This window comes from Lactuca saligna, chromosome 5 (genome assembly GCF_052625555.1).
Source record: "Lactuca saligna cultivar CGN05327 chromosome 5, ASM5262555v1, whole genome shotgun sequence".
Lineage (NCBI taxonomy): Eukaryota > Viridiplantae > Streptophyta > Magnoliopsida > Asterales > Asteraceae > Lactuca > Lactuca saligna.
The window spans coordinates 118,263,447-118,335,535 of record NC_136421.1 but is presented as its reverse complement, the minus strand read 5'-3'; the positions used below and the strand labels follow the sequence as shown (position 1 = coordinate 118,335,535).

Here is a 72,089-nt window from a genome sequence, read left to right as displayed (position 1 = left end):
ATAACTTGTTTTTGTATAAAAACAATTTCATATATATTTTTTTTTGACAACTTTTTTTAATGGTTATTTTATGTTACAAAAGTTTCATGCATCTTTTGTCATTTCAAGTTGTCTTAGAAAAACAAAGTTTCTTAATGTGTATGTTGATTTGTATGATGTGCATAAACTATCCAATGGTCATTGTGTTTGTTGTGTTGTTATGTTGGTTGTTTTTATAATAAACGTGGTTGTAGTAATTTATTCATATGATATGTAATAAATTAAATATGTTAGTTTTCTTGGTTTATTTTTGTAAATAATAGATTAGTTGTTAGAAATAATTTATTTGTACAAAAATGTAACAAGAAATGAAGTTGGAGTCATTTTTTGAAGACAAGAATGCAATTTTCGAGGTTTTGAGGTATGCAGTGACAAATGCAACTTTTTAGCAATCTGTTGCAAAAGGTGTTGTTGTTGACAGTTTTCCTTGGAACTGTTGAACCTAATCCAACCTTTTTTGAAAAGTGTTGAATATTGTTGAAATATTGCTTTATAAAAGTACTTCCAATCTATTGCAATCAATGTTTCTTTTCTCAAGTGGGAGCATCTATACCAACATTACAAGAATATTTTTATTCCTTAAAATGTCCCTTTACGAATGGACTTCGCATTTTTGTGTTGGCTCACAAAAATGTCATTAGTTGGTCATGTTTATCCACATATAATTTTATGCATGTTGTGTTGTTTATTTTATGCAATTGTTATGTGTGGTTAATAAATTAGTTTTTCGCATTCTAAAATAATTTTGGACAAAATAAACATTACATGGAGTTCCATTTTCAAACTTTATAATGTGGACATAAGGTGTAACAAGTTGTTGGTTTAAAATAAAATCTCGTTTTATAAAACATTAATAACGTCAAATTTTGAAATACACAAATATAAGTTTTAAAATTGTGATTTTTATAACTTATAAAAACTCCATATATATATATATATATATATATATATATATATATATATATATATATATATATATATATATATATAAGTAATAAAAGTAAGTTTTATTAAAGATATAAAAGTTTCAAATTCACTCAAATTTAATATCAGTTATTAAAACTGAATCACGTTAAATTATATAAAAACTAGCTTTATATATAGAACCTTTAAAATTGATTTTATGTTAAAACTTGGTACTTAAATGTTTTCTAATATTTGTAAATGACTTGCAGATATTTACAAAAGTGTAACTAACTGAGCACAATCAAGTTGGAACGACACTCTTGGAGTTCAGTTTATTAATTATGCTAGGAAAATAATGTATTTGTAATATAAAATATTGTTTTTTTCGAACAATGTATGTTGTAATTTAGCTTGCCTAAATATGTCTTAGATTAATTTATGAATGATTGACTATTTACTTAAATTGTTTTTCATAACGATCACCTTCATATTCGGAAATGATTAAAATTCTTTTCATGAGACTAGATCTCTTAATAAGAGTTACAAAGTAAATATCAATATTTTATAAATAAAAAGTTCTATATGCAAAATACTTTTGACATAAACTTGTTTTAAATCAAATTCATCATTGACATTGTTATCTTTATTATATAAATGGCATTCACATATTCCAACTTTAAGTAAGGGATATTTGAAGGCAAATAATGTAGTTTATGTGACATATGTAAGTCTTATTTATATATAAAGGATTCCTAATGATATTTTCACTAAGTAGTAGAGAAAATAAATTATTAAGGAACTATACATGGTTATGTATGACTTTCTTTCCAATAAATGTCTAAGATTTAGCACAAGATACCAAATCAACTTTATTAATAACTATAGTAGTTTCAATTATATTTTCCAAGGTAAAGCATAATTGTGAAACCTTTACTTAAGTTTTCAAATATAAAGTTGAGATACAAACCGGTAAGAACCATTTAAGGCCTTAATGATAATAAAGGGTGACTTAAATCCTACTTGGTATGATTTGCTTTCTAATCGGTAGAAATGTCCTCTTTTAATTTCCTTGGGATAAGACATAACACTATTAATTGTATCTTGAGTACAAATGCCAACTAACTAGTAGATATAACACTTTCTTCATAACATTTTATATGTAAAGGCTTCATCCCTATCTTATTAAATGTTTTATGGATTTAAAGTCTATGTAGGACTAAAGCTTTTAAACACAAAATCTACTAAATACATATTTGTATATAATACTCTAAATTTGGCTTAGATTATTATAAGCAAACCTAACAAGAATAAGTTTTTCTTATTCCTATGATAGATGAGTTATCATAAAGAAAACGTCTAATGACAAAGCATGTGGGAGGTATATGGAACTTGAACAACTCAATAACCATAACCTGGTGTAGTTATAGTTGGCATTAGATTTAACAAGGGATTGTTAAAGTTGAATAATAGTTATTCACAAACACAAATTTTTGTCTTTAGTGGTATAAATCATCTATGACTTGAGAAATGTGGAATTTCTCAATGATGAACTTTTCTTAATGGTTTCTAGAAAATCTATCAAATACTAATATCTTATGTCATATCTCGATTCTGATTAATGACTTAGAGTCATGAACATGAGATGTAATCCATGTATGATAATCAAGTATGGTCTTGACTGAACTTTCCTTCTATAGCAAGGCTATAAGGAGTAAGTAATTCTTCTAGAAATCATGGGATCACTATCCCAAAATAAATATAGATTGAAAACCATGGGATCACTATCCCGGACAAGATATAGGTGTAAACCATGGTATTACTATCCCGAAATAGTTATTGATTCAAAACCATGGGATTACTATCCCGTATAAGATATAGTTAAAAATCATGGGGCAAACATCCTGTACAAGTTGTAAATACCATATAAAAAGTAGATACGGAATCGAAACAAAGTCAAAACGATATTGTGAATAAACTTATATTAATACATGTTGTGAGTCGGGTAACCATGCTAATACGACAACGAGACCTCCTTGACGTTTGCCAGACGTCGAATGATATCCAGAAATTTGTCACCCAAGGCGTGCCCGCCTAACTGTAGCTAGCAGTTAAGGTGTGGGATTGTCAGTCCCGAATAGATCTATTCACAAATTCCTCGCTCTCCCTCCAGGAGACTCTGGTTACACTTCCGGGGAGGATTTACTGATCATCCATAAAGGGTAGTGACTACTCACAAACTAGTACTAAACTATTCACAGGGTTCTCATACGATATCAACATACAAAGGATTATGAAACGTAATACAGTGAATATAGATACATACAGTGAAAATATCTGACAATACATTCAAATGATACGGAGATAAACTGAATCAGACATAGTTTATCTAATAACTTTATATACACATTAGTACATGATAAAACGAACAATAAAGAACCCCAAATTATTCCCATAATAATTTGATTTGTTTTGTTATTTCCTTAACTAAAATCCATTTAGTTGTAATTGATAAACCATTCCTCATGCTTAGCGTAATACATAAGGAGTAAAAGTGTTTGTAAATTAGCCAGATCTTATTTGAAACATATCAATGTCATGATTTGAAAACAGTTATAGTTTGCTTGTATTCCCCCCCTGAAAACATTGAAAAACACGGAAAAGGCCGTAGGGGTATGAACTCACCAGACGAGAAATATGACGATTTCGGATGCTAAACGTTGGTCTGGGGCTTGCAAACGCACGAGGTTCCTAAGTATAATGTAAAGATACACATTTGTATCTAATTAGGACATACATTGATTATTTGATAGGGACAATTACTTCTAGTCGCGAAAACACCCCGATACAAGTGTTTGGAGGGACCCGGGTGGCATTTAAGGACATGTCATGATGCGAGGGACTTAGGAAATGAGTTTACTCCCCAAGAGTAAACTTCTAAATGATGTTTACGGCCTAAACACCCATTCTCCATGAGTTTACGGCCGTAAACTCATGGTGGGTGGTTTATGGTGCAATTTGGACTTCAAACACTTAGGGGACAATTTCTAGGTTTGGTTTAAGGGTTTGGAATTTTTAAACACCAAAATGACACATTTTAGGGAGTTTACGGCCTATCATGGTCTCATGGCCGTAAACTCCTATAAACCCATGCAAAGTTGTGTTTTTGGATTCCAAACTAATCACATGTGATTGCTAAAATTGTTTCCAGACCTTACATAAATTTTTAGGCATAAAATTACATGTTTTTAGGAGTTTACGGCCATGGGGCACCTTCTATGGCCGTAAACTCTCAAATGAAGAGTTTTGATGTGTTTAAGGTCCTTAAACTATTTTTGGTTGGTCCTATGATTTATTCCAAGGCTTTTGGTGGTGTTGGATGGCTTTCTAACACCTTGAAATTCAATTTACACCCCTTTTTAAGGAGTTTACAGCCCAAGAACAAGCCTTGGCCGTAAACTCATATAAGTCCCCCAAAAATTATGTTTAAAGTGTACCAAGGCCAAAGCAATTATTCTAGAAGTCATATTCAGGTCTTGTTGAGGTTTTGCAAGGGTTTAAGGTGATGAAAACCCCATATATATGATTTTATGGCCCAAGCATGTGCCTTGGCCATAAACTCCTTCAAATGTCTCAAAATCCATGTTTTAAATGTTATAAGTCCATTACATGAAGCCATCTAGCCATATCTAAGGTCCAATTGTGTTTAGGAAGGGTTTTTGTGCTCCAAAACCCATATTAAATGAGTTTACAGCCCAAGATGGCTCCATGGCCGTAAACTCATGAATGTGGTCTTAATCCATGCTTTGAACTCGAATTTGAAGGCTAGGGAGGTTACATAACAAGCTAGGGAAAGTACCTTAGAGATTTGAGGCTTTAAATTTGAGTTTTGGACCCTTAAACTTGGATTTAGGAGAGAGGTTAGAGAGAGAGTAGAGAGAGGAAGAAAGAGCTTCAAATGGGTGCTTAAACACATTTATATAGGTCCTAAAACTTGGACACGGTGGAATTCTACCCGATACCAGCATTAAACGAGGCTTTTGGTCGCACCCGATTAAGTTACCGTAACCCGGCGGGAATGTTTTTAACTTTTTGAAATAAACACTTTTGGATTAATTTCATGAATTCCAAAGGGGTTTGGACACTCATTAAATTATAATAAACATATAAGTTTATATAATTTAACCCAAAGTGAACACGGAACGAATTTGATAACGGCGAATTTTTCGGGTAGAACAGGTTTCGGCGATGAACAACTTCGGGTTGTTACATTATCCCCCCGTTAGAGGGAATTTCGTCCCGAAATTCAAAGAGTAAGGTATAGATCATGAATTCGGAATGGGACACGAATGGATTTGTTACCTGGGATCTTCACTTTCTCAAGTGGAATCAGGTCTCTATTGGGCGTTCTAGCGAATTCTCACTATCGGGACGTGTCTTTGTCTTGTACCTTGACTCTCTCTCTCAATCTATGATATCAATAGGTTTTCCCATGGAAGTTCCAACCCTGAAAGACTTTGGTTTCCTCAAAGGAATCACTAGGGTTTCGTTGGGTAGATGGTTCTAAGGATTCGAGACATGATGTACTGGATAGATGTTATCGGTTCTGAAGGCATCCGAAATCTGAAGATTGCAGAATAGATTTCTACGAAGATCTCGGAAGGTCTGAGGTGGGACTAAACTTTAGATGTTCGAATGAAATTCCTGGAAATCCTTCGGGATAGACATTTAGAAGAAAGAGCTGCTAACTTCCCGTTTCTCAATGATCACAGAAACGAGGGATGTGTGGTAATTTGTATCAGGAAAATTTTTGAGTTTTAAAGCATGAAACAATACGAAGGTTTGATTTCGAAGATCATGAGAGTCAGGTCGAGGAAAAGATCTAGACAGGAGACCCTCTCGAAACCAAGATAACAACATGAATGAGGCTCAGTCATTCCATGTTAAACATAACATCAAAACATTTCATGAAAAAGTTTCCCATTTAATCGAATGGAACAGAATAGTTCTCTGGACTGAGGATTTAATCTATAGGTACGAATTTTAGTGTTCTCTATCTCACTGGTTAGTTGTCTCGATGGTACACATTTCGATTACATAGGAAGGATTGAGCTTAGAAAATGTTCGAATAGATAGATAATAGGTTTCCCTCTTTGAACTAGAATCGAAAAGAGTTGTAGGTATAAGAATTATCAAAGAGAAGTATACCTGCGGCGACAGAGGGATCAGAGGTTGTAGTTGCTTTGGGGCAATTCCTTTTGAAGTGCCCTGCTTCACTACAATTGTCGCAGGCTGGACGGATTCCTGCTCTAGATGATTGGTTCGTTGATTTGGCTGGTTTTCTGTAGGTTCGAGCAAGATGGCCCTTCTTGCCACAGTTGTCACAGATCCTTTCGCGGCATGGACCAAAAATGCGGTGGTGGTAGCTGCACTTACCACACCAAGGGAGGGTACCAGTGTATCCACTGGCGGGAGTTTGGGCTGTGGAACCAACAGCTGAAACAGCAACAGGGACAGTAGTGGCATGGACTGCTACCGTTTGATGTTTCTTAGAAGACCCTTTCGTACTCGGGGCCTTCCGCTTGTTCCAGGATTTCTTCTTACTTCCACCTCCACTTGTATCTGGCTCAGGAGTGGTAGCTTCCTCATCAGAGTTATCTTCGTGATCGATCAAGATTTTCGCAAGACATTTAGCACTATCATAGGTATCTGGCTTCGCAGCCAAGACATTCCCTTTTGTTGGCTGGGTCAATCCCCAGATGAACCTCTCGATCTTTTTACTCTCCAGGGTAACCATTCCCGGACATAGTAATGCCAGGTCATCGAATCTTGAGGTATAAGCAGCTATGTCAAAACCCTTCATTTTAAGGTTCCAAAGTTCGTGTTCTAGCTTCTGAATTTTGCCCCAAGGGCAATACTCTGCAAGCAGAAGCTCCTTCATAGCTTTCCAACCCATAGCATTTGCTACAGGTAGAGTTAAGGATTTGACTCGGCCGTTCCACCAAGTCATGGCTTTGTTAAGGAAGGTGCAGGTGGCAAACTTTACTTTGTCAGACTCCGAACAGGCACATATTTTGAAGATTGATTCGATTTTCTCGAACCATCGGGTCAGGGAAATGACACCTCTAGTGCCATCGAAGGTTGTGGGCTTCGCGTTCATGAAGTCTTTATAGGAACCCCCTCTTCGGTGTTCCTAGTTGTCTTCTGGATTTTGGGGTTGGGGACCACCTCCGGAGCTACCGGGATTCATTTGTGACATGGCTGCCACCATTGCAGCAGTCAGAACTGTCTGAAGTGATGCGAGATCAAATTGAGGAGACGGTGGTGACGGAGGAGGATTGTCGTTGTTGTTCGAGCTGGGTCTCTTTCTTGGAGGCATCTTGATCTAAAAAGATCAGGAAAGAGAGGATCATAAGTCCTCTAAATTTAATCAAGAGATATGGAATAGGGGATATCTCATCAAGACAGATATAGCATTATACTAAGCGATAAAGCAGGAAAGAGTTATCAAGACAGAAAATTTTATTGCTAGAGGAATGATCAAGGAACAACGCGTATACGAGGATTTTCTACAAAGGATTGGCTCGAGAAATACTCCCGTAGTATTTCATGGTTCGCTACAGCAACGATTCGTTGTTTTGGGATATTAGGTAAGTTTTAGGCATGCTGCGTACCACAGTCACTCCCAAGCACATGTTGGCCGTGTCTCGAATGAATATAGTTGGCCAGGCTATATTGATCCTAGACACGACTACATAACTGCCCAGGTTTAACCGCAGTGTACAACACCCATTTACTTATGTTTTGTTCTACTTGTAGTTACGGATTTCGACGGTTCGGTATACTTGTATACTTTTGAAAATACTTATAGTTTTGAAGATACTTTTAGTTCAGAGCACTGAGGCCCTTTAGTGTTTATATTTTTATACCATGTAAGGTTTGGTATACTCCGTTCACTATAAACAAGGGCTCTGATACCAATCTGTCACACCCCGAAAATCAAAGGCGGAAACATTTTCGGGGTGTACTCCATGTTGTGTATCAAATCCAATGTACATAGTAATCACAGTAAACAACCATTACATTAGATATATATGAAAGTTTACATTTGTTTCAAAAGTAAAGTTATACAAGATATACATATGCATCATATGAACAAAACGAGACGAGTCTTCTACGCACTCCGTCTTCACCAAAAAAGATCACCGGCTACTTGTCTAACTTGGACCTGAGAATACAAGCGGTTTGAAAATCAGCATAAAGCTGGTGAGTTCATAAGCGGTTTTGTTTTATAAAAATGTATCGGTTTCCTTTAGTTTTCCGAAAAGGTTTGTTATCCAAGAAAATCCCATATTTTCTTATGTAAAGTTGGTTTAGTTATCAGTTGTTACCAATTCGATTACGTGTTGTATTTTACCCCAGGAAAATCCCATATTTTCCTAATTGTAACACCAGTTGTATATCACAAAGTATAGTTTAATACACAAAACTATATATTGAAAATCTTGGGATCACTATCCTGAAAGAGATATAAGATAGTTTGACACATATGAAAATACAAATTTAAGACCATGGGACTACCATCCCGGACTAGACACAAGATAATTTGATATATATGAAAATATAGATTGGGAACCATGGGATTATTATCCCGGACAAGATATAGATTTAGACTATGGGATTATCATCCCGTACTTGATATAAATCGAAATCATGGGATTACTATCCCGAAATAAATAAAGATTGAAAACCATGGGATCACTATCCCGGACAAGATATAAGTGTAAACCATGGGATTACTATCCCGAAATAGTTATTGATTCAAAACCATGGAATTACTATCCCGTATAAGATATAGTTAAAAATCATGGGGCAAACATCCCGTACAAGTTGTAAATACCATATAAAAAGTAGATACGGAATCGAAACAAAGTCAAAACGATACTGTGAATAAACTTATATTATTACATGTTGTGAGTCGGGTAACCATGCTAATATGACAACGAGACCTCCTTGACGTTTGTCAGATGTCGAATGATATCCAGAAATTTGTCAACCCAGGTGTGCCCGCCTAACTGTAGCTAGCAGTTAAGGTGTGGGATTGTCAGTCCCGAATAGATCTATTCACAAATTCCTTGCTCTCCCTCCAGGAGACTCTCGTTACACTTCCGGGGAGGATTTACTAATCATCCATAAAGGGTAGTGACTACTCACAAACTACTACTAAACTATTCACAAGGTTCTCATACAATATCAACATACAAAGGATTATGAAACGTAATACAGTGAATATAGATACATACAGTGAAAATATCTGACAATACATTCAAATGATACGGAGATAAACTGAATCAGACATAGTTTATCTAATAACTTTATATACACATTAGTACATGATAAAACGAACAATAAAGAACCCCAAATTATTCCCATAATAATTTGATTTGTTTTGTTATTTCCTTAACTAAAATCGATTTGGTTGTAATTGATAAACCATTCCTTATGCTCAGCATAGTACATAAGGAGTAAAAGTGTTTGTAAATTTTCCAGATATTATTTGAAACATATCAATGTCATGATTTGAAAACAGTTATAGTTTGCTTGTATTCCCCCCATGAAAACATTGAAAAACACGGAAAAGGGCGTAGGGGTATGAACTCACCGGACGAGAAATGTGACGATTTCGGATGCTAAACGTTGGTCTGGGGCTTGCAAACGCACGAGGTTCCTAAGTATAATGTAAAGATACACATTTGTATCTAATTAGGACATACATTGATTATTTGATAGGGACAATTACTTCTAGTCGCGGAAACACCCCGATACAAGTGTTTGGAGGGACCCGGGTGGCGTTTAAGGACATGTAATGATGCGAGGGACGTAGGAAATGAGTTTACTCCCCAAGATTAAACTTCTAAATGATGTTTACGGCCTAAAAACCCATTCCCCATGAGTTTACGGCCATAAACTCATGGTGGGTGGTTTATGGTGCAATTTGGACTTCAAACACTTAGGGGACAATTTCTAGGTTTGGTTTAAGGGTTTGAAATAAATTTTTAAACACCAAAATGACACATTTTAGGGAGTTTACGGCCTAGCATGGTCTCATGGCCGTAAACTCCTATAAACCCATGCAAAGTTGTGTTTTTGGATTCCAAACTAATCACATGTGATTGCTAAAATTGTTTCAAGACCTTACATAAATTTTTAGGCATAAAATGACATGTTTTTAGGCGTTTACGGCCATGGGGCACCTTCTATGGCCGTAAACTCTCAAATGAAGAGTTTTGATGTGTTTAAGGTCCTTAAACTATTTTTGGTTGGTCCTATGATTTATTCCAAGGCTTTTGGTGGTGTTGGATGGCTTTCTAACACCTTGAAATTGAATTTACACCCCTTTTTAAGGAGTTTACGGCCCAAGCACAAGCCTTGGCTGTAAACTCATATAAGTCCCCCAAAAATTATGTTTAAAGTGTTCCAAGGCCAAAGCAATTATTCTAGAAGTCATATTCAGGTCTTGTTGAGGTTTTGGAAGGGTTTAAGGTGATGAAAACCCCATATATATGAGTTTACGGCCCAAGCATGTGCCTTGGCCGTAAACTCCTTCAAATGTCTCAAAATACATGTTTTAAATGTTATAATTCCATTACATGAAGCTATCTAGCCATATCTAAGGTCCAATTGTGTTTAGGAAGGGTTTTTGTGCTCCAAAACCCATATTATATGAGTTTACGGCCCAAGATGGCTCCATGGCCGTAAACTCATGAATGTGGTCTTAATCCATGCTTTGAAATCGAATTTTAAGGCTAGGGAGGTTACATAACAAGCTAGGGAAAGTACCTTAGAGATTTGAGGCTTTAAATTTGAGTTTTGGACCCTTAAACTTGGATTTAGGAGAAAGGTTAGAGAGAGAGAGTAGAGAGAGGAAGAAAAAGCTTCAAATGGGTGCTTAAACACATTTATATAGGTCCTAAAACTTGGACACGGTGGAATTCTACCCGATACCAGCGTTAAACGAGGCTTTTGGTCGCACCAGATTAAGTTACCGTAACCCGACGGGAACGTTTTTAACTTTTTGAAATAAACACTTTTGGGTTAATTTCATGAATTCTAAAGGGGTTTGGACACTCATTAAATTATAATAAACATATAAGTTTAAATAATTTAACCCAAAGTGAACACGGAACGAATTTGATAACGGCGAATTTTTCGGGTAGAACGGGTTTCGGCGATGAACAACTTCGGGTTGTTACAAATGGCTTCACCTTCCTTCCTCACTTCAACTCACCACCAAAGGCAAGAATAGTAGAACACTTTCTCAACAAGGTGGAGGTTTATAATAGGGTTTTTTGGTTGTAAATGGCTGATTATTCTCAAATTAGGGTGAAAGATCTAGTATACTCAAGAATCATATTAAAGTGATATTGCTAGTTAATATATGATACTAATGGGTCACACTAACAACCACTTGATATAATTGATTATTTATTAGAAATTGAATTTAATAAATATTCAATAAACTCTTATAATTAAATTGGAAATTATTTTTTTCTAGAAAATAATAATCTTCATTAGCAAATAATATTACATAATTCGTATGGTATGAATTAATACGTCATGCACAACATTTTGAACTAGATAAATTCTTTTTTCTTTTACCAAAATTTTAAAGTTTATATTTTATAAACTCAGCTTATAAAATATAAAGTTTTTATCCTCTTTTGACATCTTAATTTCGAAATTGAGGAAGAAGAAAGAGAGGTATGGTTTGTAGCTTATTTTAATCTAGGGAACATACTTTAGGAGTATGATATTAAATTACTACAAAAAGAAGACATGCCTTTGATTATTTTAATAAAATCATCACTTTCATGATTGTTTAATAAAAATAAAATGAATGCATGGCTAGTCTTACAAGTATGGGAGACATGTTTTCATAAAGTGCTAAATGGTTAAGGACATATGGACTTTTTCTTCATGCTACAAATACTAACTTCATGAGACTTTCATTCTTGCTCTTCTTTCGGACACAAAACCATGAGTTCTAGAGTGTATGCATAATCTCTCCGTTTTGTTCATCCTCTTGAATATATTACTTTCTTTTATACTCTCTTGAATTTTATACTTTGGTTATGAACTTCAAGCTTAAGAGTTAAGAGTTTTTCTTACAAGACCGGCATCTTTCATCAAGTTGACTTCTTGTTGGTGTCTCAAAGGTTCCATATTCTCCATTAAAATCCAAGCCTCTCCTTGAGGATTCAAAGTCTACAAAGGTAGGTAAACACTTCTTCTTCTTTGGTGCTTTTTTTCTTTCCAAACTTTGCAAAAAGATACTTGGTGGGTATAAACATGGTTTATGTTATTCAAAATATTTTAAAGTCTTCCATTGCAAATCTTATGCCTTTGAAACTAATTTTAACAATTGGTATCAGAGTCACCTTGCGAGTTTGGTTAGATTTTTTGATTTTTGGAAATCTTAGTTTTTGGAGAATATGGATAACTTGTTTTTGTATAAAAACAATTTCATATATATTTTTTTTTGACAACTTTTTTTAATGGTTATTTTATGTTACAAAAGTTTCATGCATCTTTTGTCATTTCAAGTTGTCTTAGAAAAACAAAGTTTCTTAATGTGTATGTTGATTTGTATGATGTGCATAAACTATCCAATGGTCATTGTGTTTGTTGTGTTGTTATGTTGGTTGTTTTTATAATAAACGTGGTTGTAGTAATTTATTCATATGATATGTAATAAATTAAATATGTTAGTTTTCTTGGTTTATTTTTGTAAATAATAGATTAGTTGTTAGAAATAATTTATTTGTACAAAAATGTAACAAGAAATGAAGTTGGAGTCATTTTTTGAAGACAAGAATGCAATTTTCGAGGTTTTGAGGTATGCAGTGACAAATGCAACTTTTTAGCAATCTGTTGCAAAAGGTGTTGTTGTTGACAGTTTTCCTTGGAACTGTTGAACCTAATCCAACCTTTTTTGAAAAGTGTTGAATATTGTTGAAATATTGCTTTATAAAAGTACTTACAATCTATTGCAATCAATGTTTCTTTTCTCAAGTGGGAGCATCTATACCAACATTACAAGAATATTTTTATTCCTTAAAATGTCCCTTTACGAATGGACTTCGCATTTTTGTGTTGGCTCACAAAAATGTCATTAGTTGGTCATGTTTATCCACATATAATTTTATGCATGTTGTGTTGTTTATTTTATGCAATTGTTATGTGTGGTTAATAAATTAGTTTTTCGCATTCTAAAATAATTTTGGACAAAATAAACATTACATGGAGTTCCATTTTCAAAATTTATAATGTGGACATAAGGTGTAACAAGTTGTTGGTTTAAAATAAAATCTCGTTTTATAAAACATTAATAACGTCAAATTTTGAAATACACAAATATAAGTTTTAAAATTGTGATTTTTATAACTTATAAAAACTCCATATATATATATATATATATATATATATATATATATATATATATATATATATATAAGTAATAAAAGTAAGTTTTATTAAAGATATAAAAGTTTCAAATTCACTCAAATTTAATATCAGTTATTAAAACTGAATCACGTTAAATTATATAAAAACTAGCTTTATATATAGAACCTTTAAAATTGATTTTATGTTAAAACTTGGTACTTAAATGTTTTCTAATATTTGTAAATGACTTGCAGATATTTACAAAAGTGTAACTAACTGAGCACAATCAAGTTGGAACGACACTCTTGGAGTTCAGTTTATTAATTATGCTAGGAAAATAATGTATTTGTAATATAAAATATTGTTTTTTTCGAACAATGTATGTTGTAATTTAGCTTGCCTAAATATGTCTTAGATTAATTTATGAATGATTGACTATTTACTTAAATTGTTTTTCATAACGATCACCTTCATATTCGGAAATGATTAAAATTCTTTTCATGAGACTAGATCTCTTAATAAGAGTTACAAAGTAAATATCAATATTTTATAAATAAAAAGTTCTATATGCAAAATACTTTTGACATAAACTTGTTTTAAATCAAATTCATCATTGACATTGTTATCTTTATTATATAAATGGCATTCACATATTCCAACTTTAAGTAAGGGATATTTGAAGGCAAATAATGTAGTTTATGTGACATATGTAAGTCTTATTTATATATAAAGGATTCCTAATGATATTTTCACTAAGTAGTAGAGAAAATAAATTATTAAGGAACTATACATGGTTATGTATGACTTTCTTTCCAATAAATGTCTAAGATTTAGCACAAGATACCAAATCAACTTTATTAATAACTATAGTAGTTTCAATTATATTTTCCAAGGTAAAGCATAATTGTGAAACCTTTACTTAAGTTTTCAAATATAAAGTTGAGATACAAACCGGTAAGAACCATTTAAGGCCTTAATGATAATAAAGGGTGACTTAAATCCTACTTGGTATGATTTGCTTTCTAATCGGTAGAAATGTCCTCTTTTAATTTCCTTGGGATAAGACATAACACTATTAATTGTATCTTGAGTACAAATGCCAACTAACTAGTAGATATAACACTTTCTTCATAACATTTTATATGTAAAGGCTTCATCCCTATCTTATTAAATGTTTTATGGATTTAAAGTCTATGTAGGACTAAAGCTTTTAAACACAAAATCTACTAAATACATATTTGTATATAATACTCTAAATTTGGCTTAGATTATTATAAGCAAACCTAACAAGAATAAGTTTTTCTTATTCCTATGATAGATGAGTTATCATAAAGCAAACGTCTAATGACAAAGCATGTGGGAGGTATATGGAACTTGAACAACTCAATAACCATAACCTGGTGTAGTTATAGTTGGCATTAGATTTAACAAGGGATTGTTAAAGTTGAATAATAGTTATTCACAAACACAAATTTTTGTCTTTAGTGGTATAAATCATCTATGACTTGAGAAATGTGGAATTTCTCAATGATGAACTTTTCTTAATGGTTTCTAGAAAATCTATCAAATACTAATATCTTATGTCATATCTCGATTCTGATTAATGACTTAGAGTCATGAACATGAGATGTAATCCATGTATGATAATCAAGTATGGTCTTGACTGAACTTTCCTTCTATAGCAAGGCTATAAGGAGTAAGTAATTCTTCTAGAAACAATACATTACATGGATGATCACACACATTTAAAGCAATACTTGTTATAAAAGGATTTTCTCATGCTCATGTCATTAACTATGGTCCTTGTCATACTCATGACATTGACTATGATCAATCCTTTTCAAAAGTAGCTATGATTAGATCAAAAAGGATATTATAAATTCATAAACTCAATATGAAATATATAAATTGAAAATAGATTTCAAGAAAGAGCGCTTTTCGTAATAGATATCTACTAGAAGATATATATATATATATATATATATATATATATATATATATATATATATATATATATATTATCTTGGAGGTTTTTTTAATCCATGTTATCCTAACAAAATGTGTAAAGCTTGAGATCCACTTGTGGATATAAAGAAAACGTCTCAATGTTACAATCATCATTTTAATATGAAACCACAATGTATGCTTTTATATTAAAATGAATGGAATGTTTGTGTGTACTAAGAACTAGTGGGAGCATAGTGACATTCCTAATCTTGTATGAGTGAGACATACTTAATCATGGGAAATTACATTCTGATCATACCTAAGGTTTTCACCTTGAAGTCGGTTATGTGTTTCTAAAATGAAAGACTTAGAAAGAACAAGATACATTCTTGGAATGTAAAATCTGCAGATATAGATAAAATGAATGTTTAAAGTTTTATACCCTTAAGCATATATTGACAATATCTTAAAAGAGATCAAGATAGAAGATTCATCTGGAGGAACCTTAGCATTGTCACATCGCACTAAGTTTGAGCCAGCCTCAAAAGGACCTAGCTCATAGGTTTGAACTAGCTGAAATGATTTATATTTGATTTTCTTGTCAAATAAATCCATCATTTATATCATATTATGCATAAGACCTAGTATATGATCATGCTATGAGCATATCATAATACACCAATTGAATACATGGTTTAGTCATCGGGTGACTATAACAACATTCTAAGAGTACTTTGGAAGAACTAAGAGAACGTGTATGAGACATAAAGCTTATATCAAAATCTTCACGTATAGAGCTACATAAGATTCTGATTCTAAACAAAGGTATATAACTATAAATTATAATTGAATTATGAATTCACTAAGGGATAAAGAGTTAGTTTAGATGGAATAAGGCCCAAGCAAAACAAAATGACACAATATACTACAAAATAAGAGTACACTACTCTAGAAGTTTGAAATCTAATATGATTGGATGAATGATTTCATTGAAAAACTATGTTGATCTATGCCATTCAAAGATCACATAGAAATCTTTGGGACTTTGAGAGTATACTTAATCGAGCTAAAAGACTCTATGTAAGAAAAGGACACCAATCATATACTCTAAGATATTTAACTATACCTAGAGTAAAGTTAAATATGGAGATGATAGTATTCGCAGAATTCACACAAATTAAGTTTAGTCGAACCCATTAATAAAGTCCTTCTTCTGAGCTAATTATGAATGGTCACACTTTTATTATTCTAAAAATGGTATTTTGATTTGTATTTAGTATTTAGATATTGGAACATTGTAACAACATCTATATATAATTTTTTTGATATACTGGGATATGATCATAACATCAATACTTTTTGTGTTCTATATTAACATGTTTAATCCATGAATAATCTTACTATTCCAAAAGATCATAGTCGGTTATACTATTGGGAGCAATTATGAAATAAGACCAACATTAATTGGATTAGTTGACTTTCACCAGATAAAGGTAGGAAATGGGTTGTAACCAAGTTTCATAGGTACATGTCAGAGAAACGGTATTGAACTGATCTGCATCAAAATCACCTCATGGATCTCCATCGTGAATGATACTTGATTAAAAGGTATTATCTTTGTACCCTTAACACATGAGATACATAGTGGGACTTCACTGTAGAGAGTACTGTGCTTAGATATGGTCAACCGCTGCTCTTTAACCGGGTAGTTATAAAAGCCATTTTAGGTATGGTATGAACTATGCAAGAGGCTTATGTACTCAAGATGGGATTTTTTTGCTCTTATGTGTTGAGTGTTAGACATCTAAGGTGCCTTAATGGTAGTTGAACTCCATATGAGATTAATTACGATCCATATCTCATGTTTAACATGATGTATTTGACAAAGGGATAACCAATAAACATACCTTATACACCAATTATAGCTTGGAGCTTTTGGGGAATTGGGCGTTGATAGAATGGCACAAAGTCGTATGTTGATGGGGGCAGTGAAATGTTGCTAGCCATTCACCACTTTCTATATCACTCTAATATGAATCTTGCGTAAGTGGGAGATTGAAAGATATAGTATGGTCAAGAATCATATTAAAGTGATATTGCTAATTAACATAAGCTACTAATGGGTCACACTAACAACAACTTGATATAATTGATTGTTTATTACAAATTGATTCTAATAAATATTCAGTAAACTATTATAATTAAATTGAAAATTATTTATTCTAGGAAATAATAATTTTCATTAGCAATTAACATTATATAATTCATAAGGTGTGAATTAATAAGTCATGTACAACATTTTAGACTAGATAAAGGACATGTTCGACACGTAGCGTTTGGGAGTGTTTGAGAGCTTCTAGCTTCTAGCGGTTGACAAAATGCTCCATGTTGAACAGAAAGCCTCATTCAACACTACAAGATTCTAGAGTTTAGTTTAAACAAAACGCTCCAAATCCAAATGCTACTTCATGTAGCGTTTAACAAAACGCTACAAGCTACAAGCTAGCAGCTAATTTTTCCGAACACACCCAAATTGTTTTTTCTTTTACCAAAAAGTTAAAGTTTATATTTTATAAACTTGCTTTATAAAATATAATGTTTTTTTTCCTCTTTTGTCTTCTTAATTTTGAAATTGAGGAAGAAGAAAGAGAGGTATAGTTTGTAGCTTATTTTAATCTTAGGAACATACTTTAGAAGTATAAGATTAAAGTATTACAAAAAGAAGCCATGCCTTTAATTATTTAAATAAAAGCATGGCTTTCATAATTGTTTAATAAAAAGAAATTAAAGCATGGCTAGTCTTATAAGAAAGTGAGACATGTTTTTATAAAGTGCTAAATGGTTAAGGAATTATGGATTATTTCTTCATGCTATAAATACTAGCTTCAAGAGACTTTCATTCTTACTCTTCTTTCGGACACAAAACCATGATTTGGAGAGAGTATGCATAATATCTCCATTTTTTTCATCCTCTTGAAGATATTACTTGCTTTTATACTCTCTTGAAGTTCATACTGTGGTTATGAACTTCAAGCTTAAGAGTTAAGAATTTCTCTTACAAGATTGGCATCTTAAATCAAGTTGACTTCTTATTTGTGTCTCAAAGATTCCACATTCTCCATAAACATCCAAGCCTCCCCTTGAGGATTCAAAGTCTACAAAGGTTGGTAAACACTTCTTCCTCTTTGGTGCTTGTTTTCATTCCAAACTTTGCAAGAAAATACTCGGTGGGTATAAACGTGGTTTATGTTTATTCTAATTTTAAAGTCTTACATTACTAAATATTATGTTTTTGAAACTAATATTTGAATAAAAATCCAACATAAGGTTAAGTGGTGTATAAATACATGTCATTTTTTCATGTTAAACCCTCAAAGTGTGTGAAAATGGCTATATGACCTATATACATGATCAAGTAACATTTTCCTGCACTTAAGCCTGCATAAGGTTAACTTAAATCAAATGTAAAAGTAACTTAACATGAGAATATAATGGAACTAACCTCAACCTCAAAGTAGGAAAATTTTGGTCGTTATAGAAAATACAACATAAGATATTTATAAAGAACTATTTATTAAAACGTTTTAACTGATTCATTAAATAAAATTAGTTTTATTCTAAAATTCATAAAGTCATAAGATTTTGATTATTAAAATGAGATTTAAAATTTTCTTTTAGAACTCATGCAAAACTCCAAGTCTTACGTATAAAATGAAATTTTATTAAATGACTAACCAGTTCTTAAAAACATTTTATAACTAAACTTTAAAATATCATATTTTAGGTTGTAATTGATCGCGGACAACGTTTAATAAAGTGAAGTTTTGTTTGCAACCTAAAGAACCTTATACCAAGAAATATGATTTTTAACAAAGGGCACATGGATTGTTGAAATCATGAAATATTCATGAGACCATGTTTTTACAAATGTATTTGTAAAACATATGTAAAACATATGTAAAACATTTTCTTAGAAATGCAAGTCATTGTCATCCCTTTTGGAGAGCACTCATTCATCATTTGTACGGTCTTTGTAGGTGATGGTTCACCTAACCAATTTTATTTGACTCATGATGATGACGTGGTTTTCGGATTTGCTAATAGGAGATGCATCACCTAACCACTAATAGAATGTTGATACCACAAGTTGTTTCAAGAAGGATGACCTGATCAAGAATCTTATGTGATAAAGGCCACCAAAGCATTAGAGACCTGGGGCATAGATGAGATCAAACATGCCAAGTTACACAATAATTGTTTAGGATCCTGTTATCCAGGAATTACATATTTTATGTAATTGGTAATCGCTACCTACCAAGTTGGATTAAGTGGATGAGATAAGGCCACCTAACCATTTACTTGTTTTGTAACTTGGATCCTAGACTTTAATAAATTAATGTTTTAAAAACACTAAAAGGTATTAATTTTTAAAGATTTAATATTAAAAATATTGAATGAATTTCTGTTAAATTCTATATATAATTGATAATACTCTTACGCCCATGTAAAACATTTCTCTTGTTGAGTTTAAAGACATAGTAATGTTTGATGATTATAACTTTTATAAATGGTATAATGCCTTGAGAATTTCCTCAAGGATAAACAAAAATTATATATATTCAAAGGTGTGATACCTGAATAACCTATGGAAACCAATCAGTATGGTCATGATGATTTAATGGAAGCATTATTGTGATGATGTTGATGTGTCCCACATTATACTAGAATAATTGCCCTTGACCTGCATAAGATCTTGGATAATTATGAAACATATCAGATGTCTCATCAAGTAAAGCATATACTCAATCAAAATAATAAAACGTGTTTCAAAAATGTTCAATCATTGAATAAAAGGAAAATCTATGAGATTGTGTACTCTAATAGACCTACAGTTCGGTTAAGGGAAATAGAACATAAACCCAAGAAATCAATAAAATGCCTAATTTATTAGTGTTGTTTCTATCGAGGATAGACTAGACACTATAATAGGAACGACTCCTCTAATTTCATCGAGCTGAGGAAGTCTAGGTATGACCAGCACTTCAAGTATATATATGATAGAACTATTTATTTTATCATCATTCACTTGAATATTCTCATACATCATGTGACACTAATAATTGATATTATGTGCTGGTGTTTTGGAAAAAATAAACAATAGATTATAGACAAATGATATTCCATTTTAAAGACAATAGCAAGTGATGTTATAGATATTGTTGGGGATTTTGATGACATATAGTATTCATTTAAACAATAGATGTTTTGTACCTATTCTTATAGGAACATCTGACAGTTGAAATTTTATAAATAAATCTATGTTTGCTTATCATTTAATGTATTTTTACATTCATGTTCTGAAAAGATGTATTTAATGTTCAGAATATTTTCTCATAATGTTATCTATGAATTAAATTTATATGTTTTCATTAAATTAATAGTTCTAAAATAACATTTATATAACCAAATGATATTTGATTCAAACTTATCTATGTCATTACCATCATGATTATATAAATATGAAACACATATACCAACTTCGAAAGGATGTAATTTTTTAAGGCAGATATGCTTGATTCATATGATATATGTAAATCCTATTTATATGGGAATATTTCATGATAGATACTTAATAAATCTCAATAACGAATTTTATTAGTTATTGTTGTAACCTTTGATTTCTCAAATTCTTTCATAGTGAAAGTTAAAATATAACTTAATGAGACCATTATAAACATTTTCGTTATGATAAAGAAAATATGTTTTTAAATCAATACATCTTGGAACATCTTAGGAATTGTGGAATCTGCTCACAATTCATTCCGTCCAAAGCACTCACTTGTCATTTGTATAGTTCTTGTGTCACAGGATCATATGGTCACTTGGATTTGTCAAATGATGTTCAAGGTAGCCTTTGTATTCTCTAGTGGGATAAGGTCGCCTAGCCACTAGTTGAATATCAATATTAAAACTTTTTGAATAGGATAAATCATACGTTATAATTTGTTATATGGTGTTTTTTAAAGAATTATATACTTTATAATACTTTTGCAATTATGCTTAACGCAACAAATATATATATATATATATATATATATATATATATATATATATAGATATAGATATATTCAACTAAACAAGTAGATTAAATAATTTCATTAGACTAAGGATGAAATGATTTATCCTTATCTAAAAGGTATAGACTTATGGAGCTCATGTTAGACAATAAGCTTAACTCACTCTAGCTTCTACTAATTACATTTATTTAGACTATCTAAATGATTGTTTAGGATGAAGTTTCTACTATCCCATTGATTTCATTCCATAATACATATACTTAGAAACTTCTATTTCTAAGTGGGAGTAATATTGAGCTTTAAGCTAAAGACCCATAAACTAAATTTAGCATAGTTTGGAGCTAGTAAATTTTCCAACACTTGTTAAACATGTTGAATAGTAGATTAGAAACCATTAGAACACATAGAGATGAATTCATGTATGACAGTCAAGTATGGGATTGATAACTCTTCTTAATATAGTATGACAATAAAGAGTAAGTGAGTTTTCAAAGGAGAAGACATACATGGATAAAAATCTCTTCATATTTAAGCTAACATCTCAAAGTAAGAATCCTCTTTCTTATAAGAGAATTACATAGTGTGATTTAATTATAAACCAAGATGATTCTAGTGTTTTTCTACAAAGCTAGTGGGAGTGTAGTAAAATTCCTAGTCTTGTATGTAACTGACATACTAATTCTTTGAATTAAATTCTACTTCGATAGATCATGGCAACTTACACGATTAAGTAGAATTTCATTAATTGTGAAGGATATTAAAGAGCTTAAGAAATAAGACACTAAGAGAGTTTATCTTGTCCATACCAAATGACATGATTTTAGGCATGCCTTATAATCCTATTACAATGGTTGAGCTAGATAGTATGATTCTATTCCATATGCTGCTACAACCAGATTCATCATATATGTAATGAATATGCATGAGGGCCAAATATGTCGTATGCATGGAGCATGAAAAGTAAATACTAATATAATCTAAGAATAAGTCATAATATGACTGTTAGGAACATTCTAAAAGTATTAACAAAGAACTAGAGAAATATTCCTAATCTACAGAGTATTTGAAAAAAAACTATGTGTAAATTGCTATACATATTCAAGCTTTCAAATAGATTGAGATAGATCTCAATCACAAATCGGGCATATCCTCATTATGAATGAATACAAAAGTTACCTGGATAGTAGTACCATGTAGTTTTCAGTTACAGTCACACTACAGAGATAGAATACATTGTTGTTTGGGGAACCACATATAAAAAATCTTAAAATGTTTAGTTCATTCATGACTATGAGTAATCCCATTACACCAATATATATATATATATATATATATATATATATATATATATATATATATATATATATATAGTGACATCCCCATTTTCTCGGCCAGAAAAGACCGATTTGTTTATGCTTTATATTGAAAACCAAAGCATCTTTTAAGGAAATATGTTGTAGAATTTGTTCCCAGAAAAACATGATAAATATGTTATCAAATCATTTCTGAAGAAATGTATTTTATTTATTTTAAAACTTTGGGATGTCATCGTTGATGTGTGTAAAATTGTGACAACCCAAAGTTATTCCGTTACATTACCCCGTTACCGTTAACGGAATATTCCACTGTATAAAAGTTCCGTTAATTAGAGGTCATTAATTAAATAAATATTTCATTTGTTTATGTCGTTAAGTCGTGATAAAAGAAATAAAAACTCATAATACACATTTCCATTTAGTTGGAAAAGTTAGTTTTTATTATTATGACCACTAAATCGGGTGCGACCAAAAGCCCCGTTAAATGACAGTATCGGGTTGAATATCACTGAGCTCCAACTCCCACCCATATATAAGGGGGAGTAAACTCCATTTGAGCCTTTTCCACCCTCTCTCTCTATACTCTCTCTCTCTCTCTCTAGACTTGTTTTTGACCCGAATCCGCAACCAAACGCTTCCAAATCGTAAGTCCACTTACCCTAGCTTGTTCTAAACATTATGACTCATGATTATACCTTAAAATTCGACCATTTAAGCTGTTGAAAAGGAGTTCACGGCCTAAGATCCTCCTTAGGCCATAAACACCTTAATTGAGGCCAAAAAGACCCAAACTTGTCCCTAAAAGCTTGGAAATAAATTGAGGATTTAGCCTAGGAGTGTTTGCTCATTTAAAACAATCAAATTGAGGCATAAAAGAGAGTTCACGGCCCAAGCACATGCTTAGGATGTAAACACCTCTAAACCTTGTCAAAATGCCCCAAACACACTCCCAAACCACCCTTAGGCTTAATACATGAATTCGGGGCTTGCTATTTCGGGTTTAGATCATTCAAACACAAGGATTTAAGGTATTAAAAGGAGTTTATGGCCTAGACATATGTCAAGGCCGTAAACACACCTAAACATGCCAAAGTAATGGTTTTAATTCCCCCAAAGGGCCTCACACTTCATGATAAATTACTAGGAGGGTATTAAGGGCTTAAAACTTCAATAAACTCAAGGAATAAGAGTTCACGGCCGTGAACTCCCTTAGGGGTGGTTCAGGGGCTGTAAACTCCCTAATAGTGCCCTTATAGACCCTAAACTCATTCATGCCTTTTGGATTTGGACCTAGAAAAATTCCACGAACAAGATTGAGCCCTTAAACCACCCTAGAACCCCTCACCATGAGTTTATGGTTGTAAACTCATGGGGAGTTGTCGTTGGGCCGTAAACTAAGTGTAGAGAGTTTACTCTCAGAGAGTTTACTCATGGGACACCCCAAACACTTAACCAAGGTGTTTTCCGCTCCTTAGTGTGCGTATACTTGTTTAATTAGTATTAAATATACTAATTGTATGTGAGCATATGTTATCATATGTTAAATAGGTTACTAAGTGTGTCCAAGTCTTTACTTGACACCGAGCACCCAACCGGCGCCTTCGTCGGATCCACTTACACCAGGTGAGTTCATACCCCTGAATGAAACTATTGAATGTTTTTACATGTTTTATAGGGGGAATACAAGTTAAGCAGGCCAGTTATCATATCAATCACATGTGATTGATAACCCGCATGCACAGGATTTTACCACACTGTACACTGTTTCGAGTGGGATACTATAATGGTTTCAAGAAGGTTTTCATTTATTCAAAACTATTACTTATACTTTTTATCTAAATTCATTTTAAACTGGTTTATAAAGGTTCCAAGGATTTATAAAGTTTTTCAAAATAGTTTTACCAAAGAATGCCAAATGTGATTTTCCCTGAGTATAAAGGTTTTTCCAAGGTTTTCATCGAAGTTCCCTTTTACAACGTATACTTTTACTTGTTTGTTACTGCTGCTTCGCTTTACTTATTTAAAACTCCTACTTGATAACGCATTTCCTTTGTGATACGCTTATACCGGTTATTGTCTCTATATCGCTTATACTTGTAGCCACTTATACTTGATAGACGCTTTTACTTCGTTGTCGTTTCCACTTCGTGATACACTTATACTTGGTACACTTATACTTCACGATTCAATTATCCCACACTGTACGCTTATACTTCACGACTTGGTTATTCCACTGTATGCTTATACTTCACGACTCGGTTATTCCACTATACGCTTATACTTCACAACTCGGTTATTCCACTTTACGCTTATACTTCACAAGTCGCTTATTCCACACTGTACACTTATACTTCACGATATGATTCCACTTGATACACACTCAAGCATAGTTAGATGTATGCATATGCTTGTATAGATGCATATAAATAATGATTGAAGGACTTAGGAAGGCTTGTCCGCCCTATTTCCTTTTCTTTGTTAAGATGTGGTCTGGTGGGATCGGATGTCCATCCGAAGGTCGTTCGATTCATTAGTTATATATTATGTACACAAGCATAGACATATGGGTTTACTTTAGTCAGATCAGTTATGAGTCTCTACCTCTAGTTCAGCACTTACATTAGAAACACACTACCCACTATTTGGAAGTCTCTACCCACTATTTGGGGTGCATCTTCAGGACACGACCTTCTCCGTCGTCTAGTTGGTAACAAAAGTCTCCTGTAGGGAGAGCGGACATTGTGGGTATAGATCTATACGGGATTGACACCCCCGCACCCTGACTGCTAGCTACAGTCCACGGTCCACCAAGCCAAGGGGTGACAAATGTCATATTTATATACGCTTGTAGGGCGTCTGGAACTCTAGTCAGTATGGTTACGAGTATCCCGGGTTACCTTATAATTCATGGCCTTAAGGTAACGGTATTTCACCGGCAATTTACACTGTATTCTGGTAACTCATTTTCAGAGTCACACTGTTTTGACCTTGCAAGATCTATCTTTCATTTGATACTGTCTGCGGTTTGTATTCTCTGTTTTGACCTTGCAAGATGTATCTTTCATTTGATACTGTCTGCGGTTTGTATTCTTTGTTTTGAACTTGCAAGATGTATCTTTCATTTGATATTGTCTGCGGTCTGTATTCACTGTTTTGACCTTGCAAGATGTATCTTTCATTTGATATTGTCTGCGGTCTGTATTCACTATTTTAGACCTTTCCAGTTGTACCATTCATTTGGTACTTTCTGGGGTCTGTGTCTCCATTTGTTAGACGGAACCAGGCGTGTTGTTCGTTCGATACTCTCCTGGAGTCTATGATTCCTTTGCCTTAGTCAGCAGTCCTCACTGCTGAGGCATATGTTATTTCCCTGACTTCTCTTGCTTCCTTTAATAATCAAATTCAGTATTTTGATAATGATAGCAATTAAGGGAAAACTACTTTTTACCACATAACTCCGTCCAGTCTTGGTAGAAGGCTGCTTTTATTAAAGAAAATATAGGATTTTCTGGAAAGAACTCTAATACACTATAAACTCTTAAACCACTACATTATAAAGTTATTTTAATAAAATGCCACTAATTACTTATGAACTCACTAGCATTTTTAAAAATGCTGATACTCGCTTTTCAAATAACTTGTATTCTCAGGTTAGCATTAGACAGGTACATCCCCGGAGTTGTTGATGAAGATAGCTTAGTACCATGCTGTTCTTATTACATTTGTCTGTATTACTTTGATACCCTGTTATGTAAACTATGTAAAACTATTACTATTAATGCAATGTTTTGTTGTACTTTGATTACTATAATGCATGTGTTGTGATACTTGACATGATGTCATCCACCCCAGAACGTTTCCGGCGTTCCGGTTTTGGGGTGTGACAGATTGGTATCAGAGCATTGTTTATAGTGAGCTAAGTATATCAATTCATAAAAGATATATAGCCTATAAATACAAAAGGGATAAAACACTCTGACCAAGAATTATACTTTAAAATATTACCATATTTTACCAAAGTATAATAACACCCAGAATCTAAACACTCGAACACAAGTATCACAAGAAGAACAAGAATAAAAGTCTTCAGATGTTGAGCACTACCGTCAAACCTGGGCAGTTATGTAATCGTAAGCTGGAATAAATGTAACCTGATCAACTACATTTATTCGAGATGCGATGAACGTGTGCTAGGGAGTGATAGTGGTGTTACAACAGGTCTGAAACTTACCAACTAGGAATGCTAGAGCCAAACATAAAGTTAAAATAATATAGGAGTATTTTGGAACACTAAAAGATTCACACTAATCCCCGAATCATATTCAGAAGATAAGAAAACAAACAAGAAATTAAAATACCATAGGGGTATTTTAGGGTACATAGATAACCCTGTGTGAAGAACTAAATAGATCCTTATTGATATACCTACAATTATAGAGAGTATACTCCCAAGGTTATATATAATAAGGATCCCATAGGCTAAGGATGTGTGGTTTCGCCCTATCTCCTTTTCCTTGTTGGGATGTGGTTCTAGAGTAGTATCACATATTCGAAGGCCTATCGGATCTAAGCTATATATGATTTGTGTACCCTGTGTAATCGTAGCATGACTCAATATTGATAACCCAGTGAAATGTTAATAATCTCTTAGGATTCTTTAGACATTTCCATTCTCGCGCGAACCCTGTAGAAAGCCCTACCCACTTCAGTACTCGGTAGAAGAGTTGTTTCCGACCCCGAAGAAGTTCATTTAGAAGATTTCCATCTCGGAAACGAATGAACTAGGTTGAGACTATTGCATTCACCAAATGCCTATATCTTTTAGGGACATCAATGATAGATTCGCCTAAACTTCCGAGATTTCCAGTCATCCATCATGAAGTGATGACACCCAGAGTTGGATTCGGAAGTAAGGCAGAGTAGAAATTCAATATGTCCATACGAGAAGAGAACCCTAGGTAACTACCCGAAGGAAACCAACGACGGTCCCAGTCAAAGATACGAGGCAGACATAGGGAGCCACTGTATGGAACCCGAGAAGTGTCTTTTCCTCGTGTTCGTCACGCTAATACACCCATAAAAGAATACGATTTAGTGAGTTAGTGGTTACACTACTCATGATATGTGTTAGGTAAGTCGTCTTTCCCGTTGCCAGTAACACGATTAGAGCGGATCCCCACACCTCTGTTGAGGTTGTTTAGCCATACGTCTTTGTGAGCCTTTCTTTCTACGGTCTTCATTATGAACTGTTTTCAAATCTTTCCAGACCGGAGAGTGAAACCTTTCCCAGTATAAAGGTAACTTAGTAGGAACGACTCCCACCTTATGGCCTTTTTCCGATACTCATACTCCTACCTTGCATACTAGGACTACATCATAGGGATGTAGGTCGACACTCAGACAACCAGTACCTGAGGCATGGGAAAAATTTATGCCTAATAAAGTTAGGACAGATATGTCCAGGGTTAGCCATCATCCCTCATTTTCTTGTGTTCCTTTCCATGTAGGAAAAACCATGCCTCCGAAGAAGCACAACCATTCCGCAAGCAAGAAACCTGCCCTCCTATTCGACGAAGCTACGTTTCAAACTGCAGTTTCGGCAGCCGTAGCAGTTGTCATGGCTTAGTTGAATGCTAACAACGCCAATGTTAGCAAGAGCCCTATCAGGAATTCCGATCCCACGAATGTGCAGCAACAACCAACCTCTGCATACCCAGCCACCCAAGAACCTCACTAAAACCTGCTGAAGAGAAAGATCAAGATCGAGGAGGGAAGTACCTCGGCTCAAGGATCTTCCGAAGGGCAACGAGCTGAGACAGTCAATACCCTTGTCAATCCTTCCCTCCCGACTTCAAAAAGTCCATACCTAGGGAATCTTCCCCACTGTAGCAAGTGCAGCTACCATCATCATGGTATATGTCGGGAACTCTATTGTGCTAGGTGCCACATGTTGAGGCATACTGCTCGCGTCTGCAGAACCTCGGTTAAGTGCATTACATCAACCACCAATTTGGCGGCCAATCCAGTTTGCCGTCTATGTGGTAAGATTGGACACCTCAAGAAGGACTGCCCAACAAAAGGAAACAACAAAGGCACAGGAGGAGCCTAACTCTACAGCTTAAGGAGAAGCATCAAGGAACCTGGTAGATTTTTGGTACATCTCTCGGTCTCAGATAACTAACCAAAAACATTAAAAGACTAATTCAAAATGTTAATATTTCCCATTAAGGCGAAAGTCACAGTACTGTTATAAAATCTAAAATTCCTCAGGTAAAACTATAATGGCTAAACATATACGTTACGACCATGTATAGTTAAGATGGATAGACCTAGAGTGAGTGAATGCCGCCTCATTTCCTGTTCCTCGTTTGGTTGTGGATTTAGGGCGGAGTCGCTCAGTCAACAGTCCTCCCCACCTTAATTATACATGACTAGTATATGTTAGGCGATTATAGAAATGCCTCCTGAGAATCCATTCATGAAAAGGTACTCTATTCGGAAACACTTAGGACTCTCTATAGTTTCGCGTCGACTCTATCAGTCCAAGTATCTGCGGCAGTGATACATAGGACGAAACCCGAGACGCCTAGAACTTATGTGCCTGTTCAGCGCATGACTCTATCGATCCTCATTTTACATCATGTTGAAGTATGCCAACTTCGACGACCCTATAGATCATGGTTTGACGTAGTGAGACCATGTGTAAACCCCTAGTGCTGTGTAAAAAGTACTTTCTTCGTAGCCATGTCGACGAATAAAAGCTCTTCTGAACCTAAACATAATACGAATAATCAAACCTAATGCGATCCGTCAGTCGTCCCTCTTATCTCAAACCTTCCGAAGTACCCAAGAGAAGGGTACCGCGTGCTGTTGACCGACCCCTATTAGTCATATGGAAACCGAAGCGAAAGACATTGCAAGATACTCCATAAGACAATAACCATCTAAAGCATACTCCATAGATTCCCCAGCAAGATCCTTCGCGCCTCGCACGTCAGGTTCATGAGCCCAGAGGATAGAACTCAGGGGACTGACCACTATAACCAGGTATATGCATAAAGGTGGTATATAGTGGAGATCAAAAAGATTTAAGATGTCTGCTTCCTCCCTACTCCCTGTTCCTCGTTGGGTTGTGGGTCTAGGGTGGATTCGCACAACTGAACATCCCGCTGGCCTGAATTATATACGGCTTGCATACACCAAGTATTAGTGGTTAAGCCAAGTATGAGCTCTACCGTGAACCTCATAGTAAATCCCTTCTTCCTATACCATAAAATAGGAGTTGGAGTCAAGAGAACCACTACGGATTGAGCTACTAAAATGACCACAAATCCGAAATTTGTTGTCATGCCGGTTAAGCTCACGCGATAACTAACACCCTCAGTTAGTAAAGAGATTAAAGTTCCGAGTGATGGGAACCTAGATCCACTAGATTTGACCTAGACCAAGAAAACTCAGTACCTTCGGAAGAGTAGTTGCTAAAGATGTTCGCACTACTCAGGCACTTCGTCCACCCCGTTACGGACAAATAGTGCCTAGGACCCTCCGCTCTCTCGCATGGAGGAAGTCACCGCCGCCTTGTATGTGATAGACTGCATTCTCCAAAGCGAACACTAGAATACCAAGAACCACAAGATAACCTCCACAGCCGAGAATACTTGATCAAGGTGCGAAAGTAGTTGCGTTAAGCCTCATGACCCAGATCCCGAAGAGACTATAGACTTGACACCAGCCTTGGTGTTAGTCAAGAGGTTATGCAGGAGCATGCACTTTCCGCACTAGAATAAACCAAAGTCTTATAGATTAATTGGATTATTAGGTGTTCCACGAATACTATCTCGCCCAGAAATAGTAGAACCACCTCCCGAGATAGTCTAACACTTGTCCGGTGAAACCCTATCTCCCCGACCCTAAGGTTTTCCGTATCTCAAGAATCGTTAGTGTAAGTTCATTTTGCACGAGCTTGGGATACACTCTATAGCAGACAGATAACCGTAGATATGCAACCCATCTGATGACCTAGAAAGCCTCTAAAAGCCAATTGACAAGATGCACGAAACCAAAGACAACCCGAGATTCCTAAGAACCAACCTGAAGGACTACTCTACCAGTACGAGAGAGAACGTTAAGAACTTCGGAATGGTGATCACGCCAGTGAGGATCTTGCGATAGAAGTACACTATGTTCTTGGTACTGAAAAGCTCTACCCTTCCGAGAGCTTAGGACCACCCGAGATTCTTTACGGAGATTGGTCCAACCCTCGTCAGACCACTACTACTTTCGGATATTTCACAAGTTTCACACCCGATTGATCCACTTCTTAGACTTGATATGCGATTACCCGACGTCACTCTTTGTACCCCACTCATCTTGATAGAAACCATTGAAAACCCTAATCTCGAAGATACACCAGCCGGAACCCACTAACCACACGAGACAGAATCTGCGTCACGTAGGTGAAGGTTTGTTGCAACGACAAACACAGGCCAGAGTTCACTTGGGAGTGCGAGGACAAACCGAATAGAAATTACCCTCCTCCCTCTACTCCGTCATTCATACCAATTACCTTGCCTAGACCTGAATTTCGGGACAAAATTCCCTCTAACGGGGGGATGATGTGACAACAAAAAGTTATTCCGTTACATTACCCCGTTACCGTTAACGGAATACTCCACTGTATAAAAGTTCCGTTAATTAGAGGTCGCCAATTAAATAAATATTTCATTTATTTATGTCGTTGAGTCGTGATAAGAGAAATAAAAACTCATAATACACATTTCCATTTAGTTGGAAAAGTTAGTTTTTATTATTATGACCACTAAATCGGGTGCGACCAAAAGCCCCATTAAACGACAGTATCGGGTAGAATATCACTGAGCTCCAACTCCCACCCATATATAAGGGGGAGTAAACTCCATTTGAGCCTTTTCCACCCTCTCTCTTTATACTCTCTCTCTAGAATCATTTTTTACCCGAATCCGCAACCAAACGCTTCCAAATCGTAAGTCCACTTACCCTAGCTTGTTCTAAACATTATGGCTCGTGATTATAGCTTAAAATTCGACCATATAAGCTGTTGAAAAGGAGTTCACAGCCTAAGATCCTACTTAGGTCGTAAACACCTTAATTGAGGCCAAAAAGACCCAAACTTATCCCTAAAAGCTTGGAAATAAATTGAGGATTTAGCCTAGGAGTGTTTCCTCATTTAAAACAATCAAACTGACACATAAAAGAGAGTTTACGGCCCAAGCACATGCTTAGGCCGTAAACACCTCTAACCCTTGTCAAAATGCCCCAAACACACTCCCAAACCACCCTTAGGCTTAATACATGAATTAGGGGCTTGCTATTTCGGGTTTAGATCATTCAAACACAAGGATTTAAGGGATTAAAAGGAGTTTACGGCCCAGACATATGTCAAGGCCGTAAACACCCCTAAACATGCCAAAGTAATGGTTTTAATTCCCCCAAAGGGCCTCACACTTCATGATAAATTACTAGGAGGGTATTAAGGACTTAAAACTTCAATAAACTCAAGGAATAAGAGTTCACAGCTGTGAACTCCCTTAGGGGTGGTTCAGGGGCCGTAAACTCCCTAATGGTTCCCTTAAAGACCCTAAACTCATTCATGCCTTTTGGATTTGGACCTAGAAAAAATCCACGAACAAGATTGAGCCCTTAAAACACCCTAAAACCCCTCACTGTGAGCTTACGGCCATAAACTCATGGGGGGTTGTCCCTGGGCCATAAACTAAGTGTAGAGAGTTTACTCTTAGAGAGTAAACTCCATTCCTAAGTCATTCACACCCTTAAATGTTACCCGGGAAACCCCAAACACTTAACCAAGGTGTTTTCCGCTCCTTAGAGTGCGTATACTTGTTTAATTAGTATTAAATATACTAATTGTATGTGAACATATGTTATCATTGTTGGATAAGGTGTCTAAGTCCATAACTTATTTGGTATATACTTGACCCGACCTGGCATGGTCCATTTGGGTTGCATTTCATCCAAACTATTTATGGATAATTTTATGAGAGTTATGCACATATGTTTATTAATATATTATAAGTTTTAATATATTAATATGAAGTCATGTTATTTAATTAGTCTTAGTCTTAAATTAATTATGAATTAATTTAGAGATTAAAAGGAAGACTAATTAGATTGTGGGCTATTGGTTTTATATGGTGTGGGCTAACACTCATTTGTTAATGGGCTAGGCTTGTATGGAAGTCCATGTATGATCCATGGAGCTTTTAACCCATGGATCCTTGGAAAAGGAAAGGTCATGGGTGATTAGGGTTTCACCCTAATCATGTACACTATATAAGCATGCTTATGTTGCATGAAATAGCCACTAGTATAACTAGTGTGTGTGGCTGAAATTAGTGTATGTATACACTCTCTCAAAGTTTTCCAAGAGTTTGTGGTGATTTGTGATTCCATTTGAGGCATTCACACTATTGGTGCTTGGCCGTCAAACTCCTCAAGAATCAAACTCATCAAAAAGGTATGTAATCTCTTCTAACTCTTTTATGTTTAAAAGTACCCCATGCCATGCTAGATAGGTTATGAACCTTGGAAAATTATTATTTTGCATGTATTTAGACAAACATAGATCCAAGGTTTATTAGGGTTGCATGCACACTTAGGAAGTGTTAGATTGCTCAAAACCCAATAGTTGTATCAGAGACTAGGCTTACTTGTTTGAATACTTGATGCAAATTGCTGAAAATCGAAGATTTTATGCTGTCTGCACAGCTGACTCGCCGAGTCCATGAAGGGACTCGACGAGTCCAAGGAAAAACTCATCCAACTCGGCGAGTTGGTTCATGCACTCGACGAGTTGGACCCCCAGACAGCATATCTTCGAGTTTTGGTGCTGGAATTGGTCTAGAATCATTACCTTAAACTGTTTTGGACTCATAAAACCTGTTTTTTGATGTGGTAATGATGATGGTGGACCAATTTCAAAGTTATAATCAAAATTTCAATTTTATATGTGTTCATATGATTCTTGAAATTGTTGATGTGGACGTTCATGTTCATATGAGTTTTGTTAGATCATAGGAATTATTTGCAAATTGTTTGTTAGTTAATTCTTCATCTTGATGTGTTTTAATGGAATTCTTAATTTGTCCTCAAGTTATGGAATTCCAAGAGGTTTTCTTTTAAATGTTTTTTTAAGAAGTTGTAGGTTACATTTTCTTGAAGAGTTTTTCCCATAAATGTTTTATGGACTCCATAACTTGTCCTCAACTTATAGATTTCCAAGAGACTCTTCATTAAAAGCTTTAAAACACTTAATTAAAACTCATAAGTTATGAATATCCAAAAGTTTATGAATTGTTCAAAACTTGCCCTCAAGTTTTGGAATTTGGAAAAGTTTCACACACTTTAATAAACTTTAATTCCAACACTTAGAATTTTAAAAGTTAAAATTCAACACTTATACTATTATATATATATATATATATATATATATATATATATATATATATATATATGTATGTATAAGAACAAGTCGTTTTACTGTTACTAGGCCTCATTCACGAAGCCGGTCTATAAAGTGGGTATAAGGTTGGTGCCTATAAAATGGCGACTTAATGGGTGTACACTCTCACCCACCGCTTACTTGATCGGTGGAGGGTCGTTAGCCGAACAGGTAGGACGATGATTTTAAATTCTCAATAAAAGTATAATGATTATTATAAAGTAACTAAATATTTTTCATTTAATTCCCAATCTTAGTTGCTTTAGGAAAAATGTGAATTTGGTGCTAGCCCATGGAATTCACACTTTGTACCTTACCAAGTCGTTGGTGGAGCGTGTGTCGTTAACCGACACACTAACTTGGACTAGTAATGATCATGAAGGGTGACTTAATGTTTGTCATAGATCAGTGGAGCGTGTGTGGTTAACCGGCACATTGATTAGGTGATAATATTAAGGGTACCAAATGAATTGGTATGGTTATTCACACCTTGTTTTGTGATCCTCGGCATCCCAGTCACAAAATTTGAGAGGGCACACTCGAGATTGAAACATGCCATTGAAAAGTTCAATGAATCGCAAAAGATCTAGGAATTTCAAATCCAATTAAAACCTAATAAATTATTTCGTTTTTTATGGTGGAAATTGGTGAATCGTCATTCGCCTACCTTCAAATATTTTATAGCTTGGATTACGGCATCCCTCTTCCAAATTATAAAATATTGTGTTGGGTCCTAGCCTTAATATTTCATATTGGGTGTTATATTAAGGATTTTGAATCAACTAACTTGATTTTCTCCCATTATAGATGTCTGATTCAGACAACTATGATCTTCCCAAATCTCTTGAAGATGGTGTCCCTCAACATCATGCTTCACTTCCTCCACCTCCTCCAATTATTCTCCCTCACCCAAAAGTTCTTGAAAAGTATAAAGTCACTCAATCCCTATTGGCAAGCATAGTATATGAGTGCTCACATCTTGGAGATAAAGTCACATATTGACAAGCCGAGAAAGTTGGGTGTCAAAGTCTCGTGAAGGTTGGATGTTCAATCACTTTCTTAGTAACATAGTGAGTCTCTTTGGGACTACTATGAGATAGACTATGACACAAGCCTTAATGATCTTATCTATTTGCTTAGTGCTGCAGATTCAGCAATGATTCGGAACACTAGTAAAGCAAATTTTATTAGAAGATCAACTTCCCAAGTCTTAAATGGACATTGACAATGGTAGCATTAGATATCTAGAAAAGGATTTCTCTTCCCAATGGAAAGGGATCGGCCATAGTCAACTCGGTTGACCAAATGGTAAAGAGAAAGGCTAAGTCTGACATAGTCTCAGGTGCCATTACCAAAGGGTTTATATGTTATATTGCCAAAGGGAGGGACACTGATTGCAAAGCTGCCATATTTACCTGAAAGATCATCAGATTGATCAAGTCAAAAAGTTTGACTCTACTTCAGTTAAAGTCCACTGACTAACTCTATTAAGTTCTTATTTGGAGATTCTTATTACGTACTGTGAACGGGTCACATGTTGATGTTTTTAAGAATCAAAGAAAAGATAGGAAGCTTAAAGTAAGTGTATGTTGATTCTAATTGCGAAGGTGGGTTTCGATCGCATGGTTCGGTAATCAGAATTTTGAGCTGTTGCTTAAGAGTTATAATATATTGCTTATGAATAGATAACAACAAGGTTTTCATGTGGATTGTAAGGATAAGTTTTTCCACAAAGTTTTAAAATAAAAGAAAAAAGGGTTTTAATTTTATTTATTTTAAAAATATCCTTACAATGGCATCTATGGAAAATTGTTGCTTATATGTTTCCGGTAATAGCAATATTGGAAAGTGGATTTGATTCTTTCATTTGTGGTAGTGTCTGAATTTACCAAATGAAGAAAGTTTTTCATCACCCAAGTTTCAGTTGGACAGAAACTTGGAATCATACAAGTTGTATTGTATCATGAATGAGAATTTTCATCTTTGAAAATTAAGACTAATTCTTTGATCACATGTATATGTGAGTCAATTGAAAGACTAAGGAATTAGGTACATTGGTTGTGCGCTGGTCAAGGTCCACCACAAAGATTGATTGTCATGATTTACTAAAGATTAGTAAATATGATTATACTTATGAGGTTAAGTATAATTCTGTAGCATTGGAAAGGTTACAATGTATGACAAAACAAATGAGAAGAATCAACTTAGGCAGAAAGATAAAAGTTTCTCGAATATGAAAGGATGGGAGAGTACTTTAGTATCATATTTCATGATCATCTTAATGATTATGAAACCACATCACAAATTCATACTCCAAGGACGTCTTAGTGTATTGTTATGGCTAAGAAGAGAGGTCATGAATTGTTGGATTTGTTAAAATCAAGAAGATGAGTTATACTTCGTTCCAAAACAATTCTTAGAGTCATACTCCAAGAGTGTAACCTTGAGTGACATAAAGCAAGATTTATTAACACTAGTCAAATGTAAGAGTAAAATGTTTTCTACTCTTGTACATTTGAGATTGGTAGGTTGTGATGTCTTGGATGAGACAAAGACCAACTAAGACCAATTGTGTGAAGTGTTAGTCTTGATAAGAATCTGCACTATCCCTTGAATATTTGTTTTATCAAGGAATGGTTCTTGACTGGGGAAACTTATATGTCAAGGGGACAGTGGGAGCCTTAAAGATCCCGAAAGAGTTTCAAGATTTAATCAAGAGTAAAACCTGTAATTTATCACTAGTACAAGACTTAAGGTTTGCAACCTGTCGTGTTGACATAATTCTTATTTCTGTACCTACTTCAAATAAGTTGAATTTGTATGTAAGTTATCTAAGTTCAACTTGGAAGCATTGGTGGGCCTTGTGCTACCAAGGTGACAAGAAACTAAGATTGAACAAGTTTAATCCATGTAAGGCTGAATTTGTCACTAACCTTATCTTGTGATTATGGTTTTGACAAATTCACATGGATAGGAACTCATACACTATAAAATCTAAGTGTCATAAGGTTTCTCTCCGATTCATGAAAATGATGGTGAGGAAACGCTTTCATTAAGTAGATTTTACGTAGATATCAATTGTGTTATTTGCATTTTCAAAAGTCGTTAGTGGAGCGTGTATGGTTAACCAGCACACTAACATGGACTTGTGAGAAATGGCAAATGCCTAAACAATTGAGACTATGATTACAGCATCCCTTTTCATAGTTCTGAAAATTGTTTAGACACACATGTGAGCTATCGAAGAAAGGGTGTATGAATCTAAATTTCAGAAGTCCAGCAGATTTCTGGAAATATGTCAGAGCTAGTGGGAGCACAAGTGTTATGCTAATAATCATCATGTTAGTGGGAGCATGATAATTATGATTTGTATTGCAAGCTAGCAATGTTAATTATATAAAACAAAGTTTCAATTCGTGAAGTTGCAGGGGTTGAAAAGTTGTTTTGCTATAATTAAGGGATAGGAAATTATGCTTCATTTCAATTCTAAAGGTTAGATTGAGATTTTAATCATCTTTAGTCAAGGACATATATATGAATTTTATGTCTGAATGGTTCGACTTAAGGAAATTCTATATATATTGCATTCTCAAAATTCGATTATGATTACGGCATCCCTCTTCATACTTAAATATTGAAAACATGGAAAATAAAAAATATTGTAGCAAAAGACTGGTTATCATGTCTTTATGTGAGACATCATGAATCATGTCCCATATGCTTCGGAAATAGGATCGATTGCATGTGCTATAATATTCATCTTTTCTAAATTTTCCAAACGCTTAAGGCATTGAGAAGGGAAAAGTCTAGAACTAGATATGACTAAAGTGATTAAGCAATTGTCGAGGACAATCTGTGGTTCGCCAAAGATTGGTTGCTCAGGGAAAGTTAGAAGTATGATGTAAGTTTTCGGAAAGGACCGTATTGACATGTTCTGAAAAGAAGTACCTCTTGTTCGGAAGTGATAGTCAAGATGGGACTATGGAAATGTCTCCATAGCTGGAAGTTATTCAATCTATGTAAGATTAGAAAACCTTAATACAAGAAGGATGTTCAAACCAATGTACTTTGAATATGAGACTTCCGAGCTTCTTTGGAATACTTTGTAATGACTGGTGAAAAGGTTTTGGTGACTTTGTGCATAATCATTACAAGAGGAACATTGCATAAAAGTTTAAAATCTAATTTTTATTTTTTTGGTAAATGATAGGAATCGTGGATTCTCACATTTACAGTAAGGATTTGGATTGTGAAATGAGTATCATTGGAATCATGTTCAATTGATCTACATCACAATGTAAGGATCATAGACAAACATAGTGTGCATACTTGGAGTATGGCATAACTACTGTTTAGAAAACAAAGTGTACATGCTAGGAGCATGGGATGACTGTTGTTTTTATTCAAGTCTTAAGTTGATTGTTTGAACATTATACAATGAATAATGTGTAATCAATATGGTGATAAATAAAAGGTGGTTCTATTTATATTCAAAAGGGTTCTAAGACCATATTGGATTCGATTATTATTGTGTTTCACTTTGCATGTTTTGACTTCCAAAATAGATAGGTTATTCTTTCCGAATGACTAAGTTATTTAAACACTCCACAGTTGTTTATATGTTGGAATCAAGACTGTCATGAATCGGGTTTGTAGATGACTAAATGGGTTTAGTCATAGCAATGGTTGCTACAACATTCATGAGTGCTCATAAGTTATGAGTATTGGAATAAACCCACGCTCACTTGTATCACTTCATGGAATTTATCTCGAGTGATCGTGAGACGGTAATATCATATAAATCTTCAAACCTAGAGATATGAGTTGTTACCTATGAGTTGGTTGTGCATTGATTGCATGTAAACGCATCAGTAACTTGATGTTATAAAACGTGCCTTTGTGTACAATTCAACAAGTAGTAGAACAAGTATATGAGTTGAAGTTTATCTGTTCCTTCTTGAAATAGAAGCGATATCTGGGCCCCTCGATGATTTTGTTGTGACCTATGTACCGGCCGGTCAGAACTGAATTGATGTGTTCAATTAAGTTATTTGTCAAACAAATCGAAAATCAGGAAAAAAACTGTTGGACAATAAGTACGACGTTGTTCCATGTATTTGTCCAACTGATATCATGAGAACAGAGGATTATACGATCACTTATCTAAAATGGCGCTTCATAGTTCAAAAGAGTTTTCGAGAGCTACGATTGCTGGTTGGTTCCTGAAGTAACGTACGCATATATAGTTATTAGACTTATCCAAGTGGGAGTCTGTTGGATAAGGTGTCTAAGTCCATAACTTATTTGGTATATACTTGACCCGACCCGGCATGGTCCATTTAGGTTGCATTTCATCCAAACTACTTATGGATAATTTTATGAGAGTTATACACATGTTTATTAATATATTATAAGTTGTAATATATTAATATGAAGTCATGTTATTTAATTAGTCTTAGTCTTAAATTAATTATGAATTAATTTAGAGATTAAAAGGAAGACTAATTAGATAGTGGGCTATTGGTTTTATATATTGTGGGCTAACACTCATTTGTTAATGGGCTAGGCTTGTATGGAAGTCCATGGATGATCCATGGAGCTTTTAACCCATGGATCCTTGGAAAAAGAATGGTCATGGGTTATTAGGGTTTCACCCTAATAATGTACACTATATAATCATGCTTATGTTGCATGAAATAGCCACTATTATAACTAGTGTGTGTGGTTGTGTGTGGCCGAAATTAGTGTATGTATACACTCTCTCAAAGTTTTCCAAGAGTTTGTGGTGATTTGTGATTCGATTTGAGGCATTCACAGTATTGGTTCTTGGCCCTCAAACTCCTCAAGAATCAAACTCATCAAAAAGGTATGTAATCTCTTCTAACTCTTTTATGTTTAAAAGTACCCCATGCCATGCTAGATAGGTTATGAACCTTGGAAAATTATTATTTTGCATGTATTTAGACAAACATAGATCCAAGGTTTATTAGGGTTGCATGCACACTTAGGAAGTGTTAGATTGCTCAAAACCCAACAATCATATGTTAAATAGGTTACGAAGTATGTCCAAGTCTTTACTTGACACTGAGCACCCAATCGGCGCCTTCGTCGGATCCATTTACACCAGGTGAGTTCATACCCCTCAATGAACCTTTTAAATGTTTTTACATGTTTTATAGGGGGGATACAAGTTAGACATGCCAGTTATCATATCAATCACATGTGATTGATAACCCGCATGCACAGGATTTTACCACACTGTACACTGTTTTACTGAGTAGGATACTATGATGTTTTCAAAAATGTTTTCATTTGTTTCAAAACTCTTACTTATACTGTTTTATCTAAATTCATTTTAAACTGGTTTATAAAGGTTCCAAGGATTTATAAAGTTTTTCAAACTAATTTTACCAAAGAATACCAAATGTGATTTTCCCTGTGTATAAAGGTTTTTCCAAGGTTTTCATCTTCCCTTTTACAATGTATACTTTTACTTGTTTGTTATTGCTGCTTCGCTTTGCTTATTTAAAACTCCTACTTGATAACGCATTTCCTTCGTGATACGCTTATACCGGTTGTTGTCTCTATATCGCTTATACTTGTAGCCACTTATACTTGATAGACGCTTTTACTTCACCAGTTGTCATTTCCACTTCGTGATACACTTATACTTGGTACACTTATACTTCACGATTCGATTATCCCACACTATACGCTTATACTTCACGATTCGGTTATTCCACTGTACGCTTATACTTCACGACTTGGTTATTCCACTGTACGCTTATACTTCACGAATCGGTTATTCCACTTTACGCTTATACTTCACAAGTCGGTTATTCCACACTGTACACTTATACTTCACGATATGATTCCACTTGATACACACTCAAGCATAGTTAGATGTATGCATGTGCTTGTATAGATGCATATAAATAATGATTGAAGGACTTAGGAAGGCTTATCCGCCCTATTCCCTTTTCTTCGTTGAGATGTGGTCTAGTGGGATCGGATGTCCATCCGAACGTCGTTCGATTCATTAGTTATATATTATGTACACAAGCATAGACATATGGGTTTACTTTAGTCAGTTCAGTTATGAGTCTCTACCTCTAGTTCAACACTTACATTAGAAACACACTACCCACTATTTGGAAGTCTGTACCCACTATTTGGGGTGCATCTTCAGGACACGTCCTTCTCCATCGTCTAGTTGGTAACCAGAGTCTCCTGTAGGGAGAGCGGACATTGTGTGTATAGATCTATACAGGATTGACACCCCCGCACCCTGACTGCTAGCTACAGTCCACGGTCCACCAAGCGAAGGGGTGATTAATGTCATTTTTATAGACGCTTGTAGGGCGTCTGGAACTCTAGTCAGTATGGTTATGAGTATCCCAGGTTACCTTATAATTCATGGCCTTAATGTAACGGTATTTCACCGGCAATTTACACTGTATGATGGTAACTCATTTTCAGAGTCACACTATTTTGACCTTGCAAGATGTACCTTTCATTTGATACTGTCTCCGGTTATTATTCTCTGTTTTGACCTTGCAAGATGTATCTTTCATTTGATACTGTCTGTGGTCTGTATTCTCTATTTTGACTTTGAAAGATGTATCTTTCATTTGATACTGTCTGCGGTCTGTATTCTCTGTTTTGACCTTGCAATATGTATCTTTCATTTGATACGGTATGCGGTCTGTATTCACTGTTTTAGACCTTACCAGCTGTACCTTTCATTTGGTACCTTTGGGGGTCTGTGTCTCCATTTGTTAGACGGAACCAGGCGTGTTGTTCGTTCGATACTCTCCTGGAGTCTGATTCCTTCGCCTTAGTCAACAGTCCTCACTGCTGAGGCATATGTTATTTCCCTGACTTTTCTTGCTTCCTTTAATAATCAAATTCAGTATTTTGATAATGATAGCGATTAAGGGAAAACTACTTTTTACAACATAACTCCGTCCAGTCTTGGTAGAAGGCTGCTTTTATTAAAGAAAATATAGGATTTTCTAGAAAGAACTCTAATACACTGTAATTCTTAAACTACTACATTATAAAGTTATTTGAATAAAATGTCACTAATTACTTCTGAACTCACCAGCATTTGTAAAAATGTTGATACTCGCTTTTAAAATAACTTGTATTCTCAGGTTAGCATTAGACAGGTACATCCCCGGAGCTGTTGATGAAGATAGCTTAGTACCATGCTGTTTTTATTACATTTGTCTGTTTTACTTTGATACCCTGTTATGTAAACTATGTAAAACTATTACTAGTAATACAATGTTTTGTTTTACTTTGATTACTATAATGCATGTGTTGTGATACTTGACATGACGTCATCCACCCCAGAACGTTTCCGCCGTTCTGGTTTTGGGGTGTGACAAAAATGCACTGGTTTTATTCCTACTCTAAAAATATAAATTTAGCACATAAAGGGAGTGAACCGGTCTTTTAGTGGTATAGTTGAATAAGTAGGGTGTCGAACTCAGTGAACGGAAATTAAACTAATAACTAATTTAACTAACCAAATAACAAAAGTAAAGGGTTTTCTCTAGTTTTACAAGACTAGAAACTTAAACACACCACCTAACAGGTAATTAACTAATCAACTAAAAACAAGTAAAAATTCACCAAATTTAATAAAAGGGTTCTGTTTAGGTCCAACTAATTCACTCATATGGTTAATTTTCTAATAAAGTAATAAATTAATTGTTATTGGTTACCAACTATAGTGATTATATTCACATTCCATATTACCAACCCTTAGAAAATTAATCAATTCAAGTAGTGATCAAGTGTTTAAACTAATTAATTCCCTAGTTCAACTATTTGGATTAAATAAGATTTGTAATTTATTAATCAAATTAGTAATTCAACTAACCTCTTGTTTGTTGGTTTCTCAAACAAGCTCACACATTAATTTACCCATTCTCTAATTAATCCTAGTTTCATATTCACTAATCCTATGCATATAATAAAGTGTTCACATAAATCATATGAGGTTAACAATTAAGAGATGTTCAAGCAGCCTAATTGTCTTCTAATTAACAGAAAATAGTTATGGTTAATGCATAAGGGTCTTTAACAAACTTAACTTAATAAAATCACCAATAATCAATCAATCAAAGTATAAATCAAATCATAGGAGTAATTTGGTCTTTCCTAAACAGAAACTACGAAAATGCAGCTCATGATTACAGTAAACAAGAAGCTAAAAACGAATTTAGTTGATCTAAATATCATTCACTTCTAAGAATAAGTGGAAAATTTAACCTGATTCGCCTTGAGTCTTCTAAAGATCAAAGATTAGGGTTCTTTAGGTCTCCAAGGGTTTCCTCATTTGCAAGTTATTCTCCAGAGCAGCCAAAAAACTCTTCAATTCGGAATTAGATCTTCTATTTATAATTATCTCAAAACAAGGGCAACTCGGTGAGTAGGTATCCAACTCACCGAGTTCCTTTGAGAAATACGTGTACGGAAAGGATTCTGGATACTTCGCGAACATTCATTGGAACTCGCCGAGTAGCTTCTGGACTTGTCGAGTAGCTCCAGGTTTGTTCTCCTTTCTTCATTCTCCAGCTTCTAATTGCTTCTCCTTCTTCCTTTTTGCTTCCAAGCATGTCTTCTGGACTGAAAATATAATTTAGACATTATTATGTACCTTTTGTCCATATTATGCAAATAATTAGCTAATAATTGATAAAAAAAAATCTATACTAAACACATGGCTAAATATGCACATATCAAAATACCCCACACTTGACTTTTTCTTGCCCCCAAGCAAAACCGAATTTTAGCACACTAGAATCACATAAGACAAATCCAATTGAACCTAGCCATTATGCCAAGACCGCAACGCATGCATTTGTGTCTAAAAGTTTCCTAAAGACCCCCCCCCCCCCCCCCAATAATCAAAATACTCACAATCCTCATAAACATTCGCCCACTTATTCCGAACAATGCTCGTTTTATGCATCCCTCTGAATCCATCTGTAGAAAACTTCCTAACATCAAGGTATTTTTGGTTGAGCAACCCAAGCATACATAATCTAGAAAATTACAATTTATGAGACCACTATGGAGCTCTTTGGAATTCTTCACTTCTTTGACAACTTGATCTTTAATTTTTGGGTATCTTTAATTTTTGAATTTCTTCAGAATTTTTTTATCTTTGATCTTCATACTTTGACTTTGATGCTCCAAAAAATCTTCAAACTTTTTCTTGTAATTCTCTCTTTTTTTACATGTACCTCACTTTTTTATCACTCAAAAACCTACATGCTTAAGCAGTGGCGCTCAACTTTAACCTTTATTAGTTAAAAATAAAATTTTCCTGGATACATTTCTGGTACACGATGCTAAATGTATTGCATCCTTCAAACTAAGCAAGGTCGTGTTTTTATCCCATGATTTCACTACAATAAGGAGGCCACAAATGCAGTAGAACGTATATAAGCTCAACTAAACATTTGGGTCTTCATGCAATCATCAACATAATTCTAACATGGAATCCTAATTACTTTTATCATAGTTTCCTAAGTTAAGTCCTAAGCAATTTTTTATGCAAGATTTTTGAAAAAATTAAGCCTAAATTAGGATTCTAAGTTGACTAAAATGTAACCAACCCCCTACCCCACACTTATTTTATGCAATGTCCCCATTGCATGTTATGCATGAAAAGGAAAAATATAAAATATAGAGGGAATTGGAACAAACTCCCCTGGGATAGTAGTCGCGAGGTTGATATTCTTCATGTAAAGCTCCAACTTCAAATGTCTTTAGACATGGAAACAGCTCATCCATGCCTTGGGTATCATGTCGCGTGTGGTAAACATCTAAACAGCTCCAATTGTTTAGGAAAAAGCTCTCAGAAATCTTCCAGGAATGAATCTTCACGAAAATATGGACAAAAGCTGCAGTGAATGTGCCCAAAATAGATCTTGAGAGTGAAACATTAAGGGACTCGGCGAGTCAAACGTGAACTCGGCGAGTAGACCGGCCCTCGGCAGAAAGTCATGGAATTACACATAAACTCAACAAGTACCGCAGGTGCACTCGGCGAGTAGGGCTCTGAGCCAAAAAAATTTTTGTTTATCCTTGGCTGAGGTGCTAAAACAGGACCCTTCGATGACTCTTCCTTTATTTTCTTCAGTACTAACGTATTTTTTCACTCTTATTCCTAACGGGCGCAACCTTAAATGTAACATTTCATATCGCATCTAAACCAACCCTCACTTTATCCTTGACCAATGAGACTCCTAAATGCATCCTAATCTTCAAACCTGAAAAACAAACAACCACAAGTGAAAGAAAACAAACAAAGTCCTAATTAATATTCGGGTACATCAAAGTTCAAGCACCAAACAAACGAAATAAAAAAAAACATCCAAATAAAAACAAATTTCAAGCTTTTTCTTCCATTTCCTCTCTTCCTGCTCCACTTCCATTTGCTTGGTTGTTCCTCCTTTGCATACGCTCCTCCCAACTCATAATGTATGGATATTCAGGCCCCGAACTTAGAGAAATGTTCATTTGTTGAAAGAGATAGTTGAATGACTCATTATTATAGTTAACACCTTGGCCAATATCATCCAAATACCTCATATACTCCATATTATCCCAATCCTCACTCTCGTCTTGCACCGGGATAACCGGTTGGTCTTCTTGGGCTCGTTCCCTCCTATGCCTAACCCTTCTTCTAGTATCATCGGGAACAATCACCTCGTCTTCAATTGGGATTGCAAAGGAATCACCAAACTTTTCCACAATCCTTGCCCTCTGGAATAACATAATGCTAAATGGAGGAGGAGAAATCACGGTTAAAGCCCTTGCCTCTTGCATATCCAAAATCTCATACGATTTTGCTAGTCTTGTAACAAACATACCCCCATTAATTTTGGAGGCAATCTTCTCCTTCACCGCTCCATCCGCAAGATATTTTGCCAAACAATAAGGGAAGTTTCAAAAAACTTCCGGGGTGATTATGCTCCACAAGTAGAAAATGTCAAGAGTAGGAACTTTGTCATCATCCTTCCTCATGTTGATGGTGCTAGCAATGAGGCGGTGGATGAGACGATGGATCGGAGAACGAATATGGCCTTCCTGAGCAGAAGAGGGAGTGTAAACCCGATTTGCATTACTATTCCACCAAGTGGAGGCCACGACTTCCTCGGTAAGATCCTTATGACATTTCTCCAAAAATGTTTCAAATTCCTCCGACATAATGATGTTTTGATCATAATGACCTACCCTCCAAGTAAGTTCTGCTATGCTGCACTGGCGCAGCTCCCCTCCAAGAACAAAAGTGATAACATTTGGGTTATAGTATTCACTACCACCCTGGAATGAGATAATAGCAAAGAATTCCCATCACAGTTCTGTAAATACGGGTTCTTGTATTTTGAAAAGCTGCAACCACCCATCACAGATTATCGTTGTTCCTCTCACTTCAAAAGATTTCACCAAATTGGGTGTTAACTTCTCTTCCAACCTAGTTTGACTCAGCCAATCCCAATTAATTGCATTGGGGAGGTAAATCTCTTTCTATTTTAGCATCTCCAATCTATTTTTCTCCCGAGCTTGCGAATACCTTGAAGTGATTTGTGGGAAAGCAAGCCATGGAATGTCTCCATAACCTCCTCCTCTAGAGCTCTGGCCTCTTTGGGACATGATTTCTGCAGAACAACATCAAGAAAACAACAAACAAAAACCAAGATAATTAAAATTAACCATAACAGATCCAACATCACATGAACTCGCCGAGTTCATGAACTACTCGGCGAGTAGTATTAACTGCGAGTATAGTTCCCCTCTCGGTCCAGATTGTGTCAACAAAACACTAAAAATTGCACAGGGGTTTGCTGTTCCAAGTCCTTTAAGCATAAATTCATAAGAAATTTTGTCCATATTCACCTAATTTATCCTAAAATCAAAACCCTAGAATTGGAGTAATCCCCCAAATCTGGATTTTAACAAAATAAGCTCTAAAACTGTTAAAGTTGCGACCTTTAGCAACAATCCGAAGTAAAAATCCTACCTTTGGCTTTGTAGATGAAGATTCAGCAAGAAATCAAAGAAGTTACTTGAGAGAAGACACGGTGCTCAGCGAGTATGCTTGGGAGGCGGCTGATGAAAATGATTAGGGTAAAAGAAACCCTTATTTACAGATTGTAAAAACAATTCAATTAAAAACATGGACTCGTCGAGTAGGAACACCTACTCGCCGAGTAGATACGCGAGTCTACGTTTTTTTAAGGATTTTAGAAAAGCCTCGCCGAGTAGTTCTTGAACTCGGCGAGTTCATCATTCAGTTTGAAAAAAAAAAAACTCCATTTTTTAAGCTACCACCCCACACTTTGAGCATTGCTTGCCTTCACTCAATCATTTTAAGCATAATTTCAGAAGAAGATTGAAAAAAAAAACAGACCCTAAAAGTGAAAAACAAAAAGAAAAATAAAGGGAAAGGAAATGCAAACTCTAAACTCGGGTAGCCTCTCGGAGGCACTTCTTTTTAAGGAGTCGTTAGCTGGACTCCTTCCCGCTCTACGTTTCCACCATGCCTTCCAGCAGCAGCCCTTCTTCAAGTTCTTCATTCCTCGGAATTCCTTCTTCATATTTTTTCACCCTATGTCCATTAACTTTGAATGGAGTACCATCTCTTGATAATAACTCAATAGCTCCATGTGGAAAAACTTTCTTCACTACTAATGTACAGTCCCATCGTGACTTTAGCTTGCCCAAAAAGAGTTTGATCCTTGAATTAAAAAGTAACACTTTTTGCCCATCGTGAAAGTCTTTGTTACCCTTGATTCTTTTGTCATGTCAATTCTTGGTTTTTTCTTTCTAAATCAAGGATCTAGTGTAAGCCTCATTCCTATGTTCTTTAAGAGCATTCATTTGCATCAACCAGTTGGTTCTAAGTTCAGCAACATCAAAATTGCACATTTTTAAAGCCCAAAAAGCTTTATGCTCTATTTCTACCGGTAAATGACATTGCTTCCCATAAACTAGCCTATATGGTATAGTACCAATAGGTGTTTTGAAAGTTGTTCGGAAGGCCTAAAGTGCATCATCTAACGTATCTGACCATTCCTTTCGATTGCTACCCACCGATCTCTCCAAAATTCTTTTTAATGCTCTATTCGTCACTTCAGTTTGCCCATTAGTTTGTGGATGATAAGATGTAGAGAATTTATGGGTTACCCCATATTTTCTTAACACTTTTTCTAATTGATCATTGGCAAAGTGAGTGCCCTGATCACTAATAAGAGCTTTAGGAACTCCAAATCTTGAGAATAACTTTTTTAGAAAGCGCACCACCACCCGAGCATCATTAGTTGGTAAAGCTTGTGCCTCCGCCCATTTGTATACATAATCAATCGCCACCAATATATATTTGTTCCCTTTTGACATTGTAAATGGTCCCATGAAATCGATCCCCCATACATCACACACTTGAATACTATGTTGGGGCATCTCGTTTCGAGATGATATGTTTCCCGCTCTTTGCCATGCATCACACTCTTTGACATATTAGGTGGTATCTTTAAAAATTGTAGGCCAATAAAACCCAATATCAAATATCTTCTTATTCGTGTAATGTGCTCCATGATGTCCACCGGTGGGCCCGCTATGGCAATGCTCCAAAATTTCTCGGCTTTCCTTCCCAAGGACACATCTCCTTATGATCCCATCCGCGCAGCTTCAGAAAATATATGGCTCATCCCAAAAGTAGTATTTTATTTCTGAAAAGAATTTCATCTTTTGTTGGCGAGTAAAGTCTTTTGGGATATACTTGGTAGCTAAGTAATTAGCTATATCTTCAAACCATGGCTCCTCCCTCGTGGTCCCTAAAATGTACTCGTCCAGAAAGTCATCTCCAATTTTATCTTCTTCCAATGCTTCCAAATGCGGGTTTTCTAGTCTTGATAAGTGGTCGGCAACTACATTCTCCATTCCCTTTTGATTGCGTATTTCAATATCAAATTCTTGTAAAAGTAGGACCCATCGTATCAATCGGGGCTTTGCATCTTGTTTAGTAAAGAGATACTTAAGGGCAGAATGAACGGTAAAAACCATGGTTTTTGACAAAACCAAATATGAGCGAAATTTATCAAAGGCAAAGACCACTGCTAGTAGCTCCTTTGTAGTAGTGTAGTTCTCTTGTGTTAGGTTCAAGGTCTTACTTGCATAGTAGATAGGTTGAAAATGCTTGTCAATTCTTTGCCTCAAAACAACTCCAACAGTAAAGTCACTAGCATTGCACATGAGTTCGAAAGGAAGATTCCAATTTGATGCTATCATAATATGAGTAGTAGTTAATCTTTCCTTTAGTAGATAAAATGCTTCATGACATTCTTTAGAAAAGTTGAATGGTGCATCTTTCAAAAGTAGTTGAGTCAAGGTCCTTGTAATATCGAAAAATATTTAATAAAGCGCTTATAAAACCCCACATGGCCTAGAAAACTTCATACCCCCTTGTGTCCCAGCACAATTCCTTCTTTTACCATAAAATAACACTTCTCCCAATTAAGGACAAGGTTGGTCTTCTCACATCTTGCTAGCATTAAATCCAAGTTGGACAAAAAATCTTCAAAGGAGGACTCGAAAACTGAGAAGTCATCCATGAAACCCTCCATAAATTTCTCGATCATGTCATGGAAGATGGCCATCATGCACCTTTGGAAAGTAGTTGGTGCATTGCATAACCGAAAGGGCATGCGTCTATATGCGAATGTTCCACTTGGACATGTAAAAGTGGTCTTCTCTTGATCTTGTGGGTCTATTGGGATGTGAAAATAACCTGAAAAACCATCAAGAAAACAGTAATAAAGATGCCCGGATAGCCTCTTGAGCATTTGGTCAATAAATGGTAACGGAAAATGGTCCTTGCATGTGGCATCATTTTGTTTTCGATAGTCGATGCAAACACGCCACCCGGTAACCGTTTTTGTTGGAATTAATTCGTTATTTTCATTTGCCACTACCGTTATTCCTCCTTTCTTTGGTACAACTTGAACCGGGCTCACCCATGGGCTATCAGAAATCGAATATATAATCTTGGCATCTAGTAATTTCACCACCTCCTTTTTCACAACTTCTTGAATGTTCGGGTTTAGTCTTCTTTGGTGTTGAGCTACAGGTTTAGCCCCCTCTTCTAAGTTAATTTTATGAGAACAATAGGCTGGAATAATTCCTTTGATGTCGGTAATCTTCCATGCTATAGCACCTTTCCTCTTCTTTAGTACATCCACAAGACTTCCTTTTTCATGTTTGGCCAAATCAGCAACTATAGTTACAGGTTTTTGTTGGCCTTCTTCAAGAAACTTGTACTCTAAGTGATCTGGTAGTGATTTTAGCTCAATTTTCATGTTCTACATGGTGAACACGTCGAGTCCAGTGAATGGACTCGTCGAATCCTGGGCAGAATTCACGATAACTCTGGGTTATTCAAATGGACTCGGCAAGTAGATTGGGGCTACTTGGCGAGTAGGCTGCTCAGCTTCTTCCAGCAGTCTCTCTATTTCCATTAGGTCTCTTTCAGCATCAAGTTCTTCATCAAAGGTTATGGTGGACTTGTTTGGTTCTTCATTATTCCATTCCTCCATTAATTCATCCAACATATCAATCGAAAGTGTCGTGTCATCACTATTCCTTGCATGCTTCATATCTTGATCAACCCCGAAAGTGATTGATTCATCTCCCACCCGTAGAGTAAGTTCTGAATCCCGCATGTCAACTATAGCGCTTGTGGTGTTAAGGAAAGGTCTTCCAAGGATGATCGAGACTTGAGGATCCACTTCCATGTCCAAAATTATAAAATCCGCGGGGAACACGAACTTATCAACCTTCACCAATAGATCTTCGCATATTCCTCTTGGGAATGTAACCGTTTTATTTTCTAAGTAGATTACCATTTGAATTGGCCATGGCTCCGGGAGATCTAATTTCTTGAAAAATGAATATGGCATGAGATTTACACTTTCTCCCGAATCAGCCAAAGCATGAATGGTGACCAAATTCCCAAATTGGCAAGGCAATGTTAAGCTTCCCGAGTCACCCTTGTTCTTCAGTAATTTTTTCAACATGGCAGCTAAGCAATTCTCATTAAGAACCACTTCCTTTACTTCTTCCATCTTCCTTCTATTGGTTAGAAGCTCCTTGAGGAATTTGGCATATTTCGGCATTTGTGCAACTGCTTCGATGAATGGTATATTAATTTGAAAAGCCTTTATGTGGTGTAGAAACTTCTAGTAGTCTTCTTCATTCTTTTCTTTCTTAGCTCGGGTTGGATATGGCAATGGAGGCTGATATGGCTTCGTAGGAGGCTGACTTTTCTGATCAGGCATCGGACTCGTTGAGTCCATATTCTGGACTCGGCGAGTAGAGTCTGAGTTCAACTGACTTTGATTTTGGCTCTGTTTTTCTGCATCCTAATTTTGTAACCTCTTAGGATCTTCATTCTGAATAGGGGCCAGAGGGGTAATTATCTACACACTTCTACTTGTCACGATATTTATATGTGCGCCACGTGGGTTGTTTTCGGTTTTACTAGGAATTTCTCCCGGTGATCTTTGATTAATTTGTTGAGCAAGTTGCCCCAGGTGCGTCTCAATGTTGTGGATAGATGCTTGTTGATTTCTAAGTATTTTTCTTGTCTCTTGTATTGCAGCATCATGGTCATTGTGTCTCTTTTCTAAAATACCTACAAATTTAGTAAGCATTTCCTCCAAACTTGGTTTTCTTTCTTGCGCCGGCTCCTCCTTTTGGTAAAAACCTCTCCCTTTTTGTTTATACTTCTCCTCTTTAGCCTTCTTTGTACTCATCATAAGGAAGCCACACTTTCGTGGTTTTTCGCCAATCATCATCATATTTGTCACCACTTAAGTAGCACACTTTCACCTTCTTATTCCCGTTCTCATCCAAGTCACAATCTCTAGTAAGATGAGGTCCATTGCAATTCTGACATCCCACCCGAATAGCATGTATTGTCTGATCCATTTTATCCATCCTCCGATCCATGGTTTTCAACATAGCCATAATTGCTGACAAATCTTCTGAAGCAACATAAGTGAATCCCCTCGCACATCATTCCTTGGATTGTGGTATTCTCTAGAATGCTTAGAGAATTCTTCAATTACTTGCTTTATCACTGGGGGTGCTTTCTTTGTGAGTGCACCTTGCGAGTCAAGTAATTTCCTTGTTGTTACATTCACTCCATCATAGAAAATGGAGACTTCTTGTTGACTATCAAGATCATGACGTGGGCAATTCCTTAATAAACTTGTGTACCTCTCCCAAACCTCATAAAGTGATTCTCCAGCTTGTTGTTCAAAGTTATCTATGGCTTTCTTTAACTTAGATATCTTGGAGGGTAGGCAAAATTGATCAATAAACTCTTCTTTCATCTTAGCCCATGTAGTGATGGATCCGAGGGGAAGTGACTTGAGCCAATCCTTTGCAACCCCCTTCAATGTAACCGGAAGCATGCGAAGTAGCTGAGTTTCGCGAGGCACATTTGGAACATTAAAATAATCAGCTACATCATTGACTTCATCCAAGTGTTTGTAAGCATCTTCGTGGTATTTTCCGTAGAAGGGGATCTCTTTGAGTTTACCAAGTATGTGAACCTTAAGCTCAAATGTGGCAATTGCGGGTTGCACAAGTCCCAGACTGATATCATCTCGTATCCTCTTCTTCCATTCGCCCATGGGGACTTCATCGATGTCTGCCATGGTGTTGTCCAAGTCTCCTTCTTGATCGCTTTCCTCTTCGTATTCGGTTTCGTAGTCATATTCAAATTCGGCTTCTTTTGGATTGTCTTCAATATCTTCTAGCTTACTTTCTTCGCTCTTTCTATTGCTGTTCTCTCCTGGTTTCTTGCTCTTCTTCTTCCCAAAAATCATCTTCAAGCTAGTCAAACGTGACTTCTTAGGTGTATTCAAGCTTTCAACGTCCTTGCCTTTGTTATTCCTCAACGCGGATTCTGGGTCTTCAAAAGGGGGAACCCGGGGAGTGTTGGATCCTCTGGTCATGTAAATCCTACAACAAAAATAAGAAAAACGTGCAAAAATAACAAAAAAAAATGAAACAGAACGAAAATAAAACTAAACTGCCAATCAGTAGTGGACTCGCCGAGTAGGGTTGACTGCACTCGGTGAGTTCACTGTGTAACACTCTAAAATAGATAAAATCAAATAAAAACGAACAAAAACTAATAATTAATAAAACTTAACCTAATTACTAAATTACTAAAAATAACTTTTTGAACCGTTCCCCTTCAACAGCGCCAAAAACTTGATGTGTGTAAAATGCACTGATTTTATTCCTACTCTAAAAATATAAATTTAGTACACAAAGGCAGTGAACCTGTCTTTTAGTGGTATAGTTGAATAAGTAGCGTGTCGAACTCACGGAACGGAAATTAAACTAATAACTAATTTTAACTAAACAAATAATAAAAGTAAAGGGTTTTCTCTAGTTTTACAAGACTAGAAACATAAACACACCACCTAACAGGTAATTAACTAATCAACTAAAAGCAAGTAAAAATTCACCAAATTTAATAAAAGGGTTTCTGTTTAGGTCCAACCAATTCACTCATATGGTTAATTTTATAATAAAGTAATAAATTAATTGTTATTAGTTACCAACTATAGTAATTATATTCGCATTCCCTATTACCAACCCTTAGAAAATCAATCAATTCAAGCAGTGATCAAGTGTTTAAACTAATTAATTCCCTAGTTCAACTATTTGGATTAAATAAGATTTGTAATTTATTAATCAAATTAGTAATTCAACTAACCTCTTGTTTGTTGGTTTCTAAAACAAGCTCACACATTAATTTACCCATTCTCTAATTAATCCTAGTTTCATATTCACTAATCCTAGGCATATAATAAAGTGTTCACATAAATCATATGAGGTTAACAATTAAGAGATGTTCAAGCAGCCTAATTGTCTTCCAATTAACAGAAAATAGTTATGGTTAATGCATAAGGGTCCTTAACAAACTTAACTTAATAAAATCACCAATAATCAATCAATCAAAGTATAAATCAAATCATAGGAGTAATTTGGTCTTTCCTAAACAGAAACTACAAAAAATTCAGCTTATGATTACAGTAAACAAGAAGCTAAAAACGAATTTAGTTGATCTAAACATCATTCACTTCTAAGAATAAGTGGAAAATTTAACCTAATTCTCCTTGAGTCTTCTAAAGATCAAAGATTAGGGTTCTTCAGGTCTCCAAGGGTTTCCTCATTTGCAAGTTATTCTCCAGAGCAGCCCAAAAACTCTTCAATTCAGAATTAGATCTTCTATTTATAATTATCTCAAAACAAGGGCAACTCGGTGAGTAGGTATCCAACTCACCGAGTTCCTTTGAGAAATACGTGTACGGAAAGGATTCTGGATACTTCGCGAACATTCATTGGAACTCGCCGAGTAGCTTCTGGACTTGTCGAGTAGCTCCAGGTTTGTTCTCCTTTCTTCATTCTCCAGCTTCTAATTGCTTCTCCTTCTTCCTTTTTGCTTCCAAGCATGTCTTCTGGACTGAAAATATAATTTAGACATTATTATGTACCTTTTGTCCATATTATGAAAATAATTAGTTAATAATTGATAAAAATATATACTAAACACATGGCTAAATATGCACATATCAATCGTCAATACAGAAACATAAGAATGAACAAAACTTACATTCATTTACACAAGTGATCTACATCTCTTCAATCTCTTGGTGCAGTGTAACTTTATATCGACACTTGTGATACAAATAAACTGAGTGGGTTATGTTGGGAAACCTAGTGAGTACATAGGGTTTTCAACCCACAATAATATAATGATTATGTTTCATTGTCAAACAATTAACCCATTTACCCATCCATATTATCTTCTTTATTCTTAAGTATCTCCTCTATGAATCGTCTATCCCTCATTTTTTATTCCTAAGGATTGTCCTAAGGAATAGGTTTGAAGTCCATCATTGCCAAGTTTTATATATTAGACACTAAGTCCATAGTTACTAGGGTTCATCCAACAGGCGCTAAGTCAATAGCTGCCAGGGTTTATCTCATTTATCGATATTATTATTTTCGCGAGTCCACCCGCAATACATGTCAATGGGTTTTTAGTGTACATCGGGAGAACACATTGTTCACAACACCTACAGGTTGCGATCCTGCTAGTGTTCCACTGGACTGTCTGTGGTTGTCATCTATACTCTGCTAGATGACAAGGTCATCGCTTGGTTCATCACTTCTTACCATATTTTACCATTCATATATCATCGCTCCTCATTCATCTCATCTTTCATAGCTCATCATTTATCTCATCTTTAATCTACCCATCTTTTACCCATCATAATTATAGGTATAAAATACATATATAGGTCAAGACACATAAAACATGTATATTTTTGTTCATCCAGCATAGATATCAAAAACACATATAATATGCACACATAGCACATAATTTATATTAAATACTTCATATCTATGTGTAATATGAAAGTAACTATGCACTCACTTGTTAAAGTGATGATTTCAAACTCGAATAACGCTTCGCTTCTTAACAATATAATATCCTTGGACGAAACCTAGTATTATTACCACTAGATTTTAGTCTAATATATACCGTGACTAATTATTAGTCTTAGCATTATTATTATTATATACGCGTTTAAAAAAGATTTTCCAACCCTTTTGTACAGACAGGGGCCAGACATAAAACACCAGAGGGCGGGAGCATTTTGGCATATAGCACTTCTGAAATCCAACAACCCTATGCGGCCCTTTAAACTAGATTCCCCGTATCGCGAGTAGTTCAAAAGATATTATAACGACACTTATATAAGTCATAATAATAGCCAAAATATTTATTATAAGTTCATAATAACAATACTAATTTTAAATATAATCTATATTTAAAATAGGGTAAGCATAACTTACTTACAAGGGGCTTTTTGCTAGGAGTCAGGCTCTAAAGGGGGAGAACTTCGTCGCTGAATCTTTCTAAGAAAGTTTCTTGCAGCGCTTCAGCGCTCACCTTTGATGGGTTTTGAGCACTACATCAATCTTATGGTGTACATGCAAACCCTAAAGCTTTGGATCTAGTTTGACTAATATACATGCAATATTCATCCAAAGCTCATAAACACTAGATCTATCATATAATAATCGAATTAACATATGAATAAGGGTTTAGAACTTACCTTGATTGTTATGTAGCAATAACAATCAATAACCTTCTTGAACTTGACTTCTGAAATCTTAGTGCCTCAAATGTTGCACCTGTAATGGAGTCACAGGCACCATAAGCAACAAGAAGAATAAGGAGAGAGGGAGGAGGCACCAAAAACATCCTAGGGTTTCTCTTAGAAGGTTGGACATGTTTTTGGAGGATTAAGGGATCCTTTTATACTTAGGCTTCTAGGGTTATCAACTAGGAAACCCTAATCCAGCTGCTTAGTCCTTAAGCAGCCCAAAGATCCTTCCAGAAGGCCCTTGGACGATTTCTATATGGACGCTCATATAGAATTTGTCCATGCTTCCTTTATGGATCCTAAGCCCAATCTTTGTAATTATCTTATAATTACAATATCGATCCATTTTATTTACTTAATCTCTTTTAGCCAAAAAATTAATTCTTGACTAATAATATTAATTAAACAATATGATTTCTCTTTTAGTATATTATTCACATATTATATTAATAAATCATAATTAATCCTCTTTCTCCTTCGTTTATCCTATCAGTTGCTATGGTGAAGGCAACTCAAAAGTACCATGCTCATAATTGGGTCAAGTACATATCAAAATAGTTATGGGCTCAGATGCCTAATCCAACAGTCTCCCACTTGGATAAGTCTAATAACTATTTTGCATGTACGACTTCAGAACCTGATCAATAATCGTAGCTTTCAAAAGTCGATGACAACTCTGATCTTATCAGTAACACGTCCCTTAGATAAGTGATCATATATTCCTCTATTTTAGATATCGTATAGACATGAGACATGTATTATAATCATTCTCTCAGTATATGTGTTGTTTCCCAATTTCCGATTTATAACGAATAACAACAGACTACAATTGAACACATCAACTTAGTCGCGGCTTGGCCAAGCGCTTAGGGTATCATCACTAAATCATTGAGGGGCCCACAGATATCGCTTTTATCCCACTTTGGGTAAAAGGGACGGATAAACTTCGATTCAAATGCTCGCTTGTACCTACTCATCAAATCACACACAACAATATGTTTTATAACACCAAGTTACTGGTGTGTTTACATATTGTCAATGTGCAATCGACTTGTAAATTACAACTCACACGTCTCTGTTTCAAGAATATAAGATATTATTGTCTCACTAATGACCGATGATAAAAATCCATGAAGTGATTCAGGTGAGCGTGGGTTTAATCCAATACTCAAATCTTATTTAGGAGTACTCATGAACACTGCATTAAACTTTTGCTATGTCTAAAATGCTTCAGATAATCTATAGTCAGATTCATGACAGTCTAGCTTCAATACCTACTTCCAAAGTATTTATCAAATATGGATGGTTTGAATAATCTTATTATTCGGGAAGTCAAAACATGAAAAGTGAAACATGAGAATAATACTAATACTATATGGCCCCAAAACGTTTGAGTATAAATAAAACACCTTTATTTAATCACCATATGGATTACTCATTATTCATTCTATAATGTTTCGGATAATCAACTTATAACTTGAATTAGAACAACAATTGTCCCATGCTCAAAGCATGCACACTATGTTTACCTATGGTCATTACTTTGTGAAATAGATCAATTGAAAACATTTCCAATGATGCTCATTTCACAATTCCTAATCCTTATCACTAGTGTAAGAATATCAAATTCTTGCCACTATCCAAATATGCTAGATTCTAACACTTTATGCAATGATCCTTTTATAATATCATAGAGCCAAAGTTACCAAGACTTTTCCAATGAAATTACAAATTTCTCTATTTATCACAAGACAATTCCATAGATACGGAGTCTCACATTCAAAGTACATTCCTTTTGAACATTCTTCTTGCATAAAAGTTTCTAATCTAGACATAGATTCTTAATGTCCAACTCCCAATATGGAAACATTTCCACATTTTCCATACGAAAACTCATTCTAAATAGAGTCTTATCTATTCATAATAATGTCAATATGTTCCATCCATTACTATACTTCCAACTGTCCACAAGCGACCAATCCTCAGCGAACCTTAGATCGTCCTTAACAGTTGTTTAATTATTTTAGTCAAATCCGGTTCCAGTCCTTTTTCCCTCTTAATTCCCTAGGAATTTGGAAAATTTAGAACAGTCGAATATTATAGCATATGTTATCGATCCTATATCCGAATTGTACAGGACACGATTCATAATAAAAAACATGATACTTTACCAATTTCTTGCGATAATATTGCCATATATAGAATGCCCCTATGTTAAACCTTTTCAACATAACATTCATATATGTCTTTTGACTAAATTCTACTAATATTTATCGATATAAGCTTTTAGATTTGAAATGAAGTATAATATTCTCTCCCTTAATTATAGCAAAACAACTTTTCAACCCATGCAACTTTGCAAAGTGAAACCTTTGTTTTCTATAATTAATATTGCTAACTTGTAACACTTAAAATAATAATCATGCTCCCACTAACATAATAATTATATACATACCAGCATAACATTTATGCTCCCACTAGCTTTGCACGTATTCAGAAAACAGTTCGACTTCTAGAAATCAATAATATATGACTTCCAAAGTTCATATTTCTAATACGATATGCTTCGATAAGCTTTTATCTAAGCTTCTCAAACTCATACACCTTTCCTTAGATAGTTCACATGTGTGTCTAAACTATTTCAGAACCTACAATAGTAAGTCCCGAATATTCAGACTTATTGCCATTTCTCACAATTCAAACTATGAAGAGGGATTCCGTAATCATAATCGAATTTGAGAATGCGAATATCACAATGTTTATCTCCTTAAAATCTCGCGTAGTGAAAGCGTTTCCTCACAATCATTTTCATGAAGCGGAGAGAAACCTTATCACTTAGAATTTATGGTGTATGTATTGCTATCCATGTGAATTTTCATAACCATAATTGTAAGACAATGGTTAAGACAAATCCAAACTCATATGGACTGAACTTATTCATTCTTAATTTCTTGCCATCAAGGGTCCCACCATTGCTTCCAAGTTATTTAGCAGCTCACATATACTAGTCAATGTACTTTCATTGAACAAGGTGCTAGCCTTTATGCAGTCTATTGAGAACTCGTAGAGCTCATATGCATAAGTAACTTTACTGGAATGGCACAAAAACAAGAATATGTCAACACGATAGGTTACAAAGCTCAAGTCGTGTGCTAGTGTCTAATTGGTTTACTCTTGATTAGTTCTAGAACCTTTTCAAGATCGTTTAAACTCCCACTGACCTCTTGACATATAAGATTCTCTTGTCAAGAAACATTTCTTGACAAACAAATATTCAGGAGTTAGTGAAGATTTTCATCAAGACAAACACTACACACAATTGGTCTTAGTTGGTCTTTTTCTTATCCAAGACATCACAACTTACCAATTTCAAACGTGCAAGAGTAAGACAAACATTTTTCTGCTTCACATTTGATGAGTGTGGTAAAAACTTCTTAAGATGAGTCACTCAAATCATAAGCTTGGAGTATGAATCTAAGACTTGATTTTAGAACAAAATATGATTCACCTTTTTATTTAACCATTTCAACAATTTCCTATTCCTCTTCTTAGCCACACTAGTGCACTAAGGTGTCCTTAGAGGATCAATTGTGATATGGTTTCATAATCAATAAGACGATCATAAAACATGATACTAAAGTACTCTCCCATCTTTTCAGATTTCATAAACTTTTATCTTTCTGCCTAATTGATTCTTCTTGTTCATTCTGCCATTCATTGAAACTTTTCAATGATTCAGAATTATACTTAATTTGTAAGCGTAACCACATTTAGTAGACTTTTATTAAATCATGACAAATAATCTTATTGTTACTTGTGGTGGACTTGACCTGTGCATAACATTGCGTACCATATATCCTTAGTCTTTCACTTCACTCACATACTTATGTGACCAAGGAATTAATCTTAATTTTTTAAGTACCAAGATTTCCATACATCACTTGACTCAAATAATATGATTCCAATCTTCTGTCCAATTGAAACTTGGGCTATGGGAATCTTTCCTTAGAAAATTTCGACACTACCATAAATAACATAGCTAAGAATCACATCCACTTAATATTGCTTATAATAGAAACACACAAGCAACAATTTTCATAAATGACATTGCAAGAAGATACAAATAAGACAAAACTCAAATTTTATTTTATTTATAAAAGGTGCATAAAACTTGTCCTTACAATGCAAATTCGAATGAAAACTAAGCTATTACATATTCCTAAGAAATCTATCATAACTCTAAGTGACAACTCAAATATCCGTCATCGAATCATGCGATCGAAATCCATTTCTTCACAATCAGACTCAGCTCACTTCTTCCTTTAAGCTTCCTTTTTTTTCTTCGATCCTACAAAGCATCAAAATATAATCTTATCACATCATGTATTTAGAATCTAAAATAGAAAACTTAATAGAATTAGATAGTGGATTTTACCTGAAGCAGAGTCGTACATCTTGACTCTCCCATCTAGAGTCGTACATCTTGACTCTCTCATCTCTTAGATCTATCAGGTAGCTAGGGCAGCTTCATAACCAATGCCCCCTATTTTGGTAGTAGAAACATACAGATTCTTCTAGAATGGTACACGGGACTATCTCAGACTCAGCCTTTCTCTTGCGTAGATAAAAAATTTCTAGACTTCCAATGTTGCTAATTGCCCATAGAAGGTTGGGATATTGATTTATCAGACAAATTTGCTCAACCAGTGTGTCAAATCATTGTTGATTCAGCAGCAATAAGCAAATAAGTTAAATCAATGAGGGTCATGTCATGGTCCATCACATAGTAAATCTAATGAACTCACTATATGATTCGGGAAGTGACTGAAGAACCAAGTCAATAGCCAACTTCCTTGAGACATCGACACCCAACATTCTCAATCTATCAATATGCAACTTCATATCCAAGACATGAGCACATACAGACTTTCCATCTTCGTGTTTGTTTACCAATAGGGCTTGAATGACCTTGAACTTTTCAAGTCTTCGAGCTCGTGGGTCAAGGAGAATTATTGGAGAAGGTGGAGGAAGTGAAGAATGATTTCCATTTCCACAATCCATCATGGAACATCATCTCCATGCGGAAAACTTTTTCCAACGGATTAAGGAAGATCATAGTTGATAGACTTTCACATCTACAAAACGGGAGAAATTCAAGTTAGCTAATAAAATCCTCAATACAGCACCCATATGAAATATTGAGGCTAGGATCCAACAAAATATTCTACAATATGGAAGAGGGATGCCGTAATCCAAATTGCAGAACACTTGAAGGTAGGTAAATGATGATTTACCAATTTCCACCATGAAAAACGAAAATTGAAAATTTGGTTTTAAAAGAATTAAATTGGTACTCTCAAAGATACATATCACCTAGTTAATGTGTCGGTTAACCATACATGCTTCATTGATATTTAATAGTCTACGAGCTACCCATTTCCATCATTCATTGGTCCCATATTAGTGTGCCGGTTGACCACACACGCTCCACTAACGACCAATAAGGTACACTGTGCAATTTCATTGATTAGCACCAAATCCACATTTTTCCTAAAGTAACTAAGATTTGGGAATGTTTAAAAGTGTTTCGTTACTTCGTATTTCATTATACTTATAATGGAAGGTTGTGTCCTATCCTACCCGTTCGGCTAATTACCCTCCACTAGTCAAGAGTGTGGTGGGTAAGAGTGGATACCGAGTCAATCGCCATGTTATAGGCAATTTCCTTTAACACCCCTTAGAGACCAGTTTTGTGAATGACGCCTACTAATGGTAAGATTGAATCTTTACTCATATATATAATATTAAACTTTTAATTTTATATAGTGTAAGGGTGTATTTTACACTTTGAAAGTACTAGGTGCTTTACTTTAATAAATTATACTTTTAGTTTAATTAAATACAAACCAAATCATTATGGATTTATTAGCTCTATTTTAATTATACACTTAATTAACTAAATAAAACCATATGGGCGTAATTTGAAGTTTTCAAAATACTAGGGTTTTAGAATTTAATATTTCAAAATTAAACTTTTAATCAAATTTTAAATTCCAAAACTTGAGGGTAAGTTTTGAAACTTTTTCTAACTTAGGGTTTAGAATTTAAATATTTCAAAATTAAACTTTTTACTCAAAAATTTTAAATTCCAAAACTTGAGGGTAAGTTTTGAAACTTTTCAAAACTATCTAGATCAAATTACAAACAATTCAATTAATCAAATAATTGGTGATTATCTAAATTTGACCTAATTCAATTTCTTGCAAGATAATTCAAATAAATCAATTTTATCATATAAGGCAAGGATAATCACGTCATATCAATAAAAATCAGATTTTATCAATCAAAAATGGTTTTCGTAATTATTCGAAGCAAAAATAGGTCAAAATCCCGAAAAATCTGCCATCTGATGCCTTGACTCATCGAGTCAATACTAGACTCGTCGAGTTCCCAGTGGACTCGACAAGTTCACATAAACTCGGCAAGTTCACATGGACTCGACGAGTTCAACTAGGAAACCCTAATCGAGTTGCTAAGTCCTTAAGCAGCCCAAAGATCCTTCCAGGAGGCCCTTAGACGACTTCTATATGGACTATCGTATAGAATTCATCCATGCTTCCTTTATGGATCCTAAGCCCAATCTTTGTAACTATCTTATTACAGTATCAGTCCCCTTTATTTAATTAATCTCTTTTAGCCACAAATCAATTCTTAATTAATTCTTGACTAATATTACTTAAGCAATATGATTTCTCTTTTAATATATTATTCACATAATATATTAATAAATCATAATTAATCATCTTTCTCCTTAGTTCATCCTATCAGTTGCTATGGTGAAGGCAACCCAAAATGACCATGCTCATAACCGGGTCAAGTACATACCAAAATAGTTATGGGCTTAGACACCTAATCCAACAATCTTACTATACTAAAACTATACAAAGAGAAGTCGGATCATGAGGGACCGAAATGCTCAGGGGATAAGAAGAGAAAGACTCTTGAATCAAGAGAATGGTGCAAGAAATATGAGAGCCTATAGGCTATTATTTATAGTAATTGAATATTCAAAAACCACCCTCTATATTTACTTAAATGACTAAACAACCCCTTTGTAATATTATTTAAAATAGATTTAATGATATTTATACTAAACTAATGTCGAAAGTACTCAACACTAGTCAAATAACGGCCGCATCTTCGATACCTTTCTAATGTTATATATATATATATATATATATATATATATATATATATATATATATATATATATATATATATATATATATATATATATATATATATATATATATATATATATATATATATATGTATATGATTTACACTTTTTTTAATATGTAAATGTGTTATTAAAAATTATAATTCATTCATACGAACTCCGTTTTTGATGTTCTTTGTATCCACGGGTAGTTATCGACAAGATCTACAACTTTCGTTTAGACTCCGCTGACTAATTTTGAATTTATATTTTTGATCGTATTTTTATAAAATTAAATGATTTTGCTAAAATCATAACTCTCTCGTATGAACTTCGTTTTTTGAATTCAATTTCTCAAAATTCCTATTTTAAGTAGTACTATGATTTTCTTTTTGGTCTCATTAACTAAAAGTCAACCATTCTCTTTGTAGCTTTTTACGTTATACATTCGTTGTGCGTGGCTGACTTTTATATCTTATAAAAATTATATCTAATTCATACGGAGTCGGATTTCTACGAAATTTATATTTTTGGAATCGGGAAGACGTGTACTTTCTAAATATTATATATATATATATATATATATATATATATATATATATATATATATATATATATATATATATATATGTGTGTGTGTGTGTGTTTTGTCGCACTTATTTTTTACAATTTAAGGACGATTTGACTGATTTTTCCTATTTTATTATATTATAATAATCATCAAACATATAATATTTACATAATTTTTCTTTATTAAATAAAATAGGTTACAATTTTTGACCATAAGTATTACTTTGGTTAAGATTATTTATCTTAGGTAAAAAAAATCATTTTTAACGCTTATTATTGACTAGCACAAATCTGCGGGTGTTATATATATATATATATATATATATATATATATATATATATATATATATATATATATATATATATATATATATATATATATATATATATATATATGACACAAAAGGGTTAGTATTCATAAAGTTTATACAAATCAAGTTTCTCAAATCTACTTGACCAAGTTCCTTCGTTAGCTAAAGCATGAAAGTTAAAATACTGTTATAGGACCTTGTTGTTCTAACTGATTGGATCTGATATACATTTACTATTTAGATATTGGAATAGTACAAGCAATATATATTTTTATGGTTTGATATATTGGATTTAGTCTTTTCATTAAATAATTATTTTGTTCTATATTAGCATGTTTAATCCTTGATTAACTTAGTTTTTCTAAATGTCCATAGTATATATATATATATATATATATATATATATATGTAAGAAACAGTAAAGGTTAGTATTCACAATGTTTATTCAAATAAAGTTTTTCGAATCTACTTGACCAAGTTCCTTCATTAGCTAAAGCATGAAAGTTAAGATGGTGTTATAGCACCTTGTTGTTCTAACTGACTAGATATGATATAAATTTACTATTTAGATATTGGAATAGTCCAAGCAACATATATTGTTATGGTTTGATATATTGTATTTAGTCTTTTCATTAAATAATTATCTTGTTCTATATTAGCATGTTTAATCCTTGAATAACTTAGTTTTTCTTAATGCCCATAGTTGTGGGAGCATATACAAGGTAAGACTAATATGAATGGATTGGTTGATTTTCATGCAGATGAAAATAGAAAGTGTTGCCACCAACTTCATAGGTACATGATTGGAGAAAAAGTATTTGACATTACCCGCATTAAAATCACCTTATGGATCGTTCTCATAAGTGATGCTTTTATCAATGTAGTATCTTTGTATTCTTTGACCTGAGATACATATTTAGGGGTTTAGTGTAGCAATTGTTGTGCTTTGACATGGTTTAACATTGTTCCATAAAAGGCAACTATAAAGGCAACATTTGGGTATATCATGAACTACATGATAGGCATATGTAGTCAAGATGGGATCCGTTCCTCTTATTTCTTGAGTTAGAAATCTAAGGCCTTACTAAAAGTTGAAAACAACATAAGATTGATTGTGATCCACTTCTCATGTTCAACATGATGTTTGAGACAAAGGAATAAATGATACCACACCTTTATTTACCTTTATCTAGTTGGAGAAACTAGACAAAGATTTTGTCTATTCTTTTTACCCATGACCGAAAGTTGTATAAGGCATGGGTAGTTGCTTGTGAACCTCCCTCCTTTGTTCCCCATGCTCTAATGTCTAGTGATTACTTTACATTATTAAACGGGGTAACTCTTGAATTTCATGGGACTATAAAAGAACTACATGGGGCTTGCATTTGAGACCAGTCTTTTACTTTCTTCCCTTCTATTCTCCAAAAATGTAGTGTGTCTTAAATGCTCTCTTATTGCGTTTCTTTTGAAGTTGTTGCAAGTGTCGGTGCTTAAAAGTGCTTCTCCTTTAATACTTATTTGTCACAAGCTCTTAAAGGCTTAAGAAGTACTTCATATAAGAATGGAACTAACATTCCAAGTATTTTACTCTTGATGGTGGATACATTGTAGAGAAACTATTTCTTTTGTTTTTTGCTATCTTCATCAACTCCCCAATTCCATGTGGGATCAAAGGATTCAAAAGTTATCTCCTTAACTTCCAATGTCAGTTATTATCTTTCTAGTTCATGTATTTGGATTCTCTTGGTGGTTTTGTTAAAATGATCTAAAAATAAACTACTTATTTTAAAAGTCTTCCATTTGCCGTTAAAATTGTTTTTATAAAAAAGATTGTTTTTAGCTTATCCAAACCCATCAAGTCATCCCAACAACCTAAAGGAACACGTTAATCATTCTCCCTTATATATATATATATATATATATATATATATATATATATATATATATATATATTACTATGTGTTGTTATATATATATATATATATATATATATATATATATATATATATATATATATATATATATATATATAACAACACATAGTAATAAATGAACTAGTCTATATACACAAAACACTTTAAAGCCTTTTCTAATATTGATGCATTACCAGACTGATACATAGTTGCATGTAATCTGGAAATAAGATAGACAATTGAACGCTTCTTCCTACTTGAAAGCAATATATTCGACAATGTAACATATGGATTCCCAGGTATATTATTTTACTTATTTATTTTTAAGGTTTATTGAGCAACTCGACGAGTTGGTGCTACAACTCATCGAGTAGAGTCGAGTGTGGCCACGTGGGATTAATGATCTACTCGACGAGTCCGAGAGTCGACTCGTCGAGTAGGCGCTGTGGTAGGAAACCCTAAATCCCTGGGTTTGGGGCCTATATAAGGACACTTATAGATTCATTTGAGGCTCCCCATTTGCTTCCCTTCCCTGTGAAAAACCCTAATGGTCCCATTGTGCTTTTGAGAGAGTATTTAGCCATTATTTGAGATCTTTGGTGCATTTATTGTAGAGAAGAGGAGGATTCCAAACAAGGATTCTTAAAAGGCTGTTAGTGATGGGTTTTGTACATAAGAACATTCCTAAGTGCGCATACAAACCCTAATGCTTGGATCTAGGTTTCTCTATTAAACATGCTTTGAATCCAAGGCTTCTAATAACTTATTAGGTGTAAGAACAACACAAAATCAGAACTAGAAACATACCTTTCATTCTCTTGTTTGATCTTGTTGTCTTGGAGCTCTAGCGTCACAATTGTCACTCCTATAATGGCTTACAAACACCAACTAGCAAAGAGGATGATTTGAGAGAGAGGAGAGGGGATGGAATTCGACCAGAGTATCCTTACTTTAGAAGATGTGTCGAATTCCTTCAACCATAGGGTCTATTTATACTTGTAGACTCCTTAAGGGTTACAACTTAAACCCTAGTTGGATAATCATCTCTTAGAGTCATCCAAATCTTTACCAAAGATAGCCTTAGACGAATTTAGGGCTTATCCTAGCGTAGAATTCGTCCAACCCTTTATCCAATAAGGATTTACAGTCTAAAGTTTAACTATCAAGCAATTGATAGTTTATACCCTCTTATTTAATTAATCTCCTTAAGTCACCAAATTAATACTAATTAATCTATGACTTATATTAATCAAATAACTATATTATTTTTCCTTATATTATTCTCATAATATATTAATAATATCTATTCTCTCATAATAAATCATCGTACCAAGTTGCTATGGTGAAGGCAACCCAAAAGGACCATGCACAATCGGGTCAAATACTTGCCTAATATAGTTGCAGCCCTAGACACTATTCCAACAGTCTCCCACTTGGATAAGTCTAGTAACTATATGCGCAGGTACATTCCGATTTGCAATCGTAGCTCTCAAAGACGCTGTCAAACTCTGATCTAATCAATCTTGTCCTTTAGATAAGGGATCGTACAGTCCTCTGTTAGATATCATGCTGACAACACTATGGAGTAGTTAGTCTAGCATTTGGTTTCTCGATTTCCGATTTATTTGACATAGAACTCAATCGAACACATCAATTCAGTTCTGACCAGGCCCGACACATAAGTCAAATCAAATCATCGAGCGGCCGAGATATCACTTTTTCCTTCAAAGGATAAAAGTTACAGATAAACTTCGACTTATACGCATTTACTTATTCATTAACCAACTACACACAACAATGTGTTTTATAACATCGAGTTACCAATGCGTTTTCACATTATCAATGTACAATCAATTAACCAATAACAACCCATATATCTAGGTTTTAAGACTATATGATATTATCGTCTTGCGATCACCCATTTACTATCACATTCCATAAGGTGATTCTAGCAAGCGTGGGTTTGTTCCAATGCTCAAACCTAGTTCATAAGCACTCATGAACGTTGCAACAATCTTTTGCTATGTCTAACACCATTTAGACACTCTACACACCTATTCATAACAATCTTCATTCATATCTACTTCTGACATATGAGCGATTGTGGACTATTTGAACAATTCGATTATTCTTAATAAACTCAATTATTCTGGAAGTCAAAACATGCAAAGTGAAACAATAGTTAAACAATTAACATCAGACAGTAACATTACTTATAAATAAAACTCCTTTATTTTATCATCAAATGTTAATTACATTTATCTATTACACGTTTCTAATACTATCTAATCTATGCTAATATCATCCTTCAGCCCAATACTCCTAGCATGCTGCAAATGCTTAACCCTACTTAGCCCCTTTGTAAGCGGATCTGCTGGGTTATCTTCTGATGATATTCTCTTCACTACGAGTTGTCCTTCTTCTACACGATGTCTAATAAAGTGATATTTTCTGTCGATATGTCGCGATCTACCATGATCTCTCGGTTCCTTGGTCAAGGCAACCGCACCTTCATTATCACAGAAAATCTCCATAGGCTCCTTTATGGAAGGTACAACTCCAAGATCTCCAATGAAGTTCTTTAGCCATATTGCCTCCTTCGACGCTTCGCTCGCTGCGATGTACTCTAATTCGCACATTGAATCAGCTACGGTTTCCTGCTTGGAGCTTTTCCAAGTTACTGCTCCTCCATTCTGGGTAAAGACCCAGCCCGACTGCGAACGGTAGTTGTCCCTGTCGGTCTGAAAACTGGCGTCACTATACCCTCGCACCTTCAACTCATCACTCCCTCCAAGGACTAAGAACCATTCCTTCGTCCTCCGAAGGTACTTAAGGATATTCTTCACCGCAACCCAATGGGCTTTGCTAGGATTCCCTTGATATCTACTAACCATGCTCAAAGCAAAGGCTACATCAGGGCGAGTACAAGTCATAGCATACATGATTGAGCCTACTGCGGAAGCGTATGGAACTCGGCTCATTTCAGCTATCTCGGCTTCGGTACTCGGGCTTTGAGTCTTACTCAACTTGGCATTGCTTTGTATCGGTAATTCTCCCTTCTTCGAGTTTTCCATACTAAAATGTTTTAGTACCTTCTCTAAGTAAGTATTCTGACTAAGTCCTATTAGTCTCTTACTTCTTTCTCTTACTATCCTTATTCCCAAAATATAGGAAGCCTCTCTGAGGTCCTTCATAGCGAAGCACTTCCCGAGCCAGGACTTAACTTCCTGCAGAGTCGGGACGTCGTTTCCTATGAGTAATATGTCATCGACATATAGAACGAGGAAGCTTACAACACTCCCACTGGATTTGACGTATACACATGATTCATCTTCGCTTCGTACAAATCCAAACTCTGACTTTCTTATTGAAGCAAAGATTCCATCTGCGAGACGCTTGCTTTAGTCCATAAATGGATTTTTCAAGCTTACACACTCTATTCGGATGCTTCGGATCCACAAACCCCTCTGGCTGAGCCATGTAAAGATCCTCAGCCAACTTTCCGTTAAGGAAAGCGGTCTTGACATCCATTTGCCAAATCTCATTATCATGAAATGCGGCAATAGCTAGCATCACTCTAATAGACTTTATCTTCGCAACTGGTGAGAAGGTCTCTTCATAGTCGACTCCGGGAGTTTGAGTAAAGCCCTTCGCAACTAATCGCGCTTTATACGTGTGTACTTTTCCATCCATGTTGGTCTTCTTCTTGAAGATCCATTTGCACCCAACAGTCTTACGTCCAGGCACATTATCAACAAAATTCCAAGCTTGGTTATCATACATGGATTGGATCTCGCTATCCATTGCCTCTTTCCATTTTGCAGACTCCGGGCCTGCCATGGTTTCCTTATAGCTATTAGGTTCATCAAGGTTTATTAGTGTACTATCACTAATATACGTGTCCCCTTCGGTAGTAATATGAAAACCATACAACTGGGGTTGAAACCTAACTCTCTCGAAACGTCTAAGAGGTAATGATATGTCAATTGGTTCAACCGGAGTTTCCTCCTCGGGTTGAGCACCAGCGGTTGAGGTTCCTTCATCTATCGACTCTTGAATCTCTTCAAGATCAATTTGCCTCCCACTGTCTCCTTGGCCTATGAGTTCTCGCTCTCGGAAAACTCCTCTCCTCGCAACAAAGACAACATTGTCCTTCGGTCTATAGAAGAGATATCCAAAGGATTTCTGCGGGTAGCCGATGAAAACACATCGCTCACTACGAGGTTCGAGCTTGTTGTGAGTATCTCGTCTTACGAAAGCCTCGCAACCCCAAACCTTGATATGTGCCAATGAAGGAGCTTTCCCCATCCACATCTCATGAGGTGTTTTGGTAACCTTCTTAGTAGGGACTCGGTTAAGGATATGGGCGGCAGTCTCTAAGGCATACCCCCAAAAAGAGATAGATAGCGAAGCACGACTCATCATAGAGCGAACCATGTCCAACAAGGTTCGATTACGCCTTTCTGCTACACCATTCAATTGTGGTGTCCTAGGTGGCATCAATTGTGAAACTATTCCACACTCCTTGAGATAATCGTGGAATTCACGACTTAGGTACTCTCCTCCTCGATCGGATCGAAGCATCTTGATCTTCCTGCCCAATTGATTCTCCACTTCATTCCTCAACTCTTTGAACTTTTCAAAAGTTTCTGACTTTTGCTTGATTAAGTAGATATACCCATATCTACTATAGTCATCGGTAAAAGTCACGTAGAAGCGGTTTCCATCCTTCGTGGTAGATCTAAATGGTCCACACACATCGGTATGTATGAGGTCCAATAGACCCTCGTCCCTTTCGCACGTACCAGCGAAGGGTGACTTAGTCATCTTTCCAAGTAAACAAGACTCGCATGTGTCATCTTCCCTAAGGTTGAATGACTCCAACACTCCATCCTTTTGGAGTTGGGTTATGCATTTCTTGTTGACATGTCCAAGACGACAATGCCATAAGGATGCCTTATCCATACTATTGGAAGAATCCAAGTACAAAACATCATTTCCTAAGTTATCAATAATCATAACAGTTTCATAAATTCCATTACATGGTATAGCTTCAAAGTAAAAGACACCATTTAGATAAGCTAAAATAGAACCATTCTCATTATTAAAAGAAAATCTAAAACCTTGTTTAAACAAACCATGAAAAGAAATGATGTTTCTAGCCATTTTGGGCGAATAGCAACAATTGTTCAAATCTAAAGATAAAATATTCCTAAGCACTAAAGAATACACTCCAATCTTGGTTACAGGCGATGATCTTCTGTTCCCCATGATTAGATTTATTCTTCCATGCTCCACGTCTCTACTTCTTCTTAGTCCCTGCACATTAGAACAAATGTGGTAACCACAACCGGTATCAAGAACCCAAGAAGTATTGTGGGAATCATTAGATTTAATTGTATATATACCTGCGAAAGATGGCTTGATCTTTCCTTCCTTGATGGCTTGCAGGTATTCCGGGCAGCTTCTCTTCCACTGTCCTGTCTTGTGGCAGTGGTGGCACTCTGGCTCCTTCGGGTTGGACAGGGCTTAGCAGGATCAACTTTGGTCCCACTAGAAGAGGCACCATCTCG

At 35.1% G+C, this 72,089-nt stretch overlaps 1 protein-coding gene across 1 annotated transcript; it reads right to left on the bottom strand.

Annotated features, from left to right (window-relative positions):
- Positions 1 to 50,677: 50,677 nt before the first annotated feature.
- LOC145045644 (uncharacterized) lies at positions 50,678 to 51,418 on the bottom strand. Its single transcript, XM_078993970.1, has one exon. It carries the CDS (start codon positions 51,416 to 51,418, stop codon positions 50,678 to 50,680), a length of 741 nt encoding a protein of 246 aa, XP_078850096.1.
- Between the last annotated feature and the right edge of the window lie 20,671 nt (positions 51,419 to 72,089).

What these genes read in the sequence shown, in the direction of transcription:
- LOC145045644 (XM_078993970.1), bottom strand. Translation starts at nt 51,418, where the DNA reads ATGCCGAAATATGCCAAATTCCTCAAGGAGCTTCTAACCAATAGAAGG.